This window comes from Triturus cristatus, chromosome 7 (assembly GCF_964204655.1).
Source record: "Triturus cristatus chromosome 7, aTriCri1.1, whole genome shotgun sequence".
NCBI classification, from domain to species: domain Eukaryota; kingdom Metazoa; phylum Chordata; class Amphibia; order Caudata; family Salamandridae; genus Triturus; species Triturus cristatus.
The window spans coordinates 33,834,582-33,906,670 of record NC_140590.1 but is presented as its reverse complement, the minus strand read 5'-3'; positions in this window follow the sequence as shown (position 1 = coordinate 33,906,670).

The following is a 72,089-nucleotide window of genomic DNA, read 5'->3' as shown; positions in this document are numbered from 1 at the left end:
GCTACCCACATTTTTGAGCTGGCGACAAGCTAGAGTGAACGATGGTGTGCACGCGCACAGCTGCTCCCCGCATTCCCCCCTCCCGTCTCCCCAGCCATCTGCCTTTCCTGCGCCAGCCCTGGACAACGCCATATAATGTATTTCCCTATCCGTCCCCAACTGCTCCGCCCACTCACCAGGTTTCCGTACACGTCCGGTGGCCGCTGGTAGTACACAGTGTTCAGCGCCTCGTCCAGGCGCACTGGGAATCCGTTTGCTCGGGGGCAAGTGTTTTAAAGAAGAATTAATTAATTCCTACTTTTTAAAGAAAAATGTTTGCTAGGTCGATTAATAGTTTAGTGAAACAGGTTTTACTGCTGTTGTCAGCGCTTTGCCGTTGTTGTATACCTATCAAAAATGGCGGCTGTACTGGGAAGTGGCAGGAGAGCGATCAGGCAGATCACGCGCACAGCTGCTCCCCGCATTCCCCCCTCCCTTCTTGCCCAGCCATTCTGCGCCAGCCTTCAGCACCATAACCCCCCCGCTGCTGCGCGCGCATCCCTAGTGTGCGTTATCGCGATCACTTTCGCTTTTACAGTGATCGCGATGAGGGATTGTCCGTGTGAGACTTATCTTTTCAACTCCAATGAGAACATTGTTACATAGCAGGTTAAGCAATATCAAACAAGTAAAGCTGACTTGTTTTACCTCAGCTGTCCCGTTACATGAAATTAGAGGGCAGTTGGCACTTTTAAGAGTGGAAACTTCGACATAATTGCATTTATGATTCCAGGCTACCTTAGCATACATTTTTAGTTTTTTTGGTTATTATAGATATTGCGCCCCACTGTAAGTATTACTGAGTGGCACATGAGTGTTGCGTGCTGTTAATACCTCTATGCATAATAACGTGTATGCTGTTGCGCGATCTCCTCTTGGAGTCTTTCTTTTTCACCTTTTTTTTTTCATTTTATTTGTGTTTATTGATTATATATTTTTTTTTGTGCTTTGAGACTTTTTTGCGTTTGTTCGTAAATCACCAATTTGGCTGGGTTAAATATTGTTTACAATATTGCATAGCCAATAGGTCTCGCCTTTGGGACCTTATAAGTATTTAGTTATGCAGCACAATATCCCTGGTGCAACAACATCAACAGTTGCATGGCTAAACAGTTATACGGTCCCAAAGGCGAGACCTATTTGCTATGCAATAGGTCTCGCATTTGCGAGAGTTTAAGCTATTGGCATTGTAAATGACAATGCCTTTTATTTATCTGTTTTCAAAACCAACACATAGAAAAAAGGTTTGTCATTCACAATACCAATAGCTAAAATTTTCAAAACCAACACATAGATAAAAGGTTTGTCATTTCAAATGCCAATAGCTCAAACTTTTGCGAATGCGAGACCTATTGCATTGCAAATGCTTGTTTGATATGTAAATGAAAGACCTGTTGTTTTTAAAAGATATATTTTTGACTGGACTTTGCATTTCTTGTGGGCCATTAATTGTGTCATACAGTATTTGGGCTCCACACCCTCTCATGAACGTACCTTTAATCTGTTTGTCCTTTTAAACCTCGGAGAGTGAAGAATGCATCGGCCATACCTTGGTCATGCGGTTGGAGTAGCCATTTCTGTGTCCCTGGGAGACCCCTTATAAGCCACAGTGGCCACCACGGATGGTACCCAGTACCATCTGTCTTGCTTTCAGCATCACTGTGATTCAACCTTTGTGCGCTGTCGTAGTGCACAGTCGACCTGTGGTGTGGGCAGATTGTAGAACAGCATTCCAGGGGGTGTAGCGCCTGCACTTCAATGGGATATGTGTGCGCTATGTAGTGCACAATTATACTACAGAGCTGGCACAGTGTAATTACGGTGCAGATTAGCATGGCCGAGGGTGAAGTGTCTACACTGCAATTGCACCTCTAAGCGCTTATTACACAGTGGCACTACACTGCTGGCCTAGTATAATTCCAGTGCAGAGTGATATTGCTTGCACTGCAGTGCGCTTCCAGGCGCTTTGGTTTTGCTCAGCTGTCCGACAGTGTTGCAGGTTGAAGAGTGAAAGGGGATGAAAGATCTTGTTGAATCGGATGCAAGTTTTGAGTTTTAGCATCAATATACTCAACCCCTCGAGCCTGACTGAACTGGGGAGCGGCGTGGTGGGGGGCCGGGGGAGGGGGGTTAATATTCCACTGATGAGTGAAGGACTCGGGGGTGGATCAGCCTGTGGAATCTCCTCCTCATAGGAAGAGGGCGAAGGAGGAAATCCCACCACTGGATCTGCTCTCACATCCATGACGTCCACGGTTCAGGTCGGTAATAAGATGCTCTTCTAGCGCCATGAGGCCCGATACTTTGCGGAACGCGCTATATAAATGGTCATGTCAATGATGTATTTCGATGCTGTGGACACCGAGGAAGGTTCTGTAAATGGCGAGGGTTGAAAAGAGGTGCCCTGCTCTCCAGCAGGTTGCTTGGCATGGAGCAGCCGGAAGTGATCGTCGACGGAGGCAGGGTGACGTCAGAACACGGAAGGAACAGATACATTCAAATAATCCCGTCCTTGGGCAGGCACTGGGGCTTTTCCTGGGAGGCTCTGTTGCCAAGGTGCCACGCTGCTGCCCTCGGGCGTAATCCCTTTTGTTGGTGCAACTGGCAGTGCCATCTTCCCCCGAGAAGAAGCATACTTGCCTTGCCCAGTGCCTGCTGCTCTCAGGCGCACACTATGGGCTTTATGTAGGGGAAGTGACACATCGCTGCGACAAAGTACCAATGCAACATTTCCCAGTGCGCCCTCCTTGCGACACCATTGATGCGTCATATTTACTGTATGGCGCATCATGTCGCAAAGAATGGCAGATACGTCAGTATTACTGACATATCTGTTGGCGCAAAACTGACGCATTGCTAGATTTGTGTCGGAAGCGTGACGCAACTCCAGCAATGCAGGGTGGAGGGCTATGATTATAGCACTTTGTCACCCTTACGCCTAGTGAGGTTTCGACGCAATGGCGTCCTAAAAGTGGCGCACTGAAATCTTATAGATTTCACTGCACCACTTCTACGAGGCTTTGATGCGGGGGAACGCCCACCCTGAATGCATTATACCTGACGCAGGTATAATGTAGCGCAGGGCTTTACAAAGTCACACATCTGCCTAGATGCATCACTTCATAAATACGGAGCAACGTGGAGCATTATTTACGTTGCGTCTTCACAAAAAGTGATGCAACGGCGGCACAAAAGTGACGCAGGGGCTCATAAATAAGCCCCTATGTTGTTATAATTGGTAGTGCCATCCTCCCCGGGGGAGCAGTGTGCTGCGCACCTGCTGTGCCAAGGTGTACCGAACACTTGCACAGGAAACTGCACCCATATTGTGTTATCAGGCACACACACTCTGTAGTCGAGACAGGCAGTGCCACCCTCTCTGGAGGAGCAAGGTGGGGACACCCACTGTACTAAAGTGCATAGCACTAGTACAGGCGAACTACACCCACCTACTCTCTGTAGTTATAACTGGCAGTGCCACCCTCTCCGGAGAATCAGAGTGTGGCGAACCAACTGTGCCATGGAGTACCCTGCACTGGCATAGGGGGACTGCGTCCACCTTAGTGCACACACTCCATGTTCTAACTGGCAGTGCCTACCTCCCCGGAGGAGCAGTGTGCAGTGCACCCGCTGTGCCAAGGTGTGCCCTGCACTGGTACATGCGAGCTGCGCCCACCTAATGCAAACACTCTGTTGTTTTCACCAGTGCCACCCTCTCCAGAGGAGCAGCATTTGGCACACCCACTGTCCATCAGCGAGTGGTATTGGACCTGAGAACAATTTTTGGCAGCCTACGCAGCAACCCTACACACATGGCTATTCCCTGCTGACGAGAGGTAATAACCTCGAAACACGTGTCCAGGGATGGCCAACGCGACTTTAATTTTGCTTAATACTCTGGCAGAGGCGCATTCGCTGATGCTTACTTCATGGACCATAATGCTTTGGGGTAACACGCTGATAGGACGAGCAGTGTGCGACCAATTGGATTTATGTTAATATTCAGGCTCTCTTGAGCCACTGGGGCTGACGAGCTCATGGTTACGCACCTGAATGCCACGAGTGGTACTGGACCTGAGAACAATGTTTGGCAGCCTACGCAGCAACCCTACACACATGCCTATTCCCTGCTGATGAGAGGTAATAACCTCGAAACACGTGTCCAGGGATGGCCAACGCAACTTTAATTTTGCTTAATACTCTGGCAGAGGCGCACTCGCTGATGCTTACTTCATGGACCATAATGGTTTGGGGTAACACGCTGATAGGACGAGCAGTGTGCGACCAATTGGATTTATGTTAATATTCAGGCTCTCTTGAGCCACTGGGGCTGACGAGCTCATGGTTACGCACCTGAATGCCACGAGTGGTACTGGACCTGAGAACAATGTTTGGCAGCCTACGCAGCAACCCTACACACATGCCTATTCCCTGCTGATGAGAGGTAATAACCTCGAAACACGTGTCCAGGGATGGCCAACGCAACTTTAATTTTGCTTAATACTCTGGCAGAGGCGCACTCGCTGATGCTTACTTCATGGACCATAATGGTTTGGGGTAACACGCTGATAGGACGAGCAGTGTGCGACCAATTGGATTTCGGTCTCATGTGCTTCACTGTCCTTGGTACAGCCCCAATTTGTTGATATTAAACCTCAGCTCGGGATCAAGGGTCCATCCGCTTGAGTGCAGCTTATACCTGAGTTTGCACCAACGATCTGCACGGTGCAAATCCTATCCGAGTTGCAACATATGTATGTATTTGTGTATGAAAATATGTGTTCATTGTCAAAGCTAGTCAAAAGGCAGTGGCGAGATGAACAGTTGTGAACATATGATGTAAATGCTAAAGACATCAGATATTATACCTGCAGAAGCCTTAAACTAAGGCTGGGCACCGCTGTGACACGGATCCCCTTTATATAGAAATAATTGCTATCTTAATAACAGTCAGACGCGGCTCGTGCAGGTAAGAGCTGTGGGGTGGGGAGGCCTGGTGGGGGGGGAGGTTTTGACAGACGATGACGAGGGGAATTTAAAGCAATAATACTTTTCCGTCGTTGTCGTCTGTCGAAATTCCCCCCACCCGGCCCTACCACCCCACGCTCTTACCTGCAGGAGCCGCGGCTGTTAACAGTGTGAGCAATAAACAACTGATGGGCACCATTGAGCCAACAATAAAGGCATTCATTCAAGAATTGCCACCCTTATGCATGCTCAGAGTTTACCACATCATCCATTAATCCTAATTGTAGTTTCATATTTGCTCCATCACTCAGTAATCCTCTTTGCATGTTCATGTTTGTCCCATCATTCAGTTATCCTCACTCAACATTCAGAGTTGGACCATCACTCTATCATCTTTCTAACACCAGTAGTCAGGAGCTGCCCGGGGGTCCGGGTGAGCCCAGAAGCATTGCGGAGTGGGCCGATGGTCAAGGGTCTTGGTGCCCTCTCTTTGAAGACTCTGCCCTTAATTGTTACAGCAAGAGTCAGAGGAAGGAACTAGACCCTTGAGAATGGTATCTGCAAAGCGTTTGGCTGTAGTGATGATTAAAATAAGCCGGTCCCGCGTGCACTGCAACCAATCTTTTATGAACGTTTTACCCTCGTTCATGAAAGGTTGGTCGCTCATTGCCTGGCGATGCACGTGGGACTGGCTCATTCTAATTCAAATTCAAACCCTCAAAGCGCAGATGACATCTGTCATCTCTTTTACTCTATACAGGAAGAATAAAGAGGCAACTAGTAAGATCAACAAAGAATTTCAAGACTCTATTCTTATGACTAAGATCAATAAGTTTAAGAAAGACCTGGCACGCTTTTCTTTTGAGAAAGTATATCCTTACACGGGGATAACTTCGCACCACCAGAGTTAAATAAGAAAGGAAGAAGGTACGGTTCTAATCACTCCTCTTCAAGCACCGATGAATGGTCAAGTGACTCTAACTCATTCACCAATGCTGGTCAACAAAAGAGAGGCAGAGGGCGTAACATCAGAGCGAATTGGAGAAGTAGTCCATCTGGCCCGCAACAAGCACAATGGCGGCCTCCCACACCTTGAGGGGGTCCTAATCCGCCATTCCAGCCACCCATACTACCTTATCAGCCTTGTCACCATTTCTTCCACAACCAACCTTTTTTAGGATCTGGCCGGGGATGGTCAAGAGGAAGGAGAAGAAATCAGCAAGCACAAGTACACTGGAGCCCTCCACCCTCCCTGAGGACCACACGCAGCAAGAAAACAGTAATTCACCAGCCAGGGACCAGTGGCGCCACGATCTAGTGGTCAACTTGAGTGACCGTGTACTCACACTTGATTAACAGGCTGCACTTAATGGAGGGCTTGGATTTGTTCCCACTTACAAAGGTGACTCTTTCCAAATACAACGAGAATTGGTGCAGTTCTTCCAGAAAATTCAGTTGCACTTTTTCTTCAAAGAGAAGATTAATGAAATCAAGGATGTGGGACCTACTAACACTGGTTTGAGAACTCGTTCTACCTTTAATACTCCAGCTCACTTGGTTCCTGCCCAAGTGCTGACCTTTGAAAAAGCGGTAACCACTGAGGTTTCTGCTATGTGCATCTCTAAAAAAAGACACTTTCAAAGTTTGCCCACGAATGAGCAGAAAGCTTTGCAAGCATTGGCAATGGACGAATCTTTTACCACCAAGCCGGCAGATAAAGGTGGAGCAATAGTCATTATGAGCACGCCACTTTATCGCACAGAATGCTTGTGTCAACTTGGGAACAGACGCTTCTACCGTCCCCTTAAAGCTGACCCAATCAAAAGACTCACACAAGAGATTGCCAACCTTGTAGAGGAGGCTAAAGATGAAGGATGGATCACGACTCAAGAGGCAAATTATCTCATCACCTCACATCCTGTGATGCCTTATTTTTATGCATTGCCAAAGATACATAAAGCCCAAAGACCACCACCAGGGCAACTGATTATTTCGAGCATAGGGTCTCTTTTAGAACCCCTGTCTACTTTTGTTGACCACTTTCTCCGCCCGATGGTTCGGGAGATGCCAACGCATCTTCAGGACACCAAAGACATCCTCAGATTGTCACCAGATGTACAATTCAACATCGCCACGGACTATTTAGCCTCGTTTGATGTCGAATCTTTGTATACTTGCATCCCCCAAAATGAGACTTTGGCTGCTGTAAGATTGCTTTTGGCCAACAAGAACCTAGACACTATATCACCGGTATATTTCATTATGGAGTGTGCCAGGATAGCCTTGAAAGAGAACTACTTCCATTATGAAGACACCATATACCTTCAGACGTCAGGTACTTCTATGGGCAGCGTTTTTGCGCCCAGCTTAGCAAATCTCAACGTCCAGGTATTTGAACAGGAATATGAATTGTCAGACAACAACCCATTGAATAATTAGGTCCTCCTTTGGTAGAGATACATTGATGATATGTTCGTCATCTGGAGGGGGGAGCCCGATGCCATTTCCAATTTCCAACAATGGCTGAACATCAGGAACGAATTTCTTCGATTCACAATGGAATTCAGCAAAACAAGCTTGCCTTCCCTGGATATACACATTTTTTCCACTGACACAGGTTGAGAGACTGAGCTTTACAGAAAACGGATGGCACGGAATTCCCTCTTGCCATTCAAATGCTACCATCCTAAATCGCTTTGGGATAATTTGCCATATGGCCAATTCCTTCGGATTAGGAGGAATTACTCTACAAGGGAGAAATTCAATGAGCATGCCAAAACTCTCTTCACCCAACTTGAAGACAGGCATTATCCGTCGCTCTCTTAAGCGTGCAGCCAATCATAACAGAGAAGCGCTTATTGAGCCACCGACACTGAAAGCAGAGATGTCGACAATCACGTGCATGAACACTTTTAGTACAATTTCCAACGGAATCCAAAAAAGTGTGCGCAAGAACTGGCGAATCTTAAATATAGGCAACCAATCGATGTCCCAGCCTCTCCTTGCCTTTAAGAGTAGAACCAACTTGAGAGACAACCTAATCCACACAAGACCCAGAACCACGCCAAGCTCCACGCAAGATACTTTATGGAGTCTACCGGCAGTCAAGGGGCATATCCGTGTGGAACTTGCGCAGCCTGTCCCCAGACAAAACACACAACAATGTGGACATCAGTAACAACAGGCCATAGTCACAGGTTCGTCACACGGACTGTAATAGTGAGAGGCTTATTTACTTAGTTACATGCCCCTGTGGCCTCCGCAATGTGGGCATGATGACTCGCCAAGTAAAATTAAGAATTTTGGATCACAAGAATACCATCAGGTGTAAAAAACAAGCCACTGAACTCACAAACCATTTCCTTGACTCTGATCACACTGCAGATGAACTTAGATGGACTGTTTGTAACAACCTTATATATACCTGCTCATATCAAAGATGTGGCTAGATTCTTATTTGTTAAAGAGCAAAGATGGGTCCACAAATGACGGTGTGACAGCAGTGGTTTAAATGATGATATACCGTGGTCACCACTATAGGCATATTCAAAGCGATAGAGAACTACTTGATTATACCTGTGATTCCGGTTGGCATCTCTACTTTTGATGATGGTATTACACTCTAATACATATGACAAAAAAGATTGATTCTGTCATTACTATATATCAAACTATAGAGATATCACTTGCCATATAGTGTACACCGTAGTACATCACACATGACCTTCATTTCTAATATTTAACATTGAGTACATTGATTAACAATTATGCACTCTTCCACTTACCAATAGAGTGCTTTTGTACCTCCTTTTGATCCAATACTACCCTCAGCGAGCACTTTCTTGTAGTCAAACAGTCTACTGACCAATATACGCACATTCTCCTAAGAGCATATTGTGACCGATATACGCATCTTTTTCTAGGAGCGTTCTTGCTTATACCCTTCGTGTCACTCTATTTAGTGCATGCCTGCGGTTCCAGACATTACGTCTGTTATATGTCAATTGATGTTATCAAACATATAAGGTATCTACTTTTTTGACGTTTACGTTTTGCTCACAGTTACATTCTTCAACCTCTCCTAACAGAGAACTATGCACCCCGTGAACCCTCGGGTTCAGTTGTAGTTGTTTCTTTTTTCTGACCCAACGTCATCAGGCGGGGCCTCTGGCTGTGAAACACCGCTTTCAACGATGTTCAGGTGTGAGTTTTCGAGACTGCCCCTGGCGTTTCTGAGCATACTTTAAGCCTCGGCATTTGGCCATCAGGTACCTCAGGTTACAGTTCTTTAACCGCCCGGGGTACCGACGGAGAGGTAAGCAGCATTAACACGTTCATTTTAACAATTGTATACCTTATTCTAAGCCTTGATACGTTTTGCATTATCTCAATGGGTTTGTTGCAGTATGCATAACTTGTTTAAATAGCTATATGTTAGGCACATTGCACGTGGCTTAACTCGTATGCCCGTTTCTTTCGGCTACGAGCCCGCATTTGCTAAATTTGAGGTGTGGCATGCGTATACAAACGAATTTTAACACCTAACAAGCTTTGCACAACCCACGACATGTAAAGTCTCACAAGAACTCTTCTTTAGTTAGCCATATTCGGAATGGTCATACGGCTTTGCCCTTAGTAAGACCGGATATTTAATTAAACTATCCCCCTTTGATTGTGCAGTGGTTTGACAAAGTAAATCATGTTTATAATATCATGTATATTATACGTTGATTTCACTGTCACTGTTTTTTCAGGAGTTGTTATAAGATCATGCTTAGAAGACCACGTTCGGAACACGATTACTCCACTGTCGTACACCCTTTTTTCCAGATATGTATTCTTTGACCTTACCGAATACACATTTTTTATTTTAATAGGCCTTCGATCAGTTGCTAGTATATGTTATCATGCATATATTGTTTTGTCACCACCGTGAGAGTCGGTCAATAGGCATCCCCTTTTCTGTGACTGACTCGGCTAACAGGTTCCTAATTATATCTGAATATTGCATTCGTGTCTGATTGAATATTAACATATAGGTCTGACACTGGCAAATGTTCCCTTTTTCAGAGCGGTGCCTCCAGTCCTGAGCTGTTGCCAGGCTGAGGTGAGGTCTTTCACTCGTAAACAACAATACATTCACACAACCATGTATGTTTGCACGCTACAAAGCATATTGCTGATGAGTATATATGACTCACACCATTTTCCTGTCCTAATTATATTCTTAGACACAAGCATTTGATTTTCTTTTTCCCCTTTGTCTTTTCACTTGTTTATACCAGTTTATCGTTGTTCACCAAAAGTGAGACTACTGGTTTGTATGTTGCATCTGTTCTAAATTTCTCAACACTTAATTTCTAACAAATTTTAATAATTTTCACTGTATCACGTGTTGAAACGCATTAGCATTTGACATCTAGGTCCTGAAGAAGGCCACGACACCCGTGCGGATCACACTGGCAGAAACATGTAGACCTGTTTATTTGGACATGCAGTAAATATTTGTTATACTGCACATGCACTGTTTTTAATTCTGACACTAGCAGTGAGCCAATAAAGCTATTTTCACTCCTAGTAGTTAGTTTTAGTAGCACACATATCACTTGGTTAAGCAATTCCTTGCACTGTGCCCATTACCCAAACAGCTTAGTGTTTCACATCTGGAGGATCTTAGTATATCCTTTACAGAGTAAGAATTCAAACATCCCTGCGCTCCTCCCTCACAGTGAGTGGGTTGTAGCTCTTGGCGGTACTAGGTGTCCCCGCCAGGAGGAGAATCCCAGATGATGAAGCATGCCACCTTGGTGGGTGATGAGATTTCGTTCTAATTAAAGTACCTCTTCATTAGTGACTAGTTTTCTTTGCTCGTGTATTTTTATGGAGCTTTTCTAGCACGTTAGACCCGTGGATACTGTGTGTTTAAAACTAATAATGGGAAGAGAAGTCGGCCTAATGGCTAGGGCAGTTGACCTCGAATCTGGGGAACTGGGTTCGAGTCTTGGCAATGACGCTGAACATCCTATGATTCTGGACAAATCACTTAATCTCCCCGTGCCTAACAAAAATGAATGTGTCCTCATGTAATGCAACTGGTGCTATGTAAAGCGCTCTGATACCCGATTTGGGTCAAGTTTGCGCTATATAAAACTTCGTAAAAAAAAAATATATATATAATAATTCATCCATGCACACTAACAAACCGAGCATTCATTCATGTGTACTAACAAGCCAAGCATTAATCCATGCACACTACACTAACAAGCCAATCATTCATTCATGCACACTAACAAGCCAAGCATTCATTCATGCACACTAACAAACCAAGCATTTATCCAAGCATCTAACAAACCAAGCAGTTATCCATGGACACTCAGAAACCAAGCATTCATGAATGCACACTAATAAACCAAGCATCCATCCAAGCATCTAACAAATCAAGCATTCATCCAAGCATCTAACAAACCAAGGGGCAGATTTACAAGAAAGTGACGCATCTGTAGAGATGCGTCACTTTCCCTGCACCAACATGCCAAATCCTTACGTCACCATGGATGCACTGTATTTACAATATGGCGTCCATGGCGCAAGGATTGACAGATGCGTCAGAAATTCTGACGCATCTTTTGACGGAAATGTCACGCATAGCTGGAGTCGTGTCGTAAGCACGACGCAACTCCAGCAATGCTGAGGGCCGCCCTATGCCTAACATGCTGCGTCAATTCTTAAGCCTGCTTCAAGCAGGTGCAGGGTTTTGACACAGCATGGACGTAAAAGTGACTCAGTGAAATCTTGTAGATTTCACTGCGTCACTTTTACAGGACTTCCTGCGACGGAATGCCCACCCTGCATACATTAAACCTAACGCAGGTTTAATGTGGCGCAGGGCTTCACAACGTGACGCACCTCCCTAGATGTATTACAACAACAATTGATGGACGGAATGCTGACAATGCAGACATTCTCTCCCAGTCAAGAGATCTGGGTTAAATCCATCGTTCTTTTGCCCACTACACCACCCCAGTTTAGACATGGCCATATGCAAATCAGTCTTGACCCTGTGCCTCATGGGAACAGTCCAGCCCGAACTGCCAAGCCATGTCTTCCCTGGACCGGAATCAAGCATCCTAGGACCGGTTTCTGGCTATCAGCCGTCATCAGCCAGGATAGCTTGACTCCAGTGGCGTAGTGAGCACGGGTCCCACGTCTGGGAATACCCATCCCACTTAGGGCGAAAAGCGTTACAACAACAATTGATGGACGGAATGCTGACAATGCAGACATTCTCCCCCAGTCAAGAGATCTGGGTTAAATCCATCGTTCTTTTGCCCACTACACCACCCCAGTTTAGACATGGCCATATGCAAATCAGTCTTGACCCTGTGCCTCATGGGAACAGTCCAGCCCGAACTGCCAAGCCATGTCTTCCCTGGACCGGAATCAAGCATCCTAGGACCGGTTTCTGGCTATCAGCCGTCATCAGCCAGGATAGCTTGACTCCAGTGGCGTAGTGAGCACGGGTCCCACGTCTGGGAATACCCATCCCACTTAGGGCGAAAAGCGTTACAACAACAATTGATGGACGGAATGCTGACAATGCAGACATTCTCCCCCAGTCAAGAGATCTGGGTTAAATCCATCGTTCTTTTGCCCACTACACCACCCCAGTTTAGACATGGCCATATGCAAATCAGTCTTGACCCTGTGCCTCATGGGAACAGTCCAGCCCGAACTGCCCATTTGGCACCTCCCTAGATGTGTCACGTTGTAAATGGGCCGCAACTTTTACGCTGTCGCTGCGTGACAAGAGTGACGCAATGACGGTGCAAAAGTGATGCAAGGGGCTTGTAAATCTGCCCCCAAGCATTTTGCCATGCACACTACACTAGCAAGCCAAGCATTCATCCAAGCATCTAACAAGACAAGCATTCATCCATGCATCTAACAAACCAAGCATTCATCCATGCATCTAGCAAGCCAAGCATTCATCAATGCATCTACCAAAGCAAGCATTCATCCATGTATCTAACAAACCAAGCATTCATCCATGCACACTAACAAACCAAGCATTCATCCATGCACACTAATAAATCACGCATTCATCCAAGCATCTGATAAACCCGTGCCCAGCTGCACCAACCTTGTAATCCAAGTCCAATAGGAGTGATAGAAGTTTTCAATCTTCATCGAATTTACAGTGATTCTTAAACTAACACACTATAGATTAACAGTGGACCCAGGGCACAGGAAGTATGACAAGAGAGTCTACCGGACACACTGGATATTGTCACACTGTCTGGGTGCACAGGGAGTCCTAATTTGTACAGCAGGAACAGTTCAGAGGTTTGAAAATGAGAGACTTGACATTTACGGCCGTGACGTTGGCTGTCATGGCTTAAAGCCTCACACACCGCCACTTCAGAAACGCAAGGCTGCACCATATTAACAAGGATATATTGCAGCCTTCCGCCCCCCCCTGCGCTGGCGCTGTTTCGCAGCTTAACACCAATGCAGGCACCCCTGCACCAGAGTGCAAGGGTGTCTGCGTGCAGGGGAGGGTTGTTTGTGTGCAGGAAGGTCCCACTTCCTGCACATAAACAATGTTTAAATACCGTTTTGTCACTTCTATGTGTGCTGCTTAATGCATCACACATGGAAGTTACAAAATGTCTTTTTTTTAAAAAAGATTGTTTATGTGCAGGAAGGGACATCTTCCTGCACATAAACAATCCAAGGTGTTTAGCTTTTTGCATGTGTGCTACAAAAGCATTTCTCCTTGTTTCGCCATGTTAAGATCAGGTTTTCCCTGGTCTTAATTTGGGCGGTGCCTCCTATTTATGCCTCCCTTGTGAATGACAGTGTCAGAATCAATGGGGGGAACGCCCACCGCAACACCCACTGCCCACCCCTTTCACGCTAAGCATAGCATGAAAGGGGGCCTTGTAAATAAGGCAGTGCCCCTATCATCACGGGAATGTCAGAAAAAGTGATGTTCCCGTGGCGATAGGGGCTTGTACACATGCCCCTCAGTATGGTTATGTTCCACCTTAGACGGTATCTTCTAATACTGTAGTTTCTCTGCTAGCAGCCTCTGTATTTCCATCTTTCTGTTTTGAAATGAAACTGGGTAAATTTTCTGAGCTGTTATGAAATTAAGGTTAATCATATTATAATTGCGAATACCACTCCGGGTTACTAAATGTTGTGAACAACCCTCCCTGATACGTAATTACTCTCTGTGGCCACTCTTCCATCCAATATGTCTAGTTGGTAGTTCAGCACATGCAATCAGTGGGTATTTCAGAGATTAACACATTTCCCCTTGTTAACACCTGCTTCAAGGAGGTGTTATTTGTGATGCTAGGCCTGGTCTGGCTAGCTTAGCAGATCAGGTTTTGAGTTAAAACCTAAGGGCGTTTGTTTTGATCTGCTCAAAGTATGCCCTAATAACACTCCCTTGATGCAAGGCGACACAAAGTGACGCAAATCAGCGCAAAGCTCTTTTTGCACTCGAAAACGGGCACTTGCCCAGCACAAAATAGCTTTTGCAGTGGGAGCGCCATGCGAATGAATAGCTTTGCATCACTTTTCATCATTTTACGATAGTGCAAAGCTGGAGCACATCTGGGGGGTGGTAAGAATAACAAGATGCAAATAAGCTTCAAAAACCTAGGGATGACCCTTAATGCAAATAAATAAAGTGAAACCTAGAGTCAGTAATCCTAAGGAACGGCTCCTGATGGACATGAATGATGGTCAAGTCTGTCTCCTTGTGCGCCTGGAGCGAGAAGACTTCTCTGGTTCAAAGGAGGCCTTGTGTCAGCTTCGTGGAGAGCAGGCGCCCCATATTTAAACTTCTAACAGCAAGCCCCCTATGACACAACAACTTACAGCATTGCACTCTCCCAGCCACTGCAAGGGAGGCTCCAGGAACCTGATGTTCATAAAGAATCACCATATGCAAATCTGTAAGCTTCTGAAATGTGCATGGTCAGCCCACTTCTCTCTTCCTCTCATAACCTCAATATTAACACTTCCTCCCACTCTAGTCTGGGGTCTGAGGGAAGAGGAACATCAGTGGTAGAATCAAGAGACTTCAAACACATTCACAACAAGCACTGGCAAAGCTCACAGATCTGGCCTTAATGAGTTAATAATGGCAGGGTGGCAGGCTCAAATGTGCAACCACACACGCCCTCCCTCTGTGCAACCTGCCTCCTTTCCTGCCTCCCATGTCTGTGCCCTGCGTGTCCTCCACACAGCTTGTGGTGCTGCTGTTCTTCCTTCCATGAGGCTGCAGTGACGCTGCCATCCAAGGAGTGAGGTCAGGAATCGCCCCTCTTAGATCACGACTGATCATCTGACTTACCATGTAGTAAAACCTTTCTATCCGAGCTCAGGAAAGCAAGGACATTGGTGCCCCCCAGATGGTACCTCTGCCTCCCTCCTGCCCAGTCTATCGTACCTCTCTTTAGGGCTTGTTTTCTATCTACCTATCCCTCCTTTATATTCCCCTCTCACTCCTTTGACATTTCCTTCCCCCTAGCTCTCATGTTCTCCAACACTCCCTAAAACCTTACTTGCCTCTTTACCGCCCTCTTTCCCTGCCACTTCCTCTTTCCACGCCTCTACTTGTCTATCTCACCTTTTTCTATTTACCATACATCTCTCCATCCTTCACGTATCTCCCTTCTCACATCTCTCTCTACCTCCCTTCTCCTTCTTCCACACATACAATGCAACAGGATTTATAAAGCGCTCAGCGGCTTCCCATGAAGCGTCCTGGCGCTAGCGTCAAGGTTCGAAAGAACTAATAAGCATCCAGATCACAAGACACAGACCTAAGCATTGAAAAGAAATATCTACAAGATTCTCCTAAAACTGATTCAGAGGGGCGAAATGAAGTCGATTCGGGAAGGAGTTCCAGAGTTTAACAGTTAGAAACACAAAGGACCTTCCCCCTCTTCTTGCTTTGCGAACCCTAGGACTTTGCAGGAGCTTTAGACTTCAAGGACCTACACTGACCATAGGCCTTCAGCCTTCTTCTTAGGTACATCTTTCTGTGCATTTCTCATTGCCAGCCACGGCTCTTCCACTATGGTGGAGGAGCATCGCCCCCCCTTCCAGCTGCCTCAAAACAGGGGGAAAGGAAAAGTAAAATGATAGTAAACACATTTTATATTTCCTTTCCTGACCGAGCCTTTGGGGGCGGGGACAAGGGGATAACAGTCACTGGAGGGGGAGTGGCCCGCCCTGTTATCAGTGCGCATGCAGGTTTCGCCGGCCGTCTCAGGATGGCCAAACTAACATGCGCAGTGAAGCTGTCTCCAACCCAAGCTGCATTACCGGGTTGGAGACAGCAGGCACAAGCTCCCAGTCTCACTGGAAGTGCAAAATCAGGGCCCTCCGGCCAATCCTGACACTGGTCTCATGTATGAGAGCAGCATCAGGATAGGCCGCAGGGGCGTTTGGGAGACCGTGCCTGCAGTGGACTGGAGTAGAAGAGCGTGCTACGGCTGGCCGCAGGTACGTTATTTCTTTACATTTATTTCTGTATTTTATTTGTTGTCTGTTGTCCCCCCAAACCCTTCCTCCCCGCCCCTACTGCTCATTGTGTCTCTGTCCTTGTCTTGTCTCATGCCCTATCCCTTTCCCTCTTACTCAGAAGAGCATAAGGTCACTTTCTAGACAGGGAAGTATACTCTTAGGAAGAAGAGAGGAGGGGAAAACAAGGAAAGAGAATTATTGAAAAAATTGTAGATTTCACCTAATCAATGGTAGAAAATCATCAAAGAAGTGCTTTGACTTTCAGTGTTGCAGTGAGAATATCTGTAGTGATTTATGATTGTGAATGTACAGTTCCAAGTGTTATGTGCCTATTGTACAATGCTGCATAGAGCAGGATATGAAGACGATCTCATATTAACTAAAGGCTCTGCTATTCCTGACCTATTATGATGCCTTATGATGCACCCCATGCAGACTGGGGCCACCCACCAAGCCTCAGCACCATTGTGGAACTCCACCTACCACCTGTACAGACCTAAAGAGATAACTTATGCGGGAAGGGTTGGACCACCTCATCCATGAGTATGAGCAGTGGCGGCCACCACAAAATTCAAGTGGGGGGCAGGGGAGGGGGAGACGGAATGAGGGAAATAAGTATAATGAAATACAAAATCCTTACTTGTCCCGATGCTGCCGGCCGCCTCAGTGCTCCTGTTCTCTCATGATGATGTCCCAGCAATCCCTGGGACACAGCACAGGCTGCCCACCCAATCCCGGTGCTGCTCTCAACACAATGAGAGCTGCGCCAGCATTGGTCTGAGGGGCTTGGTTTGCCACTCAGACAGTGCCTGGGAGTCTGTGCTGCTTCTCCAAACCAGCACTGCAACACAACTGGGTTGGAGAAACCTAAGTGTGCATGATGGTTTGGCCCGCCTAAGACCGTCTACCGTCGACCGTGCACTACTCCTCCCCTGCTGGCTGTGAGAACAGCCAAGCCCGTCCCGCCCAGACTTGGCTGAGTCTAGAGGCTAACTGGAAAAATAAAATGATAATAAAAGCCATTTATGATCATTTTATTTTTCCCGTTTCCCTCGGCTGGCTCTCAGCTGGGAGGGTGATGCTCCTTCTCAATCGCAGAGGAGCCGCTGCTGAGTATGAGTCTCCTGCGCGCCACGGTAAGTGCTTGAAAATGGCCTAGCAGCAAAGTATGGTTGAAGGTGAGTCTATTTTACACCCTGTGAATGGTGCAGAGTGAGATCATTGAACACCGCATGAAGGATCCCAGAGGAGAGCATTAAACACCGCACGAAGGATCCCGGATGAGATAATTGAACACCGCACGAAGGATCCCAGAGGAGAGCATTAAACGCCACACAAAGGATTCCGGATGAGACAATTAGACACCGCACGAAGGATCCCGGATGAGACCATTGAACACCACACAAAGGATCCCATAGGAGAGCATTAAACACCTCACCAAGGATTTCAGATGAGATCATTAAACACCACACAAAGGATCCCGGATGAGATCATTGAACACTGCATGAAGGATCCCAGAGGAGAGCATTAAACACCACACCAAGGATTCCAGATGAGATCATTGAACACCACACGAAGGATCCTGGATGAGATCATTGAACACTGCACGAAGGATCCCAGAGGAGAGCATTAAACACCACAGGAAGGATTCCAGATGAGATAAATGAAAACCGCACGAAGGATCCTGGATGAGATCATTGAACACTGCATGAAGGATCCCAGAGGATCGCATTAAACACCACACCAAGGATTCCAGATGAGATCATTGAACACCACACAAAGGATCCCGGATGAGATCATTGAACACTGCACGAAGGATCCCAGAGGAGAGCATTAAACACCACACCAAGGATTCCAGATGAGATCATTGAACACCACACGAAGGATCCCGGATGAGATCATTGAGCACCGCACAAAGGATACCATAGGAGAGCATTAAACGCCACATGAAAGATCCCAGATAAGATCATTGAACACCGCACAAAGGATCCCAGAGGAGAGCATTAAACACCACACAAAGGATTCCCAATGAGACCATTCAACACAGGACAAAGGATCCCAGATGAGACCATTGAACACTGCACAAAGAATCCCAGAGGAGAGCATTACAAACCACACAAAGGATTCCAGATAAGACCATTAAACACCACACGAAGGATCCCGGATGAGACCATTGAACACCACTCAAAGGATCCTGGATGAGACCATTGAACATCACATGAAGGATCCCAGATGAGACCATTGAACACTGCACGAAGTATTCCAGATGACACCATTGAATACCGCACGAAGGATCCCAGATGAGACCATTGAACACCGCAGGAAGGATCCCAGATGAGACCATTGAACACTGCACGAAGGATCCCGGATGAGACCATTGAACACCACACGAAGGATCCCAGTAAGACCATCGTACACCACACAAAGGATTCCAGATGAGACCATTGAACACCGCACAAAGTATCCCAGATGAGAGAATTGAACACCACACAAATTATACCAGATGAGATCATTGAACATAGCATGAAGGATACCGGATGAGACCATTGAACACCGCACAAAGGATCCCAGAAAAGACCATTGAAAACCACACGAAGGATCCTGGATGAGACCATTGAACACCACACGAAGGATCCCAGATGAGACCATTGAACACCGCATGAAGGATCCTGGATGAGATCATTTAACACCGCACAAAGGATCCCAGAGGAGAGCATTAAACACCACAAAAAGGATTCCCAATGAGACCATTGAACACTGCACAAAGAATCCCAGAGGAGAGCATTAAAAACCACACAAAGGATTCCAGATGAGATCCTTGAACACCACACAAAGGATCCCGGATGAGATAATTGAGCACTGCACAAAGGATCCCAGAGGAGAGCTTTAAACACCACATGAAGGATTCCAGATGAGACCATTCAACACAGCATGAAGGATCCCAGAGGAGAGCATTAAACACCACACAAAGGATTCCAGATAAGACCATTAAACACCACACGAAGGATCCCGGATGAGACCATTGAACACCACTCAAAGGATCCTGGATGAGACCATTGAACATCACACGAAGGATCCCAGATGAGACCATTGAACACTGCACGAAGTATTCCAGATGACACCATTGAATACCGCACAAAGGATCCCAGATGAGACCATTGAACACCGCAGGAAGGATCCCAGATGAGACCATTGAACACTGCACGAAGGATCCCGGATGAGACCATTGAACACCACAAGAAGGATTCCAGTAAGACCATCGTACACCACACAAAGGATTCCAGATGAGACCATTGAACACCGCACGAAGGATCCTGGATGAGACCATTGAACACCACACGAAGGATCCCAGATGAGACCATTGAACACCGCATGAAGGATCCTGGATGAGACCATTAAACAGCGAACGAACGATCCCGGATGAGAGCATTGAACACCACACGAAGGATCCAAGATGAGACCATTGAACATAGCACAAAGGATTCCAGATGAGAGTATTGAACACCGCACAAAGGATCCCAGATGAGACCATTGAACACCGCACAAAGGATCCCAGATGAGACCATTGAACATAGCACGAAGGATCCCAGAGGAGAGCATTGAACACCACACAAAGGATCCCAGATGAGAACATTGAACATAGCATGAAGGATCCCGGAAGAGACCATTGAACACCGCACAAAGGATCCCAGAAAAGACCATTGAAAACCACACGAAGGATCCTGGATGAGACCATTGAACACCGCACGAAGGATCCTGGATGAGACCATTGAACACCACACGAAGGATCCCAGATGAGACCATTGAACACCGCATGAAGGATCCTGGATGAGACCATTAAACAGCGAACGAACGATCCCGGATGAGAGCATTGAACACCACACGAAGGATCCAAGATGAGACCATTGAACATAGCACAAAGGATTCCAGATGAGAGTATTGAACACCGCACAAAGGATCCCAGATGAGACCATTGAACACCGCACAAAGGATCCCAGATGAGACCATTGAACATAGCACGAAGGATCCCAGAGGAGAGCATTGAACACCACACAAAGGATCCCAGATGAGACCATTGAACATAGCATGAAGGATACCAGATGAGACCATCGAACACCAAACGAATGATCCCAGATGAGTGCATTAAACACCACATGAAGGCTCCCATATGAGACCATTGAACATTGAACGAACGATCCTGGATGAGAGCATTGAACATAGCACGAAGGATCCCGGATGAGAGCATTGAACACCAAACGAATGATCCCAGATGAGAGCACTGAACAGCACATGAAGGATCCTGGATGAGAGCATTGACCATCGCACAAAGGATCACTGAGGAGAGCATTGGACACCACATGAAGGATCCCAGATGAGACCATTGGACATAAGACGGAAGATCCCGGATGAGAGCATTAAACACCAAACAAATGATCCCGGATGCGAGCATTGAATACCACACGAAGGATCCCAGATAAGATCATTAAACACCGCACGAAAGATCCCCAAGTAGAGCATTGAACACCACACAAAGGATCCCAGATGAGACCATTGAACACCAAACGAACAATCCCAGATGAGAGCATTGAACACCACACGAAGGATCCTGGGTGGGACCATTAAACACCGAATGAACGATCCCGGATGAGAGCATTGACCACCACATGAAGGATCCCAGATGAGACCATTGAACATAGCATGAAGGATCCCGCATGAGACCATTGAAGGCCGCAGGAAGGATCCCAGTTGAGACCATTGAACACCACATGAAGGATCCCAGATGAGACCATTGAACACTGCATGAAGGATCCCAGAGGAGAGCATTGAACACCACACGAAGGATCCCAGATGAGACCATTGAACAGAGCACGAAGGATCCCGGATGAGAGCATTGAACACCGATCGAAGGATCCCAGATGAGACCATTGAACACCGTACAAAGTATCCCGGATGAGAACATTGAACACCGCAAGAATGATCCCGGATGCGAACATTGAACACCACACGAAGGATCCCAGATGACACTATTGAACATTGTAGGAAGGATCCCGGATGAGAACATTGAACACCACACAAAGGATCCCAGATGACACCATTGAACACTACATGAAGGATCTGGGATGAGACCATTAAACACTGCATGAAGGATCCATCGTAGCTTCTGGGAATGGTCCTCAGTGAAGTCACTGCACGTCCTATGAGTAGTTGTAGGTATGTCCTTTGTACACAATGAATGGTCTCGGTGAGACTGCTACACGCCTCATGAACAGTGCAAATGAGACCATTTTACAGCCAGAAAATGATCTTCAAGAGTCCATTGTACACACTCTGAGTGGTACCAGGCATGTCCGTCATATACACCAAGGCCAAATTATGAGTTATTCACACAACTGTAAGTAAGCCACAGTTTTCACATGCAGATTTTTAAGGTGAGAAAACACCGACCCAAAATTCCTTTGGCTTAATCACAATGAGAAACAGACTGGACCCATTATCCAGAAGTCCACAGCCCCCAACCAAGGTGTGGAGGGAGAATTAAATACTCCTCCTTGACAAGCAGGAGCGTCCCTTTCTCTCATCCACACTCTCTACTTTGCGCTCTCCCCAACACCCCTGCCCTCCTTCCACCTCACACCGACTGCTCTGAATATAATTACCACCTGTTTACATTGTGTAGAAAACACCATGGAAAATCTGTACGGGATTCTGACTGGTAAATCTGGGGTAGCAAAGTTATTCTCCACTCTTTGTGTGTGTGTGTGAAATTGAATCTCTAGTTCATGGAGATTTGTACAATGTCCAAGTAGGGACCACAATCCTAGTCAGGGTAAGTCAGATACACAACCAAAATTAACCTGTGCTCACCCTCTGGTAGCCTGGCACAGAGCGGTCAGGCCTAACTTAAGAAGCAATGTGTAGAGTATTTGAGCAACACTTTAATTACAGTAAGACAATGGAAATGCCACAAAAAGACTCCACACTAGTTTAGCAAAATCGAGAATATTTATCTAAGTAAAACAAGGCCAAAGCAACAAAAATCCAATAAGTAGAACGTGAGATATGAATTTTTAAACAATAAACTAAATATAGTGTTTAAAAGCCAAAAGCACTTAGCGGTTGCTTGAAGTCATGCTGGACTAAGGTAAATCCAAAGTTCAGGCTGACCACAATGGAGGGCTGGCCGGCTGTAGAATCCATGCAGGACTCGCTAAAAAAGTACCTTGGATGGAGCAACTGCCGTCATTGAAGACTTGATGTGTTGGTTCCGATCCACACAGTCAGGTAGATGCGTCAGGTCGAGCCTTGCAATCGGGTCCCGCATCGTCATCTAATCCCTCACGATGAAGGCGCTGCCTTGTTATTGAACCCCGCAGTCTAGTCCTGTGTACGTGTCCAACTGCTTACGATTCAGGAACTGTGTCTCCATCAAGCCTCACAGCAGGGTCCTGTGTCAAGCCGTGCATGGATGTCCTAGAATCAGCACCGCGTCTACATCAAAGAGCACTGCATCGGTTCTGATCAGCACAAGCTCCTCAGTGCGACAATGTTTCTGAAAAAACAGCTGCAGAATCCACTTTCAAGGCCCAGGAGTGAGTTGGCACCTCCTGGCAGGGCAGGACTCACAGTTGGCAGACTCCAGCAGCTCATGGCAGGGCATGACTCAAAGTTGGCAGACTCCAGCAGTTGATGCAGGGTTGTAGGAAGTCTTTGATGGCCCTGAGACTTCAAAACAGAGACAGGCCAGCAAGCCCTTGGAGAAACTTGGGTTCAAGGATGTAGAGAGCAGTTCGAGTCCTTTTCACTCCCTGGCAAGAAGCAGCAGGCCAACACAGAAAAGCAGGTACCAAAGTGGCAGTCCCTCCCACAGCACAGCAGTTCTTCTACATGGCGGAATGTCCTTAGTGCCAGAAGCCTTCTACTTTTATGGTGTCAGAGGTCCAGAACTTATTTCTCATTTGACCTTTGAAGTAGGGAAACTTCAAAAGATGCTTTGGAGTGCACAAAGCCATGCCTTTCCTGCCCTGGCCCCAGACTCACTGTGGAGGGTATGCAACCCTTTGTGTGGGGTCAGGCACAGTACATGTCCTACTTTTTAAATACTCTGCACCCTGCAATTAGGGCTGCACAGGGCCTACCTTAGTGGTGACTTATATGGTGCACAGTTAAAATATCAAGTTTTTTATATCGACCTACATTTTTATCGAGTTCGAAATATCGGAGGGATAGAATATCGACAGCAAGAATATCGGTGACCAGACTATCGACCTTAAGATAAGTAATATCGTTTTTATTAATATCAAAGTAAGTAATATCCTTTGCAATAATTTAGATGTCATTAATATCGACATTTATGTTAGTGTTATGTATTTTAGTATGTATTTTATATGTATGTGTTTAACATTTTTTGCAGTGTTTTTTATTTATTTTTAAATATTTGTATTAAATGTTTAGAAGTTATTAATTTTTTTTAAAGTTAAGTTTGCGTTTTAGTATTGTAACGGGTTTTGGGTTTAAAGGGGAATAGGGTGGGAAGAGGTGTGGTGCAGCGGCCAGGGTGCCTGACTCCGGACTACGGGGTTCACGGTCCGATTGCCGTCGGCAGGTTAGCCCAGCACCATGTGACTCTGGGCATTAGCTCGCTTAATCTTCCCGACGGCCCCCAGCGCTGGGACATGACTTCAGAGGTAGCTGTGCGCTTTACAAATACTGGTATTTCAAGTGATTGAATCATACTAAATTAATAAAAAAAAATTTTTTAAATGATTAATTATTTTAAATTAAATATTTTGTGTTTTAGTTCCGTAGCGACTTGTGGGTTTATAGGGGAATAGGGTGGGAATTAATTTAATAAAATTAAGTAATTCATATTTTTTATTTATTTGTATTGATAATTTATTTATGTTTAATTAATTATTAACTGGTAATTGGTGGGTTGTGTGTTTATTGGGGTATAGGGTGGGAAGTAATTCATTATAAATAAGTAATTATTAATTTAAATGTATTGGTATTTTTTAAGTTTAATTAATTATTAATTGGTTAATTGATATAGTTTATTAATTGTTTTAAATTATTTTATGAGTGTATTATGTGTTTATAGGGGAATAGGGTGGGAAGTAATTTATTGTTAGTTAAGTAATTATTTTTTATTGGGTTTTTATGGGTAATTAATTATAAATGTTTTACTTAATTTAAAACAAAAACATAAGTAATAAGTATTTTAATTTAAACCCCCTGCTATCCAACACTTTCCCTACAGTTATACTTTCTGGAGTGGGAATAATAATTTTTAACCCTACGCTATCCAATACTTTCTCTACTGTTGCACTCTCTGGAGTGGGAATAGTAATTTTAACTATTACGCTATCCAACACTTTCCCTACTGTTGCACTCTCTTGAGTGGGAATAGAAATTTTAACTATTACGGTTTCCAACACTTTCCCTACTGCGGCACTCACTGGAGTGTGAATAGTAATTTTAACCCCTACGCTATCCAACACTTTCCCTACTGTTGCACTCAGTGGAGTGGTAATGATAATTTTTACCCCTACGCTATCCAACATTTTCCGTACTGTTCCACTGTTTGGAGTTGGAATAGTAATTTTTATCCCTACGCTATCCAACACTTTCCCTACTGTTGCAATTACTGTAGTGGGAATACTAATTTTTTCCGCTACTCTACCCAACACTTTCCCTACTGTTGCACTGTTTGGAGTTGGAATAGTAATTTTATTCTCTCTGCTATCTAATCTTTTTTGTATTATTTTAGTTAATGTAGTATATAATTAATTTAAAAAAGATTAAAAATAAAAACAAATTTTTAATTTGTTATATATATTTATTTAATTTTTATTTATATTATTGTTTTATGTGTATAGATGTATTTATAATTTATAAGATATTTTTAAACAATTTACAAGTTATTAAAATAATTATTAAAAAATAATAATAAGTATATATATATATTATATATGTATATGTTTAATTTATTTTTACATTATATATATTACTTATAATTTTTAAACATTTTACAATATTTTTAACTATGCTTATTTTAATTATATGTATTATTAACTTTATTTTACATTATTTTTTAAACTTTAAAAAAAAAAACGATATTTTTAACATCGTACGTTTTTTTCTCTATATATTTTTGTACCCACCATGATGTAGATAGAATGTCGTTTTTCTTGACGTCGATATTCTTGCGTCGATATTTCTGTAGGTCGATATTCTGACTCTCGATATTCTGTCGGTGATTCGACACAGGCTCTGCAGTGACAGGCCTGAGCCATGTTTAAAGTTCTACTTAAGTGGGTGGCTCAATCAGTGGTGCAGGCGCTCGAGTGGCATTTGGCATTGGGCACAGGTAGGGCACTTTACTAGGGACTTCTATGTAAACTAAATATCCCAATTGTGAATAAGCAAAAGTTGCAATGTTTAGAGCACAGAGCACATGCACTTTAGCACTGGTTAGTAGTGGTAAAGTGCCAAGAGTCCTAACACCAGCAAAAATGAAAGTTAGCAACACAAGACGTCAGAAGCAAAAATTCAGGGGAAACCACGCCAAGGATGCCGGGGCTAACTGTGTGGATTCACAATTGGATCCATTTTGTGGCGATTCCAACACAACCAAAGTTCTGGCCACACAAAATCTGCACATGTATTTTCTCCTCACACGCGGTTGACATTACTGATTCCAGGACAGCTGCTAATAAATCATCTCAGAAATCGATGTCCACATTAAGCCTTTCACCACGGGGAGGGTGGGGGTGCGTTAGGTAGTGGCCATGCGGTCGATATTTGGGTGCCCCTCCACCCCCTTAAATCTCAGGCTGACTTTTATTTTCCTACTGTTCTCCCAAGGTGTTGTGCACTTCTGTGTCTTTGTTCATGGTGCAGATATTGTCAGCGCTGAAGGGATCACGTGGGTCAAGGGTCGCGTGTGCCCAGATGGGTATTCTTTCTGCCTCTGGAATGGGCAAAGTGTGAGGTCAGCAAGAGGGGGGCGGGGCATGAGCTGTGTGGAGCTGAGCAGGCAGGGTGCACAGTCATTCTTCACCTGAGCACGGCCTCAAATAAATCTCGGAGACTTCGGGGCCAGTTAGAGCATTGAACCAAGGGCCACCAGAGTGTCTGGAAACACAGCACAAGTCCAGAAGGTGCTCATGATTACACAAAGGATTCCATTCTGATATAATCTTAACATAAACATGTGATTAAGACAGAGCCAAAGAGGCCACAGTCTAGCAACCAGGTTAAGAAATCAAACATGTGTTACTCCTGCATTAATCATGCAGTGTATCTATTATCACTGGTGCACAGATACCTAGACAGTTTACGTCAGCCACTGGAGCAGCACCACGCCCAGGCTTTGGGTAGCAGCACGTGCCTTGTGTTTACCTTCCTGCAGATTAGAGTCCAGGCAGCCCCCTGGACCCCGCTGTGCCCGGCTAAGGACTGGCCTCTCCAAAAGGCATTTCTTCTTCAATGGATTCAGATGTCTGTAATTGGGACACCAACCAGAGCGGTGGGTCACTTCCACCCATATCATGAAGATCCCACAGCTCCACTGTCCTGCCTTTGACTCAGTCTGAAGATCGCACAGCTCCGCTCTCCTGGCTTTGACTCAGAATGAAGATCGCACAGCTCCACTGTCCTGTCTTTGAGTCAGCCTGAAGATCGCACAGCTCCACTGTCCTGTCTTTGACTCAGTCTGAAGATCGCACAGCTCCGCTCTCCTGCCTTTGACTCAGCCTGAAGATCGCACAGCTCCACTGTGTGTCTTTGACTCAGTCTGAAGATTGCAGCTCCACTGACCTGTCTTTGACTCCGACTGAAGATTGCACAGCTCCACTGACCTCTCTTTGACTCAGACTGAAGATCGCAGAGGTCCACTCTTCTGTCTTTGACTCAGCCTCGTCCTCTGTCTTTTGCACGTACCATTGGTATCTGTTCCTATTTCTAGTTCCTTATATTAGCTATCTGTGCAAGCACGCTTTTGTTACTGTATCTAAACCAGCCCTACTGTCCTCTCATTGACTCAGCCTGAATAGCGCACATCTCCACTCTCCTGTCTTTAACTCATACTGCAGATCGTACAGCTCCACTGTCCTGTCTTTGACTCAGTCTGAAGATCGCACAGCTCCACTGACCTGTCTATGACTCAGCCTTATCCTCTGTCTTTTGAATGTACCATTGGTATCTGTTCCTATCTCTAGTTCTTTTTCCCTATGTGTACAAGCACACTTTAGCTACTGTATCTGAACCAGCCCTTCCTGCACCTCTCCTAACCAAACCACCAAGCTGTATAATGTAACATGTGTGAAGCGCACGTTTACCCAAAAGAGCATGTTGGTGCTGAATAACAGATGTTTATTGATACACAGCTCAATAGTACTTATTTTATTGACCTCGGAAGGATGAAAGGCTGAGTGGACCCACCAGAATCTGAACCTGATCTACCTGATCTCTGTCTGATCTCGGCCTGTTCTCTGCCTGGTCTCCTGATCTCAGCCTGATCTTTGCCTGGTCTCCTGATCTCTGCCTGATCTCTGCCTAGTCTCTGTCTGATCTCTTGATCTCTTACTGATCTCTGCCTGATCTCCTTATCTCTGCCTGATCTCTACCTAGCCTCTGCCTGATGTACTTTTACATTTTCTTGCTATTCACAAACATTCCTAGTGCTCCTGGGAAGCTCAGGAGGCCTTTTCAGCAGCTCCTGGTGCCACTGAACCCAGATCTCCACGGAGGTGAACTTTGTACACAGAAAGAGGATGGAAATGGGGTGCCTGTGCAAATGCACAGTTTTTCTTCCAATTGTAGCAAATGTTGTCATCTACAGTCAAACCCAGTCTGGGGGTGATCCATCCCCTCCCCCCCTGGAAAGGGAGTTTCTCATGCTTTGCCTATTTCCAGAGAGTGTACCCACATATTCATAATGTGTACCGTGAGATATAAGCTAATGTCTCTCCAAATGACTTTAAAGTGGTTGCAATTTGGCATAGTGTAGGTTTAGTTGGTGATGACGGTAAGTAACCCTGGCCGTAGTTCGTGTAGTAGCGCTACGCGTAGCTACGCAAAGTGCACTTTGCACCACGCGAGATACGCATAGCACTACGCGAACTGCATAGTACGCTGTTCGCGATGATTGCACAGTGCCGGATGCTTGTCCGCACTGTGCAATCATTGAAAACGGCATCTTGCACAGTGCGAGGTGTCGTTTTCTGTCGCTCGAGTAGATTTTTACTCGAGCTGCAACTTTCTCAACGCGGACTGGTGGTTTCTCATTGCGAGCGGTTCCGAGCATACGCGACCACTCGCAATGAGAAACCTGACCTCCCCGCGTTGAGAATCTCGCCGGGAGGTTTATTTTCCACACTAGCGATCAGCAACTTGATGTTGCTGATCGCGAACGAGGAAAAAGTCTCAACGGGATGTAATTTTGCTTGCTCGCGGTCGCCAACTTGATGTTGAGGACTGCGAGCGAGCAAAAAATGCCAACTACGCTACGCTACGTGATTTTGCACTGTGCTACGTGCAATTTGTGCAACTACGCACACTGCGCGAGCGTAGCGTAGTTGTCCGCCCAGGGTTAATGGTAAGTATCTGTTGGTGTTTAAGAAATGTACTCATTTGGACAACTTCATACGGCAGTTTCGTTCTGAAACAAAGTATCTATTTAGGCGGATGTGAGGGTTAGACCCACTCTAGGTTAACACTGTGTAGGTGCTACAGGCGCGAGAGCAGATCTCGCCAGGGAACGCTACGCGAGCGCTGAGATGAAGGGATCATTGATTTGTGATTAAGACTTTGATCGTTCTATAAATTCCCATGAGCCACCGCTTCTAACTTGTAGCTTGGAGACCCCGGTAGCCGTGCTTGTCTCTTCAACCTATGTCACGCGGATGAATGGACCAACTCAACCAGACCTGGCTAACTTGCTTAGAACCTCTTAGAATCTGATGTATTAGTGGTCATGGTTAGCATGGCTGCTTTTGATGTCAAGTGGCCCATCTCTGTCTATTACTTATAGATGCGATAGGTAACCAGTCAGACTACTAGTGATTGTCTTTGTAGTATGATTATGGGCGTTCTGGTCTCACCACGGGCATTTATTCTGTCCCAGATGATGGGCGAATGCTCAAATTCTACTATTTAAAAAAAAAAACACCAGCAGACCCACTTGCACAGTCAAATCATAGGCCAAACTTAAAATTTGCGTTTGAGGGAAAAATATTAGAAAAAGATATTCATTGACAATTGATGAAGCATTTGGGGGTCGATAAAGTGCTTGGTAAATCACATGTGGGTTTCAAACCACTCTGCTGCACTGAGACCGCTCTTGTGTCAGTTTTGGGTGACTTCAGGATGCTACAAGATGGAGGATGCAGCGCGGACTTGATGCTGTTAGATCTTAGCGCTGCCTTTGATACGCCTTGCCTAGCGTTCGCCGCCAAAGACTGTGGATGACTCACCTTTATCCAATCCTTCCTGAGCGGTGAGAATGGGAAATCTTTCCTCTTGTTTAATGTCTCTGTCTCTCCCTTGGTTTCATTGATAAAAGGATATGGTCAGTCACTTGTGTCATGGTAGCCAGCTTGATTTTCAGTGGTGGGTGAACCTAAATACCGCCTCAAACTTGCATGACTGTGAGTGTGGCGATGAAGTGAACGTGTGCCAGCGCTCTGAGCGGAATAGTGATAAGAAGGACTTATGTTTTGGAAAGTTGACTGTCACCAATACATCAAATTGATGCCCTTGGATTTAGGCGACCCTCCAACTGGGGTGTCTGAAGCAAAATATTTGGGGGTGATGACTGACAATAATCTTTCCATGGATAAACCTATCAATGAGGTTTCAGCTTCCTGTTCCCTATATTTAAGGATCCTGGTTAAAGCACCTGCAATGCCTCATCAACAGACTCAAAAAAAGGTGGTCCATCCACTGTTCTAATGGGCTTGGACTGCTCTAATACTCTATACTCGGGGCTGTCACGCGGCCACTAGATCGCTGGCAGGGGTCCGCCATGGTGAGTCCGCGGCTCCTATATTGAAGACTTTCCATTGGTCACTGGTTGATAAAACAATCCAATTCAAACCGGCTTCTAACTCTGTCTCATAGGACCCACTACAAGGTGATTCCGAAATTATAACAGAAATTTTAGACCTATTCCCTTGACATCCCTTTACGGTCTGTTAATGCTTTCCTATTCACTGTCCGTAGAAGGACCTAGATCCGTGAAGGCGGGAAATCATTCTCCTCTTTGGCGCCCAAAAGTAAATCACCCTCACGCCTCCATTTAAGGGGTGAAGGCAAACATTTAAAGTTTCACAAAGAATTGAAGACTAGGGGGCAGATTTACAAGGTGGCAATAAAAAATGATCGCCGCTTTTGCGGCTGTTTTCGGCCGAAAAGCGGCGATAATTTTATTGCTATATCAGCAAGGTCACGCTATCACGTGAATCCTTGCCTTAGCGCCTGTTTACTGAACACCCAGCTTTGTATCTTAGATGAGATGCAAAGTGGACGTTCCTTCCGGAAATAACTGGAGAAATGTCGCTAACCGACATTTCTCCAATTATCAAGCCTCACACTAACCTGCAGAGCGATAAGAAAAGTAGCGCTAACCTTGGTTATCGCTACTTTCTTTATGCCTGCTTTAGTTCTGACTTAGCCATGTAATCCAATGGGAGGTGGATTACATGGCTAAGACCACCCTGCCCTATCAGCAAGGTATCACCGGTCGCAGTGCGATTATCGCTGGATTTCCAGCGATAATCACACTGTTTTCCAGCTAACGCATGGATTTCTATCGCTTCGGAGATAAGCGTTGCTGATAGCACGCTATCTCCGCGATAGAAAACAGCGATAGCCGGCGATAATTATCCTAGCGCTAAGTGCGCTTAGCGATAATTATCGCCAGCCCTTGCTGATATGCCCCAACGTTGTTTCAGTAAACAGACAGCTGTGCTTGTTTCTGGGAGCGGCAGGACGCCCTTCTTAGGGTAATTGTCACCTTGTATTGAAACCCTTTCTTCATCGTCATTATCATAACCTTGAATCTGTGGCGCCTTGAGGGTGTTACTCTACCAAGGGCCCCCTCTTTGCACCTCCCACAAAGATCCTTTACTTCAGAACCAGATTCCCTTTGAAGATGTCCAAATAGGTGTACCTACTACACTGATGGGTAATGTCTTATCCAGTGCTCAGTTCCTTCATAGCATCTGGATCCTCACAGAATGATGGCTAAATATCACCCAAAGATTTGACTTACAAGTAGCTCTGTGTGGATCCCTAAACTGTGATGAATTTACCACATACTGTTCAGACCCGTGTCCTGTCTACGACAGGGGAGTGTTTCATATTTTGGAAAAATGCGTACGTTGATGTATTCTTCTCCCTGTTCCTTCCCCTCACCTTGGACGGATGTTTACTATGAACATCTACTTCACCTACACCATTCTCATCTGGAACCATTGGGAATCCATCAGGGGGGACATTAGCTTACGTCTCCTCACTGTACATATGCTGAATATCTGTGCATACGTCACACGCCGGCTTGCACAGTAGGTGCTGGGCTCATCCATTCTCCTTTATTCACAACCTGGTGGGGCTCACAACGGTCGGTGGCATCACAAAGATCTGTGAGGGCTTTAAGCAAATGCACGCGAAGCACAGGAAATGTTTCCGAGGGTTGGAGTGAAGTTGTTAAAGGTATGAATATGATTATGAGCTTTCTGTAAACACTGAGGGACTGATTCACAAAGGGAAACTTACAATTATGTGCAAGTTTACGATTGTTTGCTATTCACAAAGGGATTTACGAGTAGCATCGTTGCAAATGTGCAGTCTGCACACATATAATGATGGGTCTTTTATGGCTAGACAGTTTACTATGAAATGGAGTAACAGAAATCTTTTGTACTGTGTATTTTCCAGCCCTAAGGAAGTTGTAAATTGCAAAGCACATGTTGGCTAGGACTGAATATCGACACAGTCAAATAAAGGATGCACAATATTATCTGAACTTTGCAATTTTGATTCCTGGAGAGTTCTCGAGGGATGAATGAAAGATTGTGAAATGTCCCTTCAGAGAGGTGAATTAGTCGCCCCTCGTACCTTCTTGGAGCACCAGAGCTGTAACCACAAGGACACTGACTGTTGACTACACTAGAGAGGTGCATGCCTGTCCACAGGCAGTAGTGCATGCTGAGGTGCATCTCCTGTCCACAGGCAGGACTGCATGCTGAGGTGTGTCTCCTGTACACAGGCAGTAGTGCATGCTGAGGTGCGTCTCCTGTACACAGGCAGACGTGCATGCTGAGGTGTCTCCTGTCCACAGGCAGTAGTGCATGCTGAGGTGCATCTCCTGTCCACAGGCAGTAGTGCATGCTGAGATGCATCTCCTGTCCACAGGCAGGAGTGCATGCTGAGGTGCGTCTCCTGTACACAGTCACTAGTGCATGCTGAGGTGTGTCTCCTGTACACAGGCAGAAGTGCATGCTGAGGTAGGTCTCCTGTTCACTGGCAGGGTGCATGCTAAGGTGCGTCTCCTGTCCCCAGGCAGTAGTGCATGCTGAGGTGTGTTTCCTGTCAACAGGCAGTAGTGCATGCTGAGGTGCGTCTCCTGTCCACAGGCAGGAGTGCATGCTGAGGTGCATCTGCTGAGGTGCGTCTCCTGTCCACAGGCAGGAGTGCATGCTGAGGTGCGTCTCCTGTCCACAGGCAGGAGTGCATGCCGAGGTGTTTTCTGTCCACAGGCAGTAGTGCACGCTGAGGTGCATCTCCTGTCCACAGGCAGTAGTGCATGCTGAGGTGTGTCTCCTGTACACAGGCAGAAGTGCATGCTGAGGTGCATTTCCTGTCAACAAGCAGTAGTGCATGCTGAGGTGCGTCTCCTGTCAACAAGCAGTAGTGCATGCTGAGGTGCATCTCCACAGGCAGTAGTGCATGCTGAGGTGTGTCTCCTGTACACAGGCAGAAGTGCATGCTGAGGTGCATTTCCTGTCCACAGGCAGTAGTGCATGCTGAGGTGTGTCTCCTGTACACAGGCAGAAGTGCATGCTGAGGTGCATTTCCTGTCAACAAGCAGTAGTGCATGCTGAGGTGCATTTCCTGTCAACAAGCAGTAGTGCATGCTGAGGTGCATCTCCACAGGCAGTAGTGCATGCTGAGGTGTCTCCTGTCCACAGTCATTAGTGCATGCTGAGGTGTGTTTCCTGTCCACAGGCAGTAGTGCATGCTGAGGAGTCTCTTGTCCACAGGCAGAAGTGCATGCTGAGGTGTCTCCTGTCCACAGACAGTAGTGCATGCTGAGGTGTCTCATGTCAACAGGCAGAAGTGCATGCTGAGGTAGGTCTCCTGTACACAGGCAGTAATGCATTCCAGGGTGCGTCCCGTCCACAGGCAGTAGTTCATGTTGAGGAAGATCTCCTGTCCACAGGCAGTAGTGCACACTGGGGTGTATCTCCTGTCCACAGGCAGTAGTGCCTGCTGAGGTGCGTTCCCTGTCCACAGGTAGAAGTGAATGCTGAGGTAGGTCTCCTGTCCACAGGCAGTAGTGCATGCTGTGGTGCGTCTCCTGTCCACAGGCAGTACTGCATGCTGATTTGATTTGTAATTTGTAAAGAGCAACAATCACCCTAAGGCATCTAGCTGCTAGAGACCAGCCTTCCAGAAGAGAAGCAGGATGAAAAGGGAAAAGAAAATCCAGATAGATGCTAGACCGAGAAAATCCAGGTCTTAAGAGCCTTTCTGAAAGGGAGCAGAAGAGGGATAGACCTATGGGCAAGGGGGAGGGAGTTCCAAAGCTTGCTCGCTGCCACCAAGAATGCTCTGTCCCCCCACTTCCTCTTTTTGGTTCTTGGTACGACCAATTGCATTTGGAGGAAAGAACACAAGGGTCTACTAGGGGAGTGCCAATTGAACATAGCCTTTAATCTTGATCGGTAGGGAGAATGCAGTGTTTTATGAATCATACAGAGTGATTTGAAACTAATGCGTTTTTCGATAGTGAGCCAGTGCAGGGATTCCAGTCCCTTCCTGGCGGATCGTTTGCTGAAAATGCCCAGAACGAGTCTTGCCAGTGCTTTCTGTAGCACCTGGAGTTGATGCTGCATACTCTTATTGGTGACCAGGTATAATGCATTGCAGTTGTCGAGTCTGGACATTACCAAGGCCAGTGCTACCTGGATTCGAGCTGGTTGTTCGATAAGAGGGAAATTTATTTTTTAACATCCCTATGATCCAGGAACATGTCGAGATGGTCCGGTTAATTTGGATATTAAAACTGAGTTTAATATCCATCAGAACTCCAAGGTTCTCAGCCGTCTTGCTCGGGGCAGGACAGCATCCTAAGGATTGAAGCCAGCAGTTGTTATTCCACTTAGATGACCCTGATCCGAATATCATCACTTCAGTTTTCTCCCTATTGAGTTTCGGAAATTTAGCAGACATCCATTCTGCCACTTAAGTCATGCATCCGAGAATATTTTCTGACTTTGAGCAAGGACCTTTAGGGATAGTAACCATGATCTGTGTGTCATCTGAATATGACACCACCTCCAGTCCAAATGAGTGGATCACAGTTGCTAGGGGTACCATATACACATAAAAAAGAGTAGGGCTCAGAGATGATCTCTGGTGAACTCCACAGGGAAGAACTTAGGAGTCTGAGTAGAAAGATTGTAATTTCACCCTTTGGGATCTCCCTGTTAGGAATGAGGACAGGAGGGCTATTGCTTGATACGAGATACCAAGACTCTGGAGTCTGTCCTGCAGCAGAATAGGTGAAATCATGTCAAATGCTGCTGACAGATCCAAGAGAATGAGCACTACCCCTTGTCGTTCATCCACAGAACACCTGATGTAATCAGTGGCCGATATTAGAGCCTTTTCCGTCTCATGACGCTTCCTGAATCCAAACGGAGAATCATTGAGTCATGATTGTTGTTCTGCCATTTCCAAGAGCTACTTATTAAGATGCAGCTCCAAGATTTTAGCTGGAGCTGGAAGCTAAGATATGGGACGGTAGTTCTTACAATCCCCTGGATCCAAGTTAGTTTTTTTAGAAGTGGCTTAATGATGGCTTGTTTCCGACTATGTGGATAGATTCTGGATAGAATGATGTTATTCATGAGTTTACAGAGCGGTTCTGCTATGGTGTTTGCAGCCATATGAAGAATTGCTGGTGGACACGCCTCCATGGGTGAACCAGCATGGGTTCTCAAAAGATATTGTACAACAAGTGGGGGGGAGATCAGAGAATTTAGAAAGACCTCTATTCTCGCTAGAGGGATCCAACAGTGCCCCCTCAGTGAGGCTGCTAGATGCCCGTGATATAGAGGACGCTCCAAGGTGTGGATCAAAGGCGGTATAAATATCCATGATTTTAGTTTGAAAGAAGTTGGCCAGTCGGTCGCAGAATACTTGTGAAGTTTCTGGTTCTGCTATGAGTTGGAAGGATGAAAGCTGTTGTACCACCTTAAATAACTCTTTTCTGGATGATGAGTTTTCAATTTTGTATGTGCAGTATTTGGATTTTTCATCCACTAATGCACGTTTGTATTCCTTAATGCTAGCTTTGTATGACGATCTATCAGGTTCCTCTAAGGTTAATCTCCAGGCTCGCTCAGAACGACGGCAGGCTTGTTTTAATAGTCTGAGTTTGTCATTAGACCAAGGGGCAGAGGGACAAAAAAAAATTCAAGCATATAATTTCAAAGGTGCCAGTATATTAGCTGCGGTGCTGAGGTGAGTCTCCTGTCCACAGGCAGAAGTGCATGCTGAGGTGTCTCCTGTCCACTGGCAGTAGTGCATGCCAAGGTAAGTGTCCTGTCCACAGGCAGTAGTGTATGCTGAGGTAGGTCTCCTGTCCACAGGCAGTAGTGCATTCTGAGGCGTGTCCTGTCCACAGGCAGAATTGCATGCTGATGTAGGTCTCCTGTCCACAGGCAGAAGTGCATGCTGAGGTGTCTCCTGTCCACTGGCAGTAGTGCATGCCAAGGTAAGTGTCCTGTCCACTGGCAGTAGTGCATGCTGAGGTAGGTCTCCTGTCCACAGGCAGTAGTGTATGCAGACGAACGTCTCCTGTCCACATGCAGAAGTGCATGCTGAGGTGTCTTCTGTCCACAGGGAGTAGTGAATGTTGAGGCAGGTTTCCTGTCCACAGGCAGTAGTGAACGCTGGTGTGCGTCCCCTGTCCACAGGCAGTAGTGCACACTGGGGTGAGTCCCCTGTCCAGAGGCAGTAGTGCATGCTGAGATGTGTCTCCTGTCCATAGGTAGTAGCGCATGCGGAGGTGTGTTTCCTGTCCAAAGGCAGAAGTGCACTCTGAGGTGCGTCTCCTCTCCCCAGGCAGAAGTGCATGCTGAGGTGTCTCCTGTCCACTGGCAGTAGTGTATGATGAGGTAGGTTTTCTGTCCACAGTCAGTAGTGCATTCTGAGGTGTGTCCTGTCCACAGGCAGAATTGCATGCTGATGTAGGTCTCCTGTCCTCAGGCAGTAGTGCATGATGAGGTGTATCCTGTCTACAGGCAGAAGTGCATGCTGAGGTAGGTCTCCTGTTCACAAGCTGTAGTGCATGCTGAGGTGACTCATTTCCACAGGCAGAAGTGCATGGTGAGGCAGGTCTCCTGTCCACAGACAGTAGTGCATACTGAGATGCGTCTCCTGTCCACAGGCAGTAGTGCATGCTGAGGTGTGTCTCCTGTCCCCAGGCAGTAGTGCATGCTGAGGTGCATCTCCTGTCCACAGGCAGTAGTGCATGCTGAGGTGTATCCTGTCAACAGGCAGTAGTGCATGCTGAGGTGTATCCTGTCCACAGGCAGTAGTGCATGCTGAGGTGCGTCTCCTGTCCCCAGGCAGTAGTGCATGCTAAGGTGTGTTTCCTGTCCCCAGGCAGTAGTGCATGCTGAGGTGCATCTCCTGTCCACAGGCAGTAGTGCATGCTGAGGTGTATCCTGTCAACAGGCAGTAGTGCATGCTGAGGTGTATCCTGTCCCTAGGCAGAAGTGCACGCTGAGGTGCATCTCATGTCCACAGGCAGAAGTGCATGCTGAGGTAGGTCTCCTGTCCACAGGCAGAAGTGCATGCTGAGGTGCGTCCCCTGTCCACAGGCAGAAGTGAATGCTGAGGAAGGTCTCCAGTCTACAGGCAGTAGTGCACACTGGGGTGCTTCTCCTGTCAACAGACAGTAGTGCATGCTGAGGTGCGTTCCCTGTCCACAGGCAGAAGTGAATGCTGAGGTAGGTCTCCTGTCCAAAGGCAGTAGTGCATGCTGAGGTGTGTCTCCTGTCCACAGGCAGTAGTGCATGCTGTGGTGAGTCTCCTGTCCACAGGCAAAAGTGCATGCTGAGGTATCTCCTGTCCACAGGCAGTAGGGCATGTTGAGGCAGGTTTCCTGTCCACAGGCAGTAGTGAACGCTGGTGTGCGTCCCCTGTCCCCAGGCAGTAGTGCACACTGGGGTGCGTCCCCTGTCCAGAGGCAGTAGTGCATGCTGAGATGTGTTTCCTGTCCTCAGGCAGAAGTGCATGCTGAGGTAGGTCTTCTGTCCACAGGTAGTAGTGCATGCTGAGGTGTTGCTCCTGTCCTCAGGCAGTAGTGCATGCTGAGGTGTGTCTCCTGTCCACAGGCAGTAGTGCATGCTGAGGTGTCTCCTGTCCACAGGTAGTAGTGCATGCTGAGGTGCGTCTCCTGTCCTCAGGCAGTAGTGCATGATGAGGTGCATCTCCTGTCCACAGGCAGTAGTGTATGCTGAGGTGTTGCTCCTGTCCTCAGGCAGTAGTGCATGCTGAGGTGTATCCTGTCCACAGGCAGTAGTGCATGCTGAGGTGTATCCTGTCCACAGGCAGTAGTGCATGCTGACGTGAGCCTTCTGTCCACAGGCAGTAGTGTATGCTGAGGTGTTGCTCCTGTCCTCAGGCAGTAGTGCATGGTGAGGTGTCTCCTGTCCACAGGCAGTAGGGCATGCTGAGTTGCGTTTCCTGTCCACAGGCAGTAGTGTATGCTGAGGGGCCTTTCCTGTCCACAGACAGTAGTGCTTGCTGAGGTGCGTCTCCTGTCCACAGGCAGGAGTGCATGCTGAGTTGCGTTTCCTGTTCACTGTCAGTAGTGCATGGTGAGGTGTATCCTGTCCACAGGCAGAAGTGTATGCTTAGGGTCATTTCCTGTCCAAAGGCATTAGTGCATGCTGAGGAGCATCTTCTGTCCACAGGCAGTAGTGCATGCTGAGGTGTGTCTCCTGTCCACAGGCAGTAGTGCATGCTGAGGTGTGTATCCTGTTCGTAGTACATGTCACAGTAGGTCTCCTGTCCACAGGCAGGAGTGCATGCTGAGTTGCGTTTCCTGTTCACTGTCAGTAGTGCATGGTGAGGTGTATCCTGTCCACAGGCAGTAGTGTATGCTTAGGGTCATTTCCTGTCCAAAGGCAGTAGTGCATGCTGGGGTGCGTCTCCTGTCCACAGGCAGTAGTGCATGCTGAGTTGCGTTTCCTGTTCACTGTCAGTGGTGCATGGTGAGGTGTGTCTCCAGTCTGTAGTACATGTTGCGGTAGGTCTCCTGTCCACAGGGAGAAGTACACACTGGGGTGCGTCCCCTGTCCACCATGTGTGCGACATTTTGGGAATCAGAGCACCTTTCATGGTTCTGGGGTGCTCTTTTATCGGGGCTCTAGTGGTGTGTTGACATTGTATTAGGTAGAGTTTGATTTTCTTTACACAAGTCATGCTGGACAGTGGTGGACCATGCATTATAATGGACAGTGGTAGACCATGCAGTATAATGGACAGTGGTGGACCATGCAGTATAATGGACAGTGGTGGACCATGCAGTATAATGGAGAGTGTGGACTAGCCCCTGTCATGTTGTGACAGTCCGGCTCTCGTCCATCACCAGTATCAACATAAATGTGCTTTTGATGAAGTGATCCCAGAACAGTATCCTCCAGATGAGATCTCTCAACAGGCGTGCAGCTGTGACGCAGCGGGTGGAGGTCTGTACTCACCAGCACAGATATACAAAAACTTTGCTTCGGGTTTGCGTTACTTTTGTAATGGAAACCACAGAAAGTGTTACGGCTGGATTTACTATCCAACACAACTCAGGGTTTGCGTTGAGCAGTAACACAAAGGTGTGCAATGCACTGCCTGGCATTTTGTTGCATCAAGAGAGCATTCCACGGGTGGCGCATTGGGCATTCCCCTGCAACCACCCATGGGTTTTGACGTAAATCCCTATTTACAAAGAATTGTAGACATGGATTTGCATCACAATTCCACACCTTCTCGAGGCAGGCACAGCGATGAGGACTGTTTTAAATCTCCTCATCCTACCCACTTTGCATGCGTGCTGCATTGTACAAAGCCTTAAAGCAGGCATGTTCTACGGGAAGGGAGACCTTCTGGCACAAAACCTACGCTACAGGCTAGGCAGGCAATGCTTGCACTGTGGTGATAGATTGGGTGCGTTGGCGCGTGCCTGGCTTAAGTGCACCGCCCCAGGGAGAGAGCAGAACAGCGTCACGGGTTAGCAGACACAGAGGTGGTCTGCGCTCTCCTATTCATGGAACGCAACACCAGGCGTTGCGCGACTTCTTGGTGAATCCGAGACCCCTTCTTATGCATTACATTGTCACTGTTTCCTGTTTTGCATGAAACCATAGCATTATTCTCCTGGTGGCCCAGGCACTCAAGAGCTGTGCAGGAATGCTCTCATCTCGAGGCTCTCTGTGCTGGGACCATCCCTCCCTGCAGGCCTCGGATTCCTCCTGTGTGGCCTCTCGACAGACAGGCTCTTTAACTCCCTTTGTAATCCCTGCTTATCACTCAAGTAATGTCAAAAGCCTGCAAGAACAAGTCTGGTAACTACTGTTTATCATTCATGTCCGCCAGCTACGCGTTCCAGCCTCTCACCGGAAGTCAGCAGGTTCAGCACATTCCACAGTCGGTCTCCCTCACCGGAAGTCAGTGTCTCTCTAGGTGCATCACATTCCACGGTCGGTCACCTTCACCAGAAGTCAGTGTCTCTGTAGGTGCATCACATTCCACGGTCGGTCACCTTCACCAGAAGTCAGTGTCTCTGTAGGTGCATCACATTTCACGGTCGGTCACCTTCACCAGAAGTCAGTGCCTCTGCAGGTTCAGCACATTCCACGGTCGGTCACCTTCACCAGAAGTCAGTGCCTCTGCAGGTTCAGCACATTCCACGGTCGGTCACCTTCACCAGAAGTCAGTGCCTCTGCAGGTTCAGCACATTCCACGGTCGGTCACCCTCACCGGAAGTCAGTGTCTCTGTAGGTACAGCACATTCCACAGTCGGTCACCCTCACCGGAAGTCAGTGCCTCTGCAGGTTCAGCACATTCCACAGTCACCTTCACCGGAAGTCAGTGTTTGTCTGTAGGTTTAGCACATTCCGCAGCCCCTCACCTAGTGCTGATATCGACAACCCTCCCCTCTGCAAAAAATAATCAGTCCACACAAATTTTGTTAAAAACAGTTTGCTGCAGGTTTATTTCATACATGAAGTATGCCAACATGGTCATCATCATCATCATCATCATCAAACAACTTTATTTCAAATCCAAAGAGGAGTCATAAAAGTATACACATATAATAAAAACAGTACACACATATTAAAAGAGTTATCCAAAGATCCAAAATACAATAAAAACATTTTTTTAAACAGTGCGTTAAAAATAACATTTGACAGGTAAATCCATTATAAAAAATTAGCACTCGCTAACTTCAGTAACGGTTTCTAATGGCAAGGGCCGATCTAATAAAGCTCAATACAGCATTACAAATACTTGGGGTGGACAAGGATAATAAATGTTCATAGGCCTCTCTGTAAAAACTGGAACCAAAAGATACCAAGACTGGTTTAAGAAATCTATTTCTTGGAGCATTATACAATGCACAGAATAAAGTACAATGAATGGTGCTTTGCGAAACTCTGTTATTACAAGGGCACAAAGGCAAACTCTTGAACCACCCCCCTTGCTTTGGAAATGCAAGTAAGAAATGTAAAGTGCTAATACGAAACCTTGTCAGATAGAAACGCCATTGCGAGTGAGTAATGGAAGATAAATAAAATGGGCAAGACAGCTTACCCCTCAGGTACAGTTGATGCTTGCTAGAATGTAAGGTGCCAAGGTTATGACGGTAGGCATTTTTTATCAGGGGCTTAAAGTCCTTACCAATCTGGTCTGGGCTATCAAATATATTATTTAGCCCAATCTTATAAAAAGTATCCCTAACATACAAAAGCGAAAGGAATCTTCATACAATGGTCAAGTTTAAGACACTCCTGCAAAATTTCCTGTGATAGTTTTAAATCTTCAGACTGCCAAACTTTAGCCCATAACAATAGGGGAGACACATGTATGATGTCGCTAAGATACTCAATGCCCACCTCCCCATGACAAAAATTATTCGAGGTTCCCAATGGAACGGCTAGGAGACGCTTAATAAAAGTATTCTCCATAACCTGTAACTTTCCAGTATTATGAGAACCCCACACTCCAGCACCGTAGGTTGCAACCGAGACACACTTGGCTTTATATAGGGATATTAGGGTAGGTACTGGTTTTTGTCCTAACTTACTGGCAAATTGAAAAAGGGCTTCAGCAGATTGTGAAAGTTTTTGGGCCCGAGCTATTATCAAAGTGTCCCAATTCAATTTCTTATTAAATATATTGCCCAAATAATTGAAATTGTCAACCTTCAATATAATTGAGTCCCTCACCCTGTATCTACGTGTTTTAACACTTTTCAGACCGCAGGTCATGGCGAAGGATTTAGTAAAGTTGATTTTAAGGTCTAAACTCCCCATAAACTTCTCAAAGGCATCCAAGCAGAGCTGCATGCCATTAGCAGTAAGTGTCATTAAAACCGTGTCATCTGCATATGACAGCATTGGTAACCTTTTACCATTGGCCTGTGGAAAATCAGCACCAGACTCCAACAAAAAACTTTCCAGCCCGTTAGTATAGACCAGGAATAAAAAGGGAGCCAAGATGCATCCCTGGCGCACACCCTCGGTCGATGGAATGGGTTTAGTTTTTTCCCCACCCGGGCCATAACGAATACTAACTGTAGTAGCAACGTGTAGTCTACGGAGCAGAGACACCAATGCCTCTTTCAACCCCATAGTCTCCATCATCTGCCACAACTTGGCCCTACATACCGTATCAAAGGTGCTAGACAAGTCCATGAATGCCAAGTGGATGGAACTATGCTTGGAACCCATGTACTTGCCCATAATTAGCGCCAAGTTTAGGCACTGTTCGGTGGTTCCCTTGCCCCTTCTAAACCCATATTGGGAGTCTACAATGAGACCAGCTGTATCCGCCCAGGTTTCAAGACGTGCCAATATCACCCTGCCCATTAATTTACAGGTCGTGTCTAATAGTGAGATCGGCCTGTAGCAGCACGGGTCCGATTTTTTGCCCTTTTTAAAAATCGGAACCACTGCAGCATCTTTCCAAGAGGCTGGAATAAATCCAACCACTATTGCTCTAAATACGTTTAGTAGGAGTGGCACCCATACATCCAAATTATATTTAAAGAAGTCTAAGGGCACTGCATCTGGCCCTGGGGCCTTTAAAGCGGAACCCTTGCATAGAGCACTCCTTACCTCATCAAGAGTCAGTGAGGCACTAAGCTCTTTGGCTGTCTCCTTATTAAAATTACCAACATCCACCATATCAGATAATTTTACCTCCTTTGGATTAAAAATTTTGCTATAATGTGCTACCCAGGAGTCTTCAGTTATTTGCACTTGTATTACCTCCTTATCATCAGATTTTTAAAAAGGTCGGTTTATTACCTTCCAGAAAAGGCTAGTATCCCTCAGCTCCACAGCTTTAATAAGGTCCTCCCAAGCCTTGGTCTTTAATTCGTTTTTCCGCTTCTTGATTACAACTTTATATTTTGTCCTGGCCGCTCTAACCAGGTCTCTATCAAGCAGCACTTGTTGTAAGGCCTTAGTCAAGCTTGTTTGGGCAGCAGAGCATTCTGCATCAAACCATTTGAGGCACCTTTTTTGGCCCCCGCCTATTGTTTTTATCAGGTGAGAAGCAATGTTACCCAAAAGAGCCTTAAAATTATCAATAATGAGGAAAGGATCAGACATGGGCGTTAAACATATTTCAATCCCTATCTTATTTTCCTTAAAAATATCTGCCTGCAATTGCCCCGCATTTACCTTATCCCACCCAACCGTAACCCCCCGGTTTTTATTATATTTTATCACATGGTCTGCGGGCTGAGATTTCCGAATGGGGGAGCAAAAGTTCACAATTAAAGGATTATGGTCGCTGGCAGGGTTTGCAACGATACTAAAATCCTTTACAAAATGGGCATAACCCATGGATAGTATAACAAAATCTATTGTACTTACTCGACCCCCTGAGCCATGGATGGTAGGGATGGCCAAGTGATCAGAAAAACTCAACATCTCCATAATACATAGGTCATTGTTAATAATAATGCTATTCAAGGCATCCCCCTGCTTTGAATGGGTAAAGTGGCCATGGGCTGGTCGTTACTATCCACCAAGCCACAAGCTTTAGTACCACTAAATTTGCACAATAAGCAGTTAAAATCGCCCATCCATAAAATAAAAAGGGGAAAAACCTTATTTGTTATCTCAACAATTTCCTCCTGTAGTTTTTCTATAACTAGAATGTTATGTTGGTCAAATATGTTATAATACCAGTTTATCAGAAGTAAGGGGACAGAAAACAAGCCCCTAATAATAAGTAACTGGTACCAAACAGATTCACCTTTAATCCACCTTTACATGAGGTACCACCACAGGTGTTATCCTTTGAACAAGCGGTAACCGAGGAAATCACCACCTTATGTAAGAACAAAACAAGATCAGATCACTTCTGTAATCTACCGAAGAAAGAACGCTTGGCCTTGAAAGCCCTTAAGGAAGACCGAACCATCGTAATAAAGCCAGCCGACAAAGGCGGAGCAGTGGTCATCCAAGATACTGAAATATATCGCCAAGAATGCCTCAGACAACTGGCGGATCGAAGATTTTACAAACCTCTTCAACAAGATCCCACCAAGAGGATTCAGAAAATTATCACTGAAGCAGTAGATGAAGCATCATCTAATGGATGGATCACTTCACAGGAAGCATCATTTCTTAATACCCTTCATCCTGTGATGCCTTATTTTTACACACTTCCTAAAGTTCATAAAGTCCAACGGCCCCCACCAGGGAGACCTATTATATCAGGACAAGGATCACTACTAGAACCTCTATCCACCTTTGTTGATCACTTCTTGAGACCTCTACTCAAAGAGATGCCTACTTACCTGCAGGACACAAAAGATATTCTACGTCTTTTGCCTACAGTTGATTTTGATCCCGATAGAGACATTCTAGTATCATTTGATGTAGAATCATTATATACCTCTATTCCTCAGGATGAGACCCTTGAAACCATCTTCTCCATCCTGAACAATACACACCTGGATACCATCACTCCCGTTCATTTCATCATGACCCTTGCACATTTGGCTATGAAAGAAAATAAAAAAAATTCAAATTTGAAGACACCATATACCTGCAGGTCTCCGGGACCAGCATGGGGAGTATTTTTGCTCCAAGCTTAGCCAATCTCTATGTGCATTCATTCGAACAAACACATGTGCTCAATGATGACAACCCCTTCAGTGACTCAATCCGACTTTGGAAGCGCTATATTGACGACATCCTGGTAATCTGGCGTGGTGATTTGTCATCAGTGTCACCTTTCTTAGATTGGTTGAACACCAGAAACAACTACCTGAGGTTCACAGTGGAAGCTCACAAAGAGAGATTAGCCTTTCTAGATCTCTCCATCTTCAGCACTCCAACCGGCCTTGAAAGTGAACTGTATAAGAAACCAATGTCCCGTAACTCTCTCCTGAGATATGATAGTCAACATCCAAAATCATTGAGAGACAATCTTCCTTACGGACAGTTTTTGCGTGTAAGACGCAACTGTTCTACATCTGACAAATACCAGGTGCATGCAAAGAATCTCACTGAACAACTTATTGTTAAACAATATCCGAGATCTCTGATCAAGAAAGCGTTCAAACGCGCTTCCAATAACAACAGAGAAGCATTAATCGAGCCACCTATTGCTAAACCACCACTTGAGCGGCTCACCTTCGTCCACACCTTCAGCACTCTTACTAATGGAATTCAGAAGAGTGTGAAAAAGCATTGGCGCCTTTTGAATTCATGCAAAGAGAAAATACCACTGCCTTTGTTCTCTCTTAAACGAGGAAGCAACCTTAGAGACAAATTGGTTCATACACGACCCCGCGAAGTAAGACCACGTCCCATTGGCACTTTATGGGACCTACCTGCAGTACAAGGACACCACCCATGTGGGACGTGTTCAATATGCCCACAGACTAGCCATTCTACAACACTAGACATAGGCACGAACACACCATGGGAACAAAGACCTTTTACCAACTGCAACAGTGACAATCTAATCTATATGATTGAATGCCCCTGTAAACTCCGGTATATAGGGATGACCACTCGGAAAGTCAGACTGCGAATGCTAGAACATAAAAGCACCTTTCGCTGTAATAAAACTAATACGAGACTGACACGTCACTTCTATGAGGTAAAGCACCAAGCCAACGATTTTTGGTGGACAGTCCTAGAGAAACCCTTTATCCCATCACATGTAAGTGACACATCTCGCTTCTTGTTTTTAAAAGAACAACGCTGGGTGTTCAAAATCGGTACATTTCAAACAGGATTGAACGATGATATTCCGTGGATCTCATTATAACTCTCCACTGATCATGGTTCATCCTGAGATAGTGATTAAGTATTTGGACTATCTGCCTCTTACAAGAAAAAGTACATGATACATTCACAGCTCTGCTATACTCATGGGTTAAATCTGATTACAGTCGACTGTGGAATCCCATGGTATGGTGATTATTATTAACCTCATTTAGATCTACGACTTTAAACTATTCGCTAGATCTAATCTATCTATCATATGACAGTATGTTTGCGTCAAACTGATTGATAAAGTTTCATCACCCGTATGTACAAATATACGGAACTACACCTTCCTGACATGCTGACACCATCCTGTAGTTATTCTCGAAGTCCCGCGTGACCTCGGGCTTTCCATGGCCCTATCAGAGGCCATAACAAACCAAACACAGTAACCCATTGGCCCCGCGTTGACGAATCAGATCGTCGCTTAACCAAAGCGTATGTTTTTTAACACCGCTCACCTGTGATGCCGGTTACCTCCCAAACGGCTCAGACTCCACATCGAGGTACCGACGGAGAGGTAAGCGGTCTAAATTTTAAAACTTTGATACTCCAAAACTTTGTAACAGATGCGGCGTAATTGAGCACTGCGTGTTCCACCGGTGTCAGAACATTTGCGCGTCTGCAGAGTTTATCATCTTAGGTGTTGTCTTGTTTTCTTGAGTGAAGTCACTTCAGCGTTCAAAGCAGAGCATATAATGGACATTCAGACGAATGTCTCAAATTTTAGATCTTGAACCATTGTATCTCATGGTTCATCGTACTCATTTTCCCCACATTTTATTCAATTTTGTAGGGCGGGGCCTCCTTCTAACCTGAGTCATTACCGGGTGAGGTGAGGCTCACTTCTCGTGCTGATCAGGTAAGCACTTGAGACTAAGGCACAGCGTTCTAAGCGAGAATTTGTCAGATGGTTTCACTCACTTTGTTGCTTTGTGATTCTCTTTTCGTATTTCCACAGATGTTCTTATACACACTGACAGTACGAAGAAGTTATACACCATAATAAGGTTGTATTTTTTAACATTGCTTCACAATTTATAATTTTTTCACTCACTTTTGCTGCAGTAGCGATAATAAAAATGAAGGTCCTGACGAAAGCCATTTGACCCTCCAGGCAAGCAGGCTGAAACATGTCGACCCTATTGTCAAACAGCCTATTTGTTAGAAGCTGTTTCTGCACCATTTTTAGATAAGGATTGGCAGGAATATTTCTCAATAAACTTTCTTTTTCCTCCTTATCCTTTTTTAACATTTCACCTTACTGCACTGCACCACTTATATATCATTTTGGTATATATCACACATCTTGCCAATACTAGCGGCTTGGCTGTCTTCTCTCCTTCCCCCTCCATGGGCCTCAAAAATGTGCTCCGGTTATTAACTAACCACGAATGAAACTCCAAGATGGAGTGAATCACAGTGGTGGGAAGGTGCGGATATCCAGATGATGATATTCACCAATCACTGGTTTTTGATGGAAATCCTATTGAATCCTACAGCACTCTGAGGCTCCCTTTTCAAACTCTTCGCTTATTCTTACCTTCTTAACGACTGTGCCCTTGTTTTCAGACTGACAGATTCCTTGTTGTATTGGTAATTGCATGGGGGATTGAGTCTGTCTTGGTCTTTAAATTTTCCCTCGGACCCTCCCCTCTTTTGTTATTATTACAGTGCAGCTGATGGCTGCGGGTCCTGTTTTAACCCATACTTGATGGTCTGTTGAACTGACCTTTGACAGTTCACCACCATACAAGCACTTGCACTGTTTGTTCTGCTGGTGACTTCCTCTTCTTAAAAAGACATATACCTCACTCTCTGCACGATGGCAGAATTCAGTGGTTTAGCCTATGATGACTCTACTCTCCAATCTATATTGGATAGTACACCCAGTATATTAGACACTACATTTACCTTACCCGGCACCAATATTGATGATTGGAGCAAGATAATTACATTAAAGAAATCACACACACGGACAACAATACACGGTGCGATCATGGCTGAATACTTACGAGGCAACTGTGCCCCTACAGGCCTAATAGTTACCAACGCACCTCGCTTATTTTTGCAAGATAAAAGATTTCTAAAAGATTGGTCCCTTATAGCGTGGCGCTGCACGCGTGATTGGCTCATTTTGATCATTAGCACATCTAAACGCATTGCAGACACCATCCTCCTAGAGATACAGGCTTTAGAAGCCCAAATCAAAGTCACCGTCACTGCTACAATTTTCAAAAAGAACCAGGATGAAGCCAATAAAAGCAATAAAGAATTGAAAGACGCTATACTGGCCTCCAAAATAGAAAAATTTAAAAAAGACCTTGCTAAATTCAAACACGAGGTGATATATCCCTATACCAGTGATTCCTACGTAGCACCCGAGTTCAACAACAAAGGGCGCAGATATGGGTCCAATTACTCAGGGAGCAGTTCGGATGATGACAACTACGAAAATGAGAATGGGGGTCCACAACCCAACAGACCACAACACAGGGGTCGAGGGAATAGAAGGAACTGGAGAGGACAATATACTCCTAATTTCCAACAATGGTGGCCTCCGACACCGTGGGGATATCCCCCACCACCCCAGGCTTTCCAGCCTTTCCAACCAAACCAATTTTCAGTACACCAGCAGGACCCCAATTTCCAGCCTTTTTTAGGGTCGGGCCGAGGAAGGCCCAGGGCAAAAAGAAGAGGTCAGCAATCACAGGTACATTGGAACCTGCCCCCATCAATGCCCCAACAAATGAACACACGCAGCCAAACCAAGAGGGGACAACCAGGAACGAGTACCGAGACGATCTAGTACTGAACCTGAGTAACAAGATCTTGACACCTGATGAGACATCGATACTCAACAAAGGCCTTGGTTTTGTGACCACCACTCATGGAGATGATTTTGAAGTACGATGTGATCTGGCGAAATTTTTCCGCAAAATAAGGCTACACTATTTCTTTAAGAATAAAGAGACGACAGAAGTTGCATCGAGTGAACTCAACACCGGCCTGAAAAATAAATCCACCTTTAATCCACCTTTACATGAGGTACCACCACAGGTGTTATCCTTTGAACAAGCGGTAACCGAGGAAATCACCACCTTATGTAAGAACAAAACAAGATCAGATCACTTCTGTAATCTACCGAAGAAAGAACGCTTGGCCTTGAAAGCCCTTAAGGAAGACCGAACCATCGTAATAAAGCCAGCCGACAAAGGCGGAGCAGTGGTCATCCAAGATACTGAAATATATCGCCAAGAATGCCTCAGACAACTGGCGGATCGAAGATTTTACAAACCTCTTCAACAAGATCCCACCAAGAGGATTCAGAAAATTATCACTGAAGCAGTAGATGAAGCATCATCTAATGGATGGATCACTTCACAGGAAGCATCATTTCTTAATACCCCTCATCCTGTGATGCCTTATTTTTACACACTTCCTAAAGTTCATAAAGTCCAACGGCCCCCACCAGGGAGACCTATTATATCAGGACAAGGATCACTACTAGAACCTCTATCCACCTTTGTTGATCACTTCTTGAGACCTCTAGTCAAAGAGATGCCTACTTACCTGCAGGACACGAAAGATATTCTACGTCTTTTGCCTACAGTTGATTTTGATCCCGATAGAGACATTCTAGTATCATTTGATGTAGAATCATTATATACCTCTATTCCTCAGGATGAGACCCTTGAAACCATCTTCTCCATCCTGAACAATACACACCTGGATACCATCACTCCCGTTCATTTCATCATGACCCTTGCACATTTGGCTATGAAAGAAAAAAATTTCAAATTTGAAGACACCATATACCTGCAGGTCTCCGGGACCAGCATGGGGAGTATTTTTGCTCCAAGCTTAGCCAATCTCTATGTGCATTCATTCGAACAAACACATGTGCTCAATGATGACAACCCCTTCAGTGACTCAATCCGACTTTGGAAGCGCTATATTGACGACATCCTGGTAATCTGGCGTGGTGATTTGTCATCAGTGTCACCTTTCTTAGATTGGTTGAACACCAGAAACAACTACCTGAGGTTCACAGTGGAAGCTCACAAAGAGAGATTAGCCTTTCTAGATCTCTCCATCTTCAGCACTCCAACCGGCCTTGAAAGTGAACTGTATAAGAAACCAATGTCACGTAACTCTCTCCTGAGATATGATAGTCAACATCCAAAATCATTGAGAGACAATCTTCCTTACGGACAGTTTTTGCGTGTAAGACGCAACTGTTCTACATCTGACAAATACCAGGTGCATGCAAAGAATCTCACTGAACAACTTATTGTTAAACAATATCCGAGATCTCTGATCAAGAAAGCGTTCAAACGCGCTTCCAATAACAACAGAGAAGCATTAATCGAGCCACCTATTGCTAAACCACCACTTGAGCGGCTCACCTTCGTCCACACCTTCAGCACTCTTACTAATGGAATTCAGAAGAGTGTGAAAAAGCATTGGCGCCTTTTGAATTCATGCAAAGAGAAAATACCACTGCCTTTGTTCTCTCTTAAACGAGGAAGCAACCTTAGAGACAAATTGGTTCATACACGACCCCGCGAAGTAAGACCACGTCCCATTGGCACTTTATGAGACCTACCTGCAGTACAAGGACACCACCCATGTGGGCCGTGTTCAATATGCCCACAGACTAGCCATTCTACAACACTAGACATAGGCACGAACACACCATGGGAACAAAGACCTTTTACCAACTGCAACAGTGACAATCTAATCTATATGATTGAATGCCCCTGTAAACTCCGGTATATAGGGATGACCACTCGGAAAGTCAGACTGCGAATGCTAGAACATAAAAGCACCTTTCGCTGTAATAAAACTAATACGAGACTGACACGTCACTTCTATGAGGTAAAGCACCAAGCCAACGATTTTTGGTGGACAGTCCTAGAGAAACCCTTTATCCCATCACATGTAAGTGACACATCTCGCTTCTTGTTTTTAAAAGAACAACGCTGGGTGTTCAAAATCGGTACATTTCAAACAGGATTGAACGATGATATTCCGTGGATCTCATTATAACTCTCCACTGATCATGGTTCATCCTGAGATAGTGATTAAGTATTTGGACTATCTGCCTCTTACAAGAAAAAGTACATGATACATTCACAGCTCTGCTATACTCATGGGTTAAATCTGATTACAGTCGACTGTGGAATCCCATGGTATGGTGATTATTATTAACCTCATTTAGATCTACGACTTTAAACTATTCGCTAGATCTAATCTATCTATCATATGACAGTATGTTTGCGTCAAACTGATTGATAAAGTTTCATCACCCGTATGTACAAATATACGGAACTACACCTTCCTGACACGCTGACGCTATTCTGTAGTCATTCTCAAAGTCCCGCGTGACCTCGGGCTTTCCATGACCCTATCGGAACTACACCTTCCTGACATGCTGACACCATCCTGTAGTTATTCTCGAAGTCCCGCGTGACCTCGGGCTTTCCATGGCCCTATCAGAGGCCATAACAAACCAAACACAGTAACCCATTGGCCCCGCGTTGACGAATCAGATCGTCGCTTAACCAAAGCGTATGTTTTTTAACACCGCTCACCTGTGATGCCGGTTACCTCCCAAACGGCTCAGACTCCACATCGAGGTACCGACGGAGAGGTAAGCGGTCTAAATTTTAAAACTTTGATACTCCAAAACTTTGTAACAGATGCGGCGTAATTGAGCACTGCGTGTTCCACCGGTGTCAGAACATTTGCGCGTCTGCAGAGTTTATCATCTTAGGTGTTGTCTTGTTTTCTTGAGTGAAGTCACTTCAGCGTTCAAAGCAGAGCATATAATGGACATTCAGACGAATGTCTCAAATTTTAGATCTTGAACCATTGTATCTCATGGTTCATCGTACTCATTTTCCCCACATTTTATTCAATTTTGTAGGGCGGGGCCTCCTTCTAACCTGAGTCATTACCGGGTGAGGTGAGGCTCACTTCTCGTGCTGATCAGGTAAGCACTTGAGACTAAGGCACAGCGTTCTAAGCGAGAATTTGTCAGATGGTTTCACTCACTTTGTTGCTTTGTGATTCTCTTTTCGTATTTCCACAGATGTTCTTATACACACTGACAGTACGAAGAAGTTATACACCATAATAAGGTTGTATTTTTTAACATTGCTTCACAATTTATAATTTTTTCACTCACTTTTGCTGCAGTAGCGATAATAAAAATGAAGGTCCTGACGAAAGCCATTTGACCCTCCAGGCAAGCAGGCTGAAACATGTCGACCCTATTGTCAAACAGCCTATTTGTTAGAAGCTGTTTCTGCACCATTTTTAGATAAGGATTGGCAGGAATATTTCTCAATAAACTTTCTTTTTCCTCCTTATCCTTTTTTAACATTTCACCTTACTGCACTGCACCACTTATATATCATTTTGGTATATATCACACATCTTGCCAATACTAGCGGCTTGGCTGTCTTCTCTCCTTCCCCCTCCATGGGCCTCAAAAATGTGCTCCGGTTATTAACTAACCACGAATGAAACTCCAAGATGGAGTGAATCACAGTGGTGGGAAGGTGCGGATATCCAGATGATGATATTCACCAATCACTGGTTTTTGATGGAAATCCTATTGAATCCTACAGCACTCTGAGGCTCCCTTTTCAAACTCTTCGCTTATTCTTACCTTCTTAACGACTGTGCCCTTGTTTTCAGACTGACAGATTCCTTGTTGTATTGGTAATTGCATGGGGGATTGAGTCTGTCTTGGTCTTTAAATTTTCCCTCGGACCCTCCCCTCTTTTGTTATTATTACAGTGCAGCTGATGGCTGCGGGTCCTGTTTTAACCCATACTTGATGGTCTGTTGAACTGACCTTTGACAGTTCACCACCATACAAGCACTTGCACTGTTTGTTCTGCTGGTGACTTCCTCTTCTTAAAAAGACATATACCTCACTCTCTGCACGATGGCAGAATTCAGTGGTTTAGCCTATGATGACTCTACTCTCCAATCTATATTGGATAGTACACCCAGTATATTAGACACTACATTTACCTTACCCGGCACCAATATTGATGATTGGAGCAAGATAATTACATTAAAGAAATCACACACACGGACAACAATACACGGTGCGATCATGGCTGAATACTTACGAGGCAACTGTGCCCCTACAGGCCTAATAGTTACCAACGCACCTCGCTTATTTTTGCAAGATAAAAGATTTCTAAAAGATTGGTCCCTTATAGCGTGGCGCTGCACGCGTGATTGGCTCATTTTGATCATTAGCACATCTAAACGCATTGCAGACACCATCCTCCTAGAGATACAGGCTTTAGAAGCCCAAATCAAAGTCACCGTCACTGCTACAATTTTCAAAAAGAACCAGGATGAAGCCAATAAAAGCAATAAAGAATTGAAAGACGCTATACTGGCCTCCAAAATAGAAAAATTTAAAAAAGACCTTGCTAAATTCAAACACGAGGTGATATATCCCTATACCAGTGATTCCTACGTAGCACCCGAGTTCAACAACAAAGGGCGCAGATATGGGTCCAATTACTCAGGGAGCAGTTCGGATGATGACAACTACGAAAATGAGAATGGGGGTCCACAACCCAACAGACCACAACACAGGAGTCGAGGGAATAGAAGGAACTGGAGAGGACAATATACTCCTAATTTCCAACAATGGTGGCCTCCGACACCGTGGGGATATCCCCCACCACCCCAGGCTTTCCAGCCTTTCCAACCAAACCAATTTTCAGTACACCAGCAGGACCCCAATTTCCAGCCTTTTTTAGGGTCGGGCCGAGGAAGGCCCAGGGCAAAAAGAAGAGGTCAGCAATCACAGGTACATTGGAACCTGCCCCCATCAATGCCCCAACAAATGAACACACGCAGCCAAACCAAGAGGGGACAACCACAACCAGGAACGAGTACCGAGACGATCTAGTACTGAACCTGAGTAACAAGATCTTGACACCTGATGAGACATCGATACTCAACAAAGGCCTTGGTTTTGTGACCACCACTCATGGAGATGATTTTGAAGTACGATGTGATCTGGCGAAATTTTTCCGCAAAATAAGGCTACACTATTTCTTTAAGAATAAAGAGACGACAGAAGTTGCATCGAGTGAACTCAACACCGGCCTGAAAAATAAATCCACCTTTAATCCACCTTTACATGAGGTACCACCACAGGTGTTATCCTTTGAACAAGCGGTAACCGAGGAAATCACCACCTTATGTAAGAACAAAACAAGATCAGATCACTTCTGTAATCTACCGAAGAAAGAACGCTTGGCCTTGAAAGCCCTTAAGGAAGACCGAACCATCGTAATAAAGCCAGCCGACAAAGGCGGAGCAGTGGTCATCCAAGATACTGAAATATATCGCCAAGAATGCCTCAGACAACTGGCGGATCGAAGATTTTACAAACCTCTTCAACAAGATCCCACCAAGAGGATTCAGAAAATTATCACTGAAGCAGTAGATGAAGCATCATCTAATGGATGGATCACTTCACAGGAAGCATCATTTCTTAATACCCCTCATCCTGTGATGCCTTATTTTTACACACTTCCTAAAGTTCATAAAGTCCAACGGCCCCCACCAGGGAGACCTATTATATCAGGACAAGGATCACTACTAGAACCTCTATCCACCTTTGTTGATCACTTCTTGAGACCTCTAGTCAAAGAGATGCCTACTTACCTGCAGGACACGAAAGATATTCTACGTCTTTTGCCTACAGTTGATTTTGATCCCGATAGAGACATTCTAGTATCATTTGATGTAGAATCATTATATACCTCTATTCCTCAGGATGAGACCCTTGAAACCATCTTCTCCATCCTGAACAATACACACCTGGATACCATCACTCCCGTTCATTTCATCATGACCCTTGCACATTTGGCTATGAAAGAAATTTTTTTCAAATTTGAAGACACCATATACCTGCAGGTCTCCGGGACCAGCATGGGGAGCATTTTTGCTCCAAGCTTAGCCAATCTCTATGTGCATTCATTCGAACAAACACATGTGCTCAATGATGACAACCCCTTCAGTGACTCAATCCGACTTTGGAAGCGCTATATTGACGACATCCTGGTAATCTGGCGTGGTGATTTGTCATCAGTGTCACCTTTCTTAGATTGGTTGAACACCAGAAACAACTACCTGAGGTTCACAGTGGAAGCTCACAAAGAGAGATTAGCCTTTCTAGATCTCTCCATCTTCAGCACTCCAACCGGCCTTGAAAGTGAACTGTATAAGAAACCAATGTCCCGTAACTCTCTCCTGAGATATGATAGTCAACATCCAAAATCATTGAGAGACAATCTTCCTTACGGACAGTTTTTGCGTGTAAGACGCAACTGTTCTACATCTGACAAATACCAGGTGCATGCAAAGAATCTCACTGAACAACTTATTGTTAAACAATATCCGAGATCTCTGATCAAGAAAGCGTTCAAACGCGCTTCCAATAACAACAGAGAAGCATTAATCGAGCCACCTATTGCTAAACCACCACTTGAGCGGCTCACCTTCGTCCACACCTTCAGCACTCTTACTAATGGAATTCAGAAGAGTGTGAAAAAGCATTGGCGCCTTTTGAATTCATGCAAAGAGAAAATACCACTGCCTTTGTTCTCTCTTAAACGAGGAAGCAACCTTAGAGACAAATTGGTTCATACACGACCCCGCGAAGTAAGACCACGTCCCATTGGCACTTTATGGGACCTACCTGCAGTACAAGGACACCACCCATGTGGGCCGTGTTCAATATGCCCACAGACTAGCCATTCTACAACACTAGACATAGGCACGAACACACCATGGGAACAAAGACCTTTTACCAACTGCAACAGTGACAATCTAATCTATATGATTGAATGCCCCTGTAAACTCCGGTATATAGGGATGACCACTCGGAAAGTCAGACTGCGAATGCTAGAACATAAAAGCACCTTTCGCTGTAATAAAACTAATACGAGACTGACACGTCACTTCTATGAGGTAAAGCACCAAGCCAACGATTTTTGGTGGACAGTCCTAGAGAAACCCTTTATCCCATCACATGTAAGTGACACATCTCGCTTCTTGTTTTTAAAAGAACAACGCTGGGTGTTCAAAATCGGTACATTTCAAACAGGATTGAACGATGATATTCCGTGGATCTCATTATAACTCTCCACTGATCATGGTTCATCCTGAGATAGTGATTAAGTATTTGGACTATCTGCCTCTTACAAGAAAAAGTACATGATACATTCACAGCTCTGCTATACTCATGGGTTAAATCTGATTACAGTCGACTGTGGAATCCCATGGTATGGTGATTATTATTAACCTCATTTAGATCTACGACTTTAAACTATTCGCTAGATCTAATCTATCTATCATATGACAGTATGTTTGCGTCAAACTGATTGATAAAGTTTCATCACCCGTATGTACAAATATACGGAACTACACCTTCCTGACACGCTGACGCTATTCTGTAGTCATTCTCAAAGTCCCGCGTGACCTCGGGCTTTCCATGACCCTATCGGAACTACACCTTCCTGACATGCTGACACCATCCTGTAGTTATTCTCGAAGTCCCGCGTGACCTCGGGCTTTCCATGGCCCTATCAGAGGCCATAACAAACCAAACACAGTAACCCATTGGCCCCGCGTTGACGAATCAGATCGTCGCTTAACCAAAGCGTATGTTTTTTAACACCGCTCACCTGTGATGCCGGTTACCTCCCAAACGGCTCAGACTCCACATCGAGGTACCGACGGAGAGGTAAGCGGTCTAAATTTTAAAACTTTGATACTCCAAAACTTTGTAACAGATGCGGCGTAATTGAGCACTGCGTGTTCCACCGGTGTCAGAACATTTGCGCGTCTGCAGAGTTTATCATCTTAGGTGTTGTCTTGTTTTCTTGAGTGAAGTCACTTCAGCGTTCAAAGCAGAGCATATAATGGACATTCAGACGAATGTCTCAAATTTTAGATCTTGAACCATTGTATCTCATGGTTCATCGTACTCATTTTCCCCACATTTTATTCAATTTTGTAGGGCGGGGCCTCCTTCTAACCTGAGTCATTACCGGGTGAGGTGAGACTCACTTCTCGTGCTGATCAGGTAAGCACTTGAGACTAAGGCACAGCGTTCTAAGCGAGAATTTGTCAGATGGTTTCACTCACTTTGTTGCTTTGTGATTCTCTTTTCGTATTTCCACAGATGTTCTTATACACACTGACAGTACGAAGAAGTTATACACCATAATAAGGTTGTATTTTTTAACATTGCTTCACAATTTATAATTTTTTCACTCACTTTTGCTGCAGTAGCGATAATAAAAATGAAGGTCCTGACGAAAGCCATTTGACCCTCCAGGCAAGCAGGCTGAAACATGTCGACCCTATTGTCAAACAGCCTATTTGTTAGAAGCTGTTTCTGCACCATTTTTAGATAAGGATTGGCAGGAATATTTCTCAATAAACTTTCTTTTTCCTCCTTATCCTTTTTTAACATTTCACCTTACTGCACTGCACCACTTATATATCATTTTGGTATATATCACACATCTTGCCAATACTAGCGGCTTGGCTGTCTTCTCTCCTTCCCCCTCCATGGGCCTCAAAATTGTGCTCCGGTTATTAACTAACCACGAATGAAACTCCAAGATGGAGTGAATCACAGTGGTGGGAAGGTGCGGATATCCAGATGATGATATTCACCAATCACTGGTTTTTGATGGAAATCCTATTGAATCCTACAGCACTCTGAGGCTCCCTTTTCAAACTCTTCGCTTATTCTTACCTTCTTAACGACTGTGCCCTTGTTTTCAGACTGACAGATTCCTTGTTGTATTACCAAACAGATTCAACCAGCCCAATCACCTGAATTTTGTTACATTTTACAGGGATAGCTGTGAGAAGCCCCCCCCCTTTGCTCTCCCTGCTTGTGAGGGTTCTGCATGAACATTCCACATTTGAAAACCATCCAGGGTTGGATCTCCAGTACTCCAGGTCTCCTGGAGGCATACCATATCAAAAGATTTAATATATTTCAGCCAAACTGGGTCATCCAATCTCCGTGAAAGACCAGCTACATTCCAGGATATCATGCGAAAATTATCTTCCATCGCCAGGATCCCCCCTCCACCCAGTTGCCCTCTTCCCGACAGTTTGATTACATCACACTCACTCATTATTGTCTCCTTTGCAAGGCTAGTTTCTTCAATGTAGGATACCACAATGCCTTTGCAATTAGTTGGGTTTTCCCCTCCTGATGGATCTAAAGTAGAGTTGGGGTTTAACTTGCCAACAGACCCCTTATTAAGTTGGTCACCGTCAGACAGATATTCACTGTTGGATAGTAATTTAACAATTGACCCATTTAGAGGCATAATTTCGTTTCTATCCGACATTTCCCAAGGGGTCACAACATTCACCAGATCAAACCTATCCAAACTTAATAAATTAACATTAACATTGTCTATATGTTCATCCTCCACCCCTCTAGGAGTGGAAATCATCATAGAAAGTCAATCCACCCCCTCTAAGCACGTGAGTGGCTCAAACCAGTTCATTAATGGGAAGAAATGTGGAAAATGTGCAGCATGAGGTACCCCCCCTGGTCTATATGACCCAAACGCTGGTCCCCAGGCAGGGGTCTTTGGCCCATAGGGATGGTCATTATTTGAATGGGGATAAAAATATTGTAGATCAATAGACTGAATATCCCCCAGACAGCCAAATCTAGGTTTCCTGCATATATATTTAACAGCCCAAGTATCTCTGAGGTTAACAATTACACAATCACCCTCGAGATCCTTGGTGCTATACCCTATCCAATGTACTCTCCTTACACCAATAATCTCCGTATTTGTCCCTGGGGGTAGCCTTCTATTTTTCCTGAGCCAATATAAAACCTTATTTTTTAAATCCCCATCAGATTCTTTAGCATTTGGACCAAGTTCAGGAACCCCTGTTAAAATAACCACAAAAGGAATTGAATCTGGGGGGAGGTTTACACATAATGACTTCTTCTTAATGTGCTGAGTACCCATTGGGGCGGCAGTATGAGTTGTGGTCAACCCTTGTTTTAAGATAGGAGATTTTTCTACGGGGACCAGCCTAGTTGCATTAGGTACAACAGTTAACCCCTGGGCCATGCCATTAGATTTTGCAGCTGGCAAGGCATTCGGCATAGCAGTAAGTACTGGGGTTACCGCTTTGGAGATGTTTGGAGCTTCACAGTCTCAGCTATACCCTTATTTTGCTTCCCACTTGTAATCAGTGAATCTATTTTCACCATATTCCCTTTAGCGATGTTTTCTAGTTTATCTAACTTTCCCATGATTAACTTCATTCGGTTAACCACAGGCATTAATAGGGATTTAACTAATATTTCCATTTTTGGAAGAATACCCTCAGTTAAGGGTTCTTGTATCTTGGAAACTATTGTATTATCCACTAGGTTAATCTGGTTTCCAACCTCAATTGATTGCTCTAAGGGAGCCCGAAACGTATGCTTTTTTGCCCATCTATTTGCCCTCATTCTCCTAGCATTCCCGCCCTTTCTTTGACCTCCCCTTCTCTTCTTTCTCACCTGTTTAGGGCTGACTGAACTAGTTTCAATCTGCTCTACCAGATCCTGCTCTGAATCTTCTTGTAGTTGAGAAGCGTGTTTGGGGGTTGAGGATAAATTAGGTGGTTGGGTTACAAAACTTACTAGATCCAGAGGCGGACTAGAAGCCATTAAATTTGGTGCATTATCCGCAAGACGGTCATCCACCACTGCATCTAACGCACAGGGAATCGGGCTTGCGATTATTAAGGGGGCCAACTCAATACGATCAGCTGGGGTTACAGCAGCTCTAATTGTCCCTAAAGAAGATCGCTTCCCCGTAACAATATCTAGTGATAGGCGCTTTTCTGCAAGTGCTATTTCTTTCTCTATGATTTTTGTGGTTCGTGTGAAAAAGTCATCAATAGTGCCCGTCACTACCCCGGCGTTTGTTTTAATGGCAACTACTCTAGTTTTCCCTGAGCGTAAAGCCATCGTAACGTACACATCCTACCCTTTGCGGCTAATTAACAAATATAATACCTTCCCTATTCAATACCAGCCACAAAATCTACAATAATGTCTTACGACTATTTTGCTAATATTTTGCCAAATAAATAAAGAAAGTGGCCTAGCCCGGCCTCTACCGGCCCCGGACGGCAACAAACGGTCCCACCCTTGTCCTGGGATCCTTCCGCAGTGACTAACTAGTGCTGCTAGATGTGCACAGGGGGCGGAGGAAGCAGGGAGAGCGGGCCAGGTGTAGGAGGTTGGCCAGGCATGGACTCCTGGGAAATGGAGTCCCTGCAACAACGCTCGCAGCCCTGCTACTATCCTTCAGCACACCCCAGCAGTCCTCCAGCAGTAGCACGAAGTCCGATGTTTCCACTAACTTCCTTGACGAAGCGGGACCCGCACAGCAAGGTATGGCACAGGGTGATGAGCTGAAAGGGTCCAGAAGGCACAGTCCACAAACAGCAAAGTCTCCACACACACAAAGGTTCCCCACTAATCACCTACAGTGTTCCTTGTGAGGGGAAATAATCCTTCAAGTCCTGGCAGTTTCTTTAGGCAAACATTTCTGCATTTATCAGTTCAGTCTCAGGTAGGCGTAGTGAAAGCAGGTGTAGGGACTATCCAATTAGCTCCCCCCCGACAAGAATCACTTAGCGCACGGTTCAGATTTCTCCCAGGTTTCTCCCAGCTGGTTATGACCTTGTGTGTGTTGGGGAAGCACCAGCTCCGACGCGTGCGTGCGTTAAGAATCACAGGGAACCCTCAGTCCCAGGTCAAGAAAACCTGCACAGGGAGTGACTGTTTGATCTTCTCTGTCTTCAATTGGCCCTGGACCTCAGCCGTACACCCTGCAATCCCGCTAGCCTTTCCCCAGCCCGTCCAGGCAACGCAACAAATGGCGGTGAGGGTTTAACGTTACCTGGGAGGCTGATCTCTTGCTGCGGTGTACCCCGAGGCTGTCCCCTGTCTGTAGTCTCTCTCCCAGTGTCCGGCGCTTCCTTTAGGAAATCAGAGCAGATCTCCGGCTCTGACGCGGCTTCCCTCGCTGCCGGGAGGCCGAGGACCTGCTGGGCAGTTCTTTCCGCTACGGCCGCTCGTCTATGGTGACGCGCCCGGGGAGGGAAATCCTAGTTGCTAGGCGAAACTGACACGACCTCCTCAATACCACGGGCGGTCAATTTACAGGCCATCCAAGGGCAGGCAGCGGTGACTGACCTAAGCTGCCCTGCCCGTTGATGAACCAAACAGCACCGTGTCCCACCCAATCGGTGCTACCATTTATGTGGGGATTATCCCCTTTAAATACCGTGGACCACCGGTCCATGACTTTACTTGCCCTTGGAACTGAGACTGAGCATTTGACCGCACTCGCGGAATCCGGGGGACTCAGTGTCCCAACACCCTTCATTGCAGCGGAAGGGAGCAGAGCCGCTGTCAGCTGACCTGCGCCGCGCACAGTGCACCACAAAGGTGTGGACCATCTCCTGCAGCGTGGGAGGTGGTCGGGCCGCACCCGGGCCATGCCCGGGCCACGCGTGGGCCAAGGGCGGACCTGTCTACGCCTGTCAAAGCCCGGAGGATGCTGGGCTGGGCCCCCTCTTGGTTTTTCTGTTTCCTCGTTCATTTGCCTAGGGCATTTTTGATACTTGGGCTGTGAGCTGAGAGATGGAACTCCAAATAAGTCTGCAGAGATTTACAGGTGAAGGATTAGAAGATTCATGCAGGAAAGAGCCCATTTTTCAGGATCTATATGTGTGTTGGCTCTCTGACCAGCTGGGTGCATCCCCCTCTTTGGCAGTCTTATTACAGCGGAAAGCCCCTTCTTTTGCAGCCCCCTAATAGTTTTGCTTTATTGGAGCATCAGATCATTTGACAGACACAGTTGGTCCATTTCTGTAGGGCAGTTGGACTGTAGTGGTTTAAAATGGGGAAACGTAGGCCCACACCCAAGGACCCTGTGAAAGCGGTGACCACCATGGATGACTTTCTGCAATGAGCCGCTAAGGTTTGGACAAAGAGATCGAGTTGGCCACCCGGCAACTATCTCGATCTCCCACTCTTCCTCTCACCCATAGTTCCTCTGCCTCCCTACTTTTAGGGTCCCCTGCACAAGTTCCTCACGCAGGTCTGGCAGAAGATGAAGCTGAGTGTGTCTGCCCGCCTGCGATACTCCCTTCACCACAGGTTACAGGTTACCGCAGTCATCTCAGATAGAATGCCAGTACGTGGAGCTGGCCATGGTGTGGGGAAGGGTGGAGGGGGAGCTAAGAGGAAGGGCCCCTCGATGGGGAGTTACGCTAAACGCCGGAAGAGCATTGGATCCCAGTCAAGCCCTTCAGTGCCTCTAGCAGACCCTAGCATGGATATGACTTCTCTTCTTGATACACTCAAGGCAGCCCTGCTATTAGCGTTGGACTCCAAACTGGACCCAATTTTACAATGCCTTTCTGCAATTGAAAACTATCTGCTTAACCTGTCCACCTCTTTGCAAAGGGACCATATACCATCGACCGCATGCTCATCAACCCTAAAGGTTATGGTAAACACCCCCTGCGGTGATGAGGTGGAGTCTGGCCCTAGGTTTCCCCCCTAGGCGTGTGCCTGACTCACCTAAGTAGAGGACGAGTTATTTAGCTCCTTCAGCCCAGCCGACAACAGTAGCTCCAGTGATGAACAGCCCTGTACCAGCGGCATCAACACGGACAGCTAACCGCATGACGGGGGTTATTCAAACTGGGAACACAATCAGAATCAAGGTGTCCAAGCAGGTGGGTCACCCCGTCTCCCTGACACAAAGCGGGGAGGGATGAGCCACAGGGAGACTAGTTACCCCACCTAGAGTATGTGTAATGTCCATCTACCACCAGAGTCAACCCCACCTGTAGTGGTTCTAGCCAATGTTCCCCGACTTGATCCAGGTGTCAAGGAAGACTTTGACCAGTTGAAGAACAAGGTCGTGCACTGGCTAAATTTAACCTCTGCTGTGGAAAATTACTCTTGTGAGTGGAAAATTACATCATTATGGTACGAAGGATATCCTGGGTGGGCTCTCCTAAGAAAGCATGGGCTGGGGACTGTGTCATCATTAACTTCATCAGTTACGTCATGGTAAATAAAATTCTATGTTCAGTTGCGCAGTCTAACTGTAGGAGTCGAAACTCTGTTATTGTGGCACTACCTTTGGGTTATTTTTACAAGACCTTGTACCATCCTTTGCCTTTGCTCAGAAACTCACGGGGAGCTCCCAAGATGTGAACTATATGAACCAGCAGGAGATAATGACGGGCGTAAGTACGTCAAACAGGCTTATGGCCTTGAGTTCACTAGAAGCCTATGATTGACTGGGTGCTGGCTCACAGGTTGCAGACGTTCCTCCATCACAGGGTCTGATTGGGCCATTGGGCTCGGGCTCTCAAAATCGTAAGGGTTGTTATTTCATGGAACATTGAAGGGCTTGCAAGTAAGTTTGATGATGCGGACTGGGTGGCTTTTATCAAAGGTTACGATGTGATCTGTCTACAGGAGACATGGGCTGTTGAGAGCAGATTTTACCTGGGAGTTTACAAAACTTTTTTTGTGCCAGCTACCTCTTCTATGGCAGGAAGAGCAAAGGGAGGCCTAGTAACCTTTGTCTCAACATGTAATATTACACGGATGGGCTCCATTTTGAGAAATATTACTGCGAGTGGACAGATTTATTCAAATTTATTTATAGCAGGGGATTTTAATGTTAATTTGTGTGGGGATATAAGTCGTGGAGGGGTCAGTAGTACTGGATGTGCACGTTATGCCGGTTTGCACATAGAATACACCCCCCAGGGCACCGTACTAAATGCCATCCTGCAGGAATTTGATCTAACCTCTGTCATTAACAAGTTGCCACCAGAGAAATCTGATATTAATCCTACCTTTACGGGGAGAGGGTGTGCAACCTTTATTGAATTCATCTTTGTCTCTACACCGTTTTATTGTTATATTGTGGACTTTTTTTATTAAGGCAAGCACACACAGTGATCACAATCCTGTGTGTGTTTCGACAGGATGGCTTTGGTCAGATAAGCAAACCAAGGCGGGAGTGGGGGTTCCCCTGAAGGCCGTGGAAGGGGGTAGGAGACTGAAGTGGGGTCAAATTGTCCCAGACCAGTTTTATGAGTCCCTCTAAACGCAGTGCAACAGGGAGTTTGTTATTTGTCTAGACAGTGAAGCCAACCCAGTGGATATTATTAAGGCTTTTGGCAGCTTGTCTGGATCTATAGCAAACCTTATGCGGGCACAGGGCAGGTGCTCTATGCACTCAGGACCAAGATAGTTGGATTCCGAGTGCTCGGGTGCCTCCAGGAAATTGAAAGAGGTATTAGGAGTGACTCCTCGAAATCCTTTGGCTGTTAAGAGCCATCGTAGGGCCTGTAATGCTGCCCTGGACAAGCGCAAGTCAGCTCTTAAAGAGGAGGCTTGGTCTGAATTGGTAGAAGCCAGCTGCCTGGGCAATAGTTCCAAGTTTTGGAGCATTATTAACAGACCCGTCTTAGCAGGTGACACTGGCAACAGAATGGATGCCCACATTTCAGAGGACGATTGGGGTAGCTACTTTGAGGGCACGTTCATCTGACCCACTTACCCGGGAATGACAGGACAGTGTGGATGGTAAATCCAAGGTTATATTTACAGCACAAGAAGTCAGAGCAGGTATCTTGGGACTGTTCAAAAATAAGGCCCCAGGTCCAGACGGGATTCCGCCCGATCTTTACATTGCAAATGTGGATACCTGGATGCCTGTACTTACGGCAGTTGTAAATGCAGCAGTCAAGGCAGGCTGCCCAGACTCATGGACCTTATCGACGATTGTACCTATTTTTAAAAAGGGGAACCGAGATAGCACTCTCTGTTATAGACTTATTTCCCTTCTGGACTCTGTGGTAAAGGTGGTGGGTCGAATGGTTTTAAATCGGCTCGTAACTTGGGCTGACGAAAATAGCATTCTAACCGAGGCACAATATGGCTTCCGACTGGGTCGCTCAACAGTGGACCAATATCTAAACTTATATATGGTCCTGAACAAGTACACTGTAGCTCACACTGGTTCCAGGTTCCTGTGGCAGGGGTGCATTTTGGCACCGTTCCTTTTTAACTTGTACATCAACTTCTTGGAGAAGGTCATTTCAAACCTAAAAGCTGATTGCCCCCAGGTAGGCAAGCGTAGTTTGCCAGTTTTCCTATACACAGATGACGCTGTCCTCATGGTGAGGACAGCCAGGGGCCTACAGCTTTTGTTGAATTCTTTTGTACATTTTATGGAGGACACCTGGACCTATAGGTTAATCAGAGCAAATCATATGTAATGCAGGTGGGCCCTCGTACAGCTAAACACTATACCTTTAAGGTAGGAAACGCATCAATTCCTAAGACCAATGCCTTCTCTTATCTAGGAATTGTATTTGATAAAGCTCTGGGTTGGGGCCCCTCGATTAGCCGCAAGAAAGGGGCCCTGGCCAGAGCGACCACTGACGTTTTCAACTTCACTTCGAGACTGGGTGGCAATCGATGGGGGCTTTACTGCAGATTTACAGAGCCAAATGTCTCTCGAAGGTTATTTACGGGAGTGCGATATGGGGTTACACTGGGCAGGATGCACTGCAAATTGCTGCAATTTTTTTGAGATGGTTATTATCTGTCCCATAGTGCATCCTGTCGTACATAGTGCACAAAGAATTGGGAATGGCCTTCAATCAATCAATCAAAAGCTTTTAAAGTGCGCTACTCACCCGTGAGGGTCTCAAGGTGCTGGGGGGGATGGAGCAGCTCCGGGTCAGCTGAAAAGTCAGGTCTTGAGGCTCTTCCTGAAGGTGTGCAGAACGGGGGAGCATCTGATGTTGACTTCGTGCTCATTCCAGGCCTTGGCCACAAGGTAGGAGAAGGCTCTTATGCCTGCTCTGGTTCTGTGGATGTGCGGGGTCTCTGCTAGGGCAGGTCGTCAGAGTGGAGGTTTCATTTGGGTACGTGGAAAGAGACTCTTTCATTGAGGTATTTGGGTCTGATGTTATGGCGGGATTTGTAGGCATGGGTGAGTAGCTTGAAGGTTACTCTCTTCTCGACAGGGAGCCAGTGGAGGTCTTGCAGGTTCTGGGTCACGTGTTCATGTCGTGCGGTGCCGAGGACTAGTCTGGCTGTGGTGTTCTGAATGGTCTGGAGTTTGTGTAGCAGGGATTTGTTGATTCCAGCGTAGAGGGCATTACCGTAGTCCAGTCTGCTGGTAATGAGTGCATGGGGGACAGTCTTTCTGGCTTTGTGGGGGATCCACTTGAAGGTCTTGCAGAGGATGCGGAGGGAGTTGAAGGAGGTGGAGGCAACAGCGTTGATCTGGCGAGTCATGCTGAGGGAGGAGTCTAGAACGATGCCGAGGTTCCACGCATGGATTGACGAGGTGGGTGGGTTTCCGAGGGTGGAGGGCCACTAGGTGTTGTCCCAGGCGAGTTGGCTTATCGGCCCCTAGCCCTGTGGATGAAGACATGGATCATGAAAGAAAACTCTCTTAGAAAGGATATTCTAGGGTATTGTCTTTCTTTAGATCACATGAACCATAGTGGATGGTGTGAGAAGGTGGCCTGATATATGCTGTCCACTAGTTCTAGTGGAAACCTTGTATCAGTCCAAACAACCCCTTATGGTGAATGGTTAAAGACAACCTTTATTGAAAGCTATCCTAGTGGTAGCTATGGAGAGCAGCCTTCAGGCTACGTCTTAAAGGAATGTAAAGTAGCTTGTTTTACCAGTCTATAATCTCTTGAATGATCAAATGAAAAGACAACCACACCAGGTATATATTCAAAATATATGTATTTAAGATAAAACACACCCCTCTAGTCTGTTTATGAGACTGGAGTTCGAAGTACTTTGTTTACAAGTCAGCAATTATCAGTAATAGCACAAATACACGTTTGGGCCCTAGGGGTGTACCAAACCATATACCAAAAAAGTGGTATAAGAGCCACGACTGGCATAGGAACTAGGCCTATAGCCTGTAGAATCACTGGGACCCCAAGGAACCACCCAAGGTAGTGACACAGGGGACCCACGGGGACTGTATACAGTGTGAAAACACAACTGCGGGTTCCCGTTATCTTCTATGGGCAATGTCGCGAAATTTAAAAATTAGGGACACTTCTAATCGAGTCAGGACCAAACCGTTTTGGACTTAAGAAGTTCTAGGGCTTGCACCCACGAGAGCACCGGAGTACTCAAGTTACCTCACCCTGGGAAGCCGGGTGCATAGGTGTCTTTTGGTGTCGGGTCACGTCATCGATTTCAATGGGAGCCTGCAAAGAACTGCTGCTGCTGTGAAGAGGAGAAGTGTCCGGAGAGATCCAAGCCTGGATCTGGGATGGAAGGAACCTGAAAGCAGAGGGGACAGAGTCTGGGTCACTAGCCAGTGACCAAGGGCAGGATGGACCAATACCCACAGATGTCGGGTGCTTCAGGTGAGTTGATGGGTGTCTTGACTCTTTAGCCATGAGGTCCAGGAGGCATTGACGAAGTCCACGAGCCGGATTCGAGCTGTGCCATGAAGTCTGTCGAGTGCTGCGGTGTCGGCGACCAGATTGGACCCAACAAAGCCTTGGCAACGGCAAGTCACTGGAATTTAGAGAAAGGACTGTGGTGCAGACCAGCAAGGTCTGAGGGATTTACCCAGTGAGGGTAAGTCAGGGCACATCTGGTGCAACCAGGAAAGCCCAAGCAGAAAAGGAGTTGCCTTCGTGGGGACCTGCTAGCCAACGGGCTAGTGATCGTGAAGGAGCCTCGAGCGGTTGCACTTGAAGCTGGCCCACGGGTCACTCGTGGAGTGGAGGCCAGCAATCTTTGGTGCAGGAGGTGCTCAAGGCTGGGCTACTCGGAGCCCAAAGCACAACTTCAAGGAGGACCAGGAAGATAGTGTTGCTGCAAAAGTTCACGGTGCCCAGGGGTCACGGTTCTACGTCACCCACGATAGCCACGGGCCTCAGCTTTGCTGTGGACTCAGGATAGCCTCGGGTAGTCTGGAAATCCACCTCTGGTGATGCAAAGACTTCAGCGTCCGGCGGGAGCTTCAGTGATGCAGACCGGTCAGTTGCTTCTTTGGTGCCTGCCAAGCAGGGGAGTCACTCCTTGACCCCATGGGAGATTTCTTCAGTATTCTAGTTAAAGTAGAACATCGAAGGTCCAGGATATATGTAGCAGAGTTTCGTCCAGCGTAATCTAAAGTCCTAGGGACTGGATTCCTATACTTATTGTAAGTTTAGGGGATGGACTAACTCTAAGGCCCCACCTATGGGTGGACATGGAAAGAGGGGTGGTTACACCCATTTCCTTTGTCCAGTTTTGCCCCAGAGCAGGGGCAGGTAGCCCCTGCAACCTGTTTGAACTGGGCTATGCACAGGGACAGCAAACGTGCCCCCATTGACGAACTTCAAAGCCCCAGAGAGTGCTCCCGCTCAGCCCCAATACACATCTGCTTGTCTGGGGAGTTGACACCTCCCTTCGACAGAAAACCTATTGTCCAGGCCTCCCCTGCCGGAGTTTCGGTCAGCAGCAGGAGGCCAGACCCGTGTCTGTGGCAGAGGCATCCATTTTGTGATGCCAGGGCTCAGGAAAGTCCTACCGGGTTTAGCCAGTGTGAACATGTTTATCCCACTAGAAGGTGGAATGCTAACCCCGCGCCAGAATTGGCGGGGAGGGTAGTATTCCAAAGCGTTTGAGATTAAACACAACATGTTTTGATGCAGCCATTCCAAAGTTAGCATTTACTGCAAGGTTATAATGTACTTTAGAGTATATGGTATGGCTGTATCACAGAACAGCCATAAGGAAGTATTTCCAAATGCTGCAGAGGGTCTCAGCTCATGCTTGGGCACCCTCACACATAACACCAAGCACTCTACCTTCAGGATTGTCAAGGCCTGCCATAGGAGCGGCTTATAGGTTTATATGTGTCTGTACATATGTGTGGATATAGGTAACCTATACCACTGTAAGGGGTGCAAGCCCACCCTTACCCAGGCTGCAGTAGCAGACCTGTGGTGGCATTTTGGAGTGCGTCCCAGGGGTGGCATAATATATGCTGCAGCCCCTGGTTGGCTTCTGAGGTATCCATGCCCTAGGTACGTAGTATACCATATACTAGGGGCTTATAAGGCACTGCAGAATCCAATTAGATATGTACCTAATGTACATGGAAACCATGTTAAAGAGGAAGCAGCTAGGCTGCGGTCCTGATTAGCAGGGCCACAGCCAGACTAAGGTTGAAAAACAGTGAAACACCAGCAAAAAGTGGAGGTACCCATGTGAAGCAGACCCTACTCTCCTACACAACCCCTGCCAAACACAGGGACATTAAACTAACCTTGACCAGTTGAGTCGTCATGTTCTAAGTGGAAATAGCTAGAGAGTCCATCTACATTGGCATGGTTACTCCCAGCTCTATGTTCCACTGTAAAGTCCATCCCCTGTAGGGAAATGAACCATCTAAGCAGTTTGGGGTTTTCACCCTTCATTTGTTTTAGCCATAAGAGGGGCTTATGGTCTGTCTGAACAAGGAAGTGAGTACCAAACAAGTATGGCCTCAACTTCTTCAGACCCCAAACCACAGCAAAGGCCTCCCTCTCAATGGCTAACCAACGTTTCTCTCTAGGGGTCAGCTTTCTGCTTATGAAAGCTACTGGCTGATCCTGACCTTCTTCATTCAATTGTGACAGTACAGCCCCTACCCCCAATTCAGATGCATCAGTTTGAACAATGAACTTCTTGGAGTAGTCAGGACTCTGCAGAATGGGAGCAGTGCACATGGCCTGCTTCAGGTCATCAAATGCCTTTTGACAGCTAGCTGTCCACTGAACCTTTTTGGGCATTTTCTTAGAAGTTAAGTCATTCAAGGGGGTCACTATTTATCCATACCGTTTGACAAATCTCCTATAGTACTGAGTCAGGCCTAAGAAGGCTCTCACCTGAGTCTGGGTAGTGGGAGCAACCCAGTCCATTATGGTCTGGATTTTGCTCTGCAATGGTTGAACCTGGCCTCCACCTACAAGGTGGCACAGGTACACAACCTGACTCTGCCCTATCTGGCACTTAGTAGCCTTGATAGTTAGGCCTGCTTTTTGCAGGGCCTCCAAAACATTCCTCAGGTGGAACAGGTGATCCTCCCAGGTGGAGCTAAAGACAGCAATATCATCTAGATATGCTGCTCTAAAGTCTTCCAGGCCTGTAAAGACTTGATTCACCAACCTTTGGAAAGTGACAGGTGCATTCTTCAAACCAAAGGGAATTACCACAAATTGATAGTGCCCACTAGAGGTAGAAAATGCTGTCTTTGGCTTTGCATCATCAGCTAGTCTGATCTGCGAGTAGCCAGTTGTCAGGTCAAATGTGCTCAGAAACTTGGCTGAGGCCAAAGTATCTATCAGCTCATCTGCCCTGGGGATGGGATGGGCATCATTCCTAGTGACTGCATTGAGAACCCTGTAGTTTACACAAAACCTCATCTCTCTTTTCCCACCACTGGTGTGAGGTTTAGGTACCAGGACTACTGGACTAGCCTAAGGGCTAACTGATGGTTCAATCATACCCAGATCCAACATCTTTTGGACTTCTGTCCTTATACAGTCCCTGACATGGTCAGGTTGCCTGTAGATCTTATTCTTCACAGGTAGACTGTCCCCAGTGTCCACTTCATGAGTGCACCAGGTGGTCTGACTGGGAGTCTGAGAAAACATATGTCTAAACTGGCTGAGAAGGTTTCTGCAGTCAGTTTGCTGCTGGGCAGTGAGGCTGCCTGCCTAGGCTACACTATCAACTGACCCATCATCAGGGTTCTGAGAAAGCAGGTCAGGGAGTGGGTCACTCTCTTCCTCCTGTTCTTAATCAGTAGCCACGAGCAAGCCCATGTCTGCCCTGTCAACATATGTTAAGTCTGTTGACATGAAGTACCCTGTGGGGACTCCTAGGGGTTCCAAGGTCTACCAAGTAGGTAACCTCCCCTTTCTGTTCAACAATAGTGTGGGGTCCACTCCATTTGTCCTGGAGAGCTGCTGGGGCCACAGGCTCCAACACCCACACTTTCTGTCCTGTCTGGTAAACAGCCAGTACAGCCTTTTGGTCATGCCAGGTTTCTTGAAGTTCCTGGTTAGCCTCAAGGTTTTTGTTTACCTTTTTCATGTACTCAGCCATTCTGGAGCAGAGACCAAGTACATAGTCCACTATGTCTTGCTTTGGGGGCTTGAGAGATAACTCCCATCCTTCCTTCACCAAACACAATGGACCCCTGACAGGGTGACCAAACAAAAGTTCAAATGGGCTGTAACCAACCCCCTTTTGAGGCAGCTCCCTGTATGCAAATAAAATCAGGGCAAGAGTAGGACCCATTTTCGCCTAAGCTTCTCTGGGAGTCCTTTAATCATGCCCTTTAAGGTTTTGTTGAATCTCTCAACTAAACCATTGCATTGTGGGTGATAGGGTGTGGTCAACTTGTAGTTCATGCCATACTCCTTCCACATAGCAGTCAAGTAACTAGACATGAAGTTTGCACCCCTGTCAGATACTACCTCCTTAGGAAAGCCTACTCTTGAGAATACACTCAAGAGAGCTCTTGCCACCACAGGTGCTGT